Raw genomic sequence first — 69,519 nt, 5'->3', positions numbered from 1 at the left:
AACGTTTTCTATTTCTTGCAGATCTTGCTTTATCCTAAATATTCCACAATTAAACTTCTTCGTAAGTATTTTTTTTCTTCTTTCTTAAGTTGCTTAGCAACTTGTTAGAAGGTCACTTTAATTTTCAGCAGATTAAATAAAAGGTCCTTCTAACTCAACATCAATTTTTTTAAAGTTCTGATTCATCTCTAAACTCAAGGTACAAATATTCCAGATGCAAAAAACTGATGGAATATTTTTGAGCTCTTTATGCGACAAAGAGTGACAGAACCGACTGATTTTTGGTTGAAAGAGCTTTCTGGTGGAGAAGAAGGAAAAGAACTGATTGTGAGGGTGAAAGAGGTGGGTTTTTGTCCGTTAATTTTCTAACGGAAGTGGGTATTTTCTGTTACTTAGACCAAATATGCTCATATTTTGCAAACTTAGAGGACAAATAGTGCTCAGAGTCATATTTAAAGGACAAAGTTGAATCTATCCTCAAAGATAAGGGATGATTTTGACTAAAAACTCCAGATTATCTCTTTGTATATTCTGGGTTCTTCTAGAATGGGCCAAGAGAATCAACTGAAGCTTTAAGGCCCATTTGTTGTAAACTAAGTCCAAAGCAAAACAAGCCCATTTAGAATTAACTCCAAATGCCTCACCCGTTCTTGTAAGATATACATCCCTTCTTAGACATAAATCAAACATAAGCAAACCTAGCCGACTTTGTCTCTCTTGTCTTTGTCTTGTTTGTCTCTCTTCATACTTTCATAGGAAAATTCGAGAAGTCCATTTTCATTTCTAACACTAACAGGGAATGAGTCGTCGCTAGTTTATTTTCGTCTTGAACCATTTATTATAGGTAGAAGTGTGATGATCGTACTTTAATATAACATAAATAAATTTATATTTTACATGTATAAAGTTGTCGAGTTTTTATATAGATTCGTCAACTTTTATTTCTTTCTAGGTTCTCGTTCCCACAATTTCCCCCTAAAAAAAAAAAAATTCGACATTTTTAACCCGCTGCACAATTTGTTAGACATAATCTAGAAAATAAAACTTAAATTATAATGCAGACTAAGAAATAAATTAAAACTTAATTTTTGGTTCTTGTAAAGTGTAAACATTGCTGAAAAGCCACTTGATTCGCCGATACTTTAGAAAAGGGGGCTTTTGCAAAGTCAAAATTGCCTTTTTCTTAAACATCACTAAAACCTAAACCTTCCCCTTTTCCTCCTCCTTGTCTTCATTTGAATTTTCTTGAAACTTTTGTTTTGGGTCAAGTTAAGGAGGTGAATTGGTAAAGGAAAAGAAGAAAAAATGGCATGTATCTCTCTCAATATAGAAGCTACTGCTTTAAAGTTTGTAAGAAATTGCCAAAACCATTCAACGAGTTTGTTCTCAGCAAACCAACAGAGTTGTTTCAAATTCAGTTCCGCCAATTGGAATTGTTCTAATTTTCCAGTTCGTCCTACTTCTCGCCGTGGTTTTAATACTTACAAATCTTTCGCCACTGCTTTCAATAGCCTTTATGTGGATAATATCAACCCCGGTAAGAACTACTACTCCACTTTAATCTTTTCAATGTGTTTGTAGGAAAAGGAAAAACTGTGAAATTGGGTTTTTTGCTTTTTAATTTTTTTCAGTGTTGTCCCCTAAAGTTACTTTGCTTCTCTTATTTGGTTCTTTCAGCTTTTGGAAGCTGTTTTTGTACATTGTTTGGTTAAATTTTTAGCAAGTATATGTATTGAGTATTTCAGATATCAATTATTCTGCTTATTCTAAAGAGATTCTATTATTTCTTACAAAATGGATATGTTAAATCAGGGGCGGCTTGACATAACTGGGGCCTAAAGCGTAACTACAATTAGAGTCCCAATTTTTTATGATCTATTTTTAAGTAATTATTTTTCAATAGATAATATAGCTAACCGATTTAATCACTCTTGACTCTTGACGTTGATCTTATGTATTTTTATTTTGAAAAACTTCTTTCCGTTGAGGTAACCGTTAGGCATTTGAAAATGAATCAAGTCTTTTTATGTAAATAAGTATATCGATTAGAGTGTTATCTTCTATTTGTACTAATTTCCGTAACACTTGTTAACTCAAAATATAAGTCTAAGCCATCAATATTAGAGTGACTATTATGCTTTAAGGATCATCAAAGGTTAATACAATATTTTTTTTCCTTTCAAATTCTCATCATTTAGTATCTCAATATTTTAAAATAATACTTATATTTAGTGGTCAGAATGTAAAAAAAAAGCAAACGAAGGTTATATCAAGTTTAAGGAAATTATAAAGATATGTTTACTTTATGAGAGGACTTTTCCATTCCTCAACAGTCACATCAACTTCACGACGACAATTTTTTACTATAAAGTGCTTAAACAGTTTTAAGGAAAAATCACATAATATATTCCTTCTAAAATTGGAGCCCCTCGAAATTGGGGGCCTAAGGCATATGCCTTCCTTGCCAAGCCCTTTGAGCCGGCTCTGATGTTAATGCGTGCTTCTTTTCCTAGGTTTTGATATTCACTTCCCTTTATAGCACAAAAGGTATTTTGAGTTGTTATTCAATAGTTTGGAATTGCCATCATGCCATGTAATGCCAAAAGATTCTTTCTTTTTTATGTTAACGTATCTATTCTTTTGTTATTATTTACCTGGCACAAACTAGCTATTTAACTAGCATAATTAGCACAATTGATATGGATATAGTGTAGACTGTAGAATCCGTTATAATTTTTAACATTATTTATTGATTCATTCTATTTGATATTATAGAGGAAAGGGTGGTTGTCTTGGTTATTGGAGGAGGAGGGAGAGAGCATGCACTCTGTCATACTCTGAGGCGATCCCCTTCGTGTGATGCTATTTTCTGTGCACCTGGTAATGCGGGAATTTCCAGCTCAGGAGATGCAACTTGCATAGAAGACCTCGATGTTTTAGATAGTTCAGCTGTGATTGCTTTCTGTCATAAATGGGGAGTTGGGCTGGTTGTTGTGGGACCAGAGGCTCCGCTTGTTGCAGGTCTTGCTAATGACCTTGTTAAGGAAGGAATTCCTACCTTTGGCCCCTCTTCAGAAGCAGCTGCTTTAGAAGGTTCTAAGAACTTCATGAAGAGTTTATGTGATAAATATCGAATTCCAACTGCAAAGGTCTGCGTCTTGTATCCAGTTATATTTACTTGTTTTTTTGTCTCAATAAAACTCTTTGTTATGCTCAATTCATGTCTTGATTTGACTTCATCTATGGTGGATATATTTGTGCAGTATCAAGCATTTACGGACCCATCCGCTGCAAAAGAGTACATCAAACAGGAAGGTGCCCCTATTGTTGTTAAAGCTGATGGATTGGCTGCCGGTAAAGGAGTTATTGTTGCCATGACATTGGAGCAAGCATATGAGGCTGTTGATTCTATGCTTGTAGAAAATGCTTTTGGTTCTGCTGGTTCTCGTGTCATTGTAGAGGAATATCTGGAAGGAGAGGAAGCATCATTTTTTGCCTTGGTAGATGGTGAGCATGCCATACCTCTAGAATCTGCTCAAGACCACAAACGAGTTGGGGATGGTGATACAGGACCAAATACTGGTGGGATGGGGGCATATTCTCCGGCTCCTGTCTTGACAAAAGAACTGCAATCAGTGGTCATGGAGTCTATAATTCTCCCTACAGTGAAGGGAATGGCTGAAGAAGGCTGCAAGTTTGTTGGGGTTCTGTATGCAGGGCTCATGATAGAGAAGAAATCTGGTTTACCAAAGTTAATTGAGTACAACGTGCGGTTTGGAGATCCAGAATGCCAGGTCAGTGATTTGCTTGCCACTTGCAATCAAACTTTCTGTTTGCATTTTGAAATTTGTTAGTACCATAGGTCTTTGTTTCAAATTACGCTTGGGAAGCATTCGTCCTTCACTATTTCACTTTGATATAGTATGAATATGTTGTGTGGAACACACTACTTTCTATTGATCATCAAGTATGGTATTTGCTAAGTAGATGTGGAGTTAGTCTTTCAGTATCAATGGAGTTATTACTGTTGTGTCCTACCAGCGAAGAATTTCGTTAAATGGGTTCAAAATCATTTTTTGCATGGAATACTGATTGGTTTGGGGGGTGGATCATTGGTGGTGTTATTGCTAGATAAGCAGCTGCTTAGCTTCTTATTCCTGAACTTGAAAAATCTCATTTGTGATATGATTCATTGGCATTCTTATTCTGGATAAAAGGTTCCTATTGCCTACTTTCATAGTCCTCTTTCAATTTGATGCAATAGTACTTTCAACCTATTCACAATAGAACACCTGTTGTAGGGTGTTGAGTTCCATCACATTTTAATTGATGTGTGGTAACCAAAATGCCATCTTTGACTACATATTTATTTACAGGACAATCTTAAAGTACAGAATTAGCTTACTGTGGACCCTCGTTTTCCTAATTAATGGCATCTAGGGATGCAATTTGAGTGGTTGTATAGGGGGTTCAAGTCAAGTGAACTTTGTTTGAACCTTTTTGGGTAGTTAGTAACTCTTTGGAGTTACTGATATTTCTCATGTATACTAGGATGCGAATCAAGTATTTCGTTTAAGATAGGTGATTGGAGACCCTCATTTGTTCCAAATTGCGGGAATATCTCTAGTGTTCAAGATATTAATGGATGGCTTTGTGCTTACTTTGGTTTGCCAAATTGGTCTATTCTAGAGCAACAATGGTTGAGTTAGTCAGTCCTTTGTGTTGTTTCCTATGCTTTGCGTATTTCATGAAAGCAGAATTGTAGGGAAGGGCAATTCTTGATCACAGAAAGAGCAAAAGTTTGATGTGATGTACTTTTCTTCTTTTATTGTTTGTCTACCCTATTCAACTATTGCTGGCAAAGTTTTCAGGTTACTTCTTCGGAGGTTTTACATGGAACATGAATCAAAGCATGTAACGGAAATAGGAGTGGGATCTTATTGTGCTTAATGTAAATACTCTGCCCCATGATGTAGTTTTAAACTCTATTTCCTACGCTTTCAGGTGTTGATGGTCCGGTTAGAGTCTGATTTGGTCAAAGTTCTGCTGGCAGCTTGCCGTGGGGATCTACGTGGGGTGTCTTTGGACTGGTCCCCCGGGTCAGCCATGGTGGTTGTAATGGCAAGTAAAGGCTACCCCGGCAACTACCAGAAAGGAACTATCATTCGTAAGCTTGAGGAAGCAGAGCAGGTTTCTCCGTCAGTCAAAGTATTCCACGCTGGGACTGCTTTTGATGCTGATGGAAATTTCATAGCTACTGGGGGACGTGTCCTTGGAGTCACAGCAAAAGGGGAGGAACTTGAAGAGGCCCGAGATAGAGCCTACCAAGCCGTTGAACAAATTAGCTGGCCTGGAGGTTTTTATAGACGAGATATTGGTTGGAGAGCACTACCTCAGAAACAATATTCTTAAGAGTGAACTCCTACAATTGTACATTACATATGGAGGGAGCTTAATAACATTTTTGGAGCGTGATATGGATATCAGCTTGTTGTTCGTATCAGTCATCTGCTGTGGTGTTTGATGTGAGTCAAGTATCGATAATGGAGCCATCCAATGTTAGACGAAATGAAAGGATCCGGGAAATATAGATAGATAGAAAACCTTGAATTAAGAATAAAACACTTTAACCAGTACAAGTGTTTGCTTTTTTGTGCCTATAATGAGCCTCATTGTTTCTGGTTAAAAGGCCCCATAATCATGATTGCATAATAGGTGTTTATTTTGTTTCCTGGAATGAGTGTGACTAGCTGCAATGTGTTATGTGCACGTCTGATTTTGTAACTTAATAATTTAGTTGGATCACTGTATTTTTTGTTTATGGAGTAGACTTTGATATGATTCTCTATTGTATATTTTGATGTCATCTGGTTAAACTGAGCGAACAAAATTCCGTACTTTTAACTCAGAGAAAAAAAGCCCTATTATATTGAAATTGTATTGCAATGATTACAAATTGTATATTTTGAGTCTTATGATGGGTGTATAATGATATGCGATGCCTGGTAAAATACTCCATTTTGGGAAAACCCTAATGAGTGAAGTGGTAAAGGGAATTGAAGAGGTTTCTTAACTAATAGTAATTTAGACAAGCCACTGAGCAGACTATTGAGTAACTAAGTAACTAAAATCTAGCATATCAAGAATGCAAATCCTTTTAAGTTGAACTCTAAGAGGATACATTTTTACCTTTTAGACAGAGGTGCAATAGCATAATCTTATGCTAGAATACTTGATGATTTCAAGCTTAATATTGGGTAGTATTATGTTACTGCTATTGCTAGTGTCTTCTGATTATCTTACTAAGCTGAAATACTATTTAATACTTAGGTAAATCCACACACGCATCAGCTAAAGTTTTGTGACCTTGGAAGTGCAAAAGTTTTGGTAATTTCTCTCGGCAAAGACAACTTTGTATTTAGGAGTCATGCACTTTCTCCAGTTCTCGGACTTAATTCTTTGACCACTTGTTAGTTGAAAGATGAACCCAAAGTGCCATATATCTGGTCAAGATATTATCGAGCCAGAGAACTCATATTTAGAATATACAACAGCTGTTGATATTTGGTCTACAGGTTGTGTGATGGCTGAGTTACTTCTTGGACCCTGTCTTAATGTTTTTGTGCTATTCTTGGTCATATGTTGTATTACTCTTCTAACGAATCCTTTCGGTGGACAGCCATTGTTTCCTGGAGAGAGTGGGGTTGACCAATTAGTAGAGATTATAAAGGTGAATTTTAGAAACTTTTTTGTTCTTGATATTATCTTCTCAAAAGACACTAGCTGATTTTCTTTCCTTTACAATTCAGTTGGACCTTTTTTGCCTCAGTAAATAAGGGAGCACGATAATACAATATGGCTTTAAGAGTTCGCCAATTTCTGCACAGTATGATCATAGACTTATAATGACATAGAGCCTGAGGGAGCTTTTTACCATCGCGTACGAAAAGACCTTTTTAGTTAAATTACCTTTAACGAAGGCAGTAATAAGTACTAGCTAAATATGGCACTGAAATTTGAAAATAAATCTGTGCTTAGCATTCAGCTTGCAGACGGGGATGGATGTCTATATATGGTAGCAGGGAGCGAAAACTACAGATGGAATACTAATATACTCTGTTGAGAGCAATAGGCAAGGTTTCAGAATCTCAAGTGAAACAAACTTTTTTTTGAGTGAGCATAGGTGTACTTGAAGAGATTTGTACTCAGTAATCATGGAAAGGTATTGTAAACATGCTGTCGAAGAGATCTGTTGCAAGTGAAGAATGCGTAGAGAACCTCTATGGTGCAGTAGAGTGAGATCAGTTCTTTATCAAAGAAAAAGAACTGAGCCAAAGACGGTAGCTGAGAGAACATACCAAGTGAAGGATCCAACACAGCTGATGGAAATAAACCCGAACCTAAACCATGAGCTAAAAGTAGCAGATGAAGGGAACAAAGAGAAACCCAGGGATGTACTACACACATGCTAATTAACTGATAAATGACATTCCAGGTTCTGATACCAGAACCCATCAAAGCTTACAGTTCTAAGAAGCTGAACCAAATAACAGATAGCAGGTTTTAAAATATCTTAGCATAAAAGGAAATCTTCTCATGACATACAGACAACTAACGAGCCTTGAATATATGCTGTTACAAAACTTGCTTGATCAGCTAATGAGGGTAAAAACACTGCACAGAAGACGACTCAACCTGAAGCACCAGATCATTGTTTTTAAGAATATTAGCAAAAAAATGACCCTATCATCATTGAATCCTGACGCTCCCTTAAAGTCAAGTCTGAAATATGAGCGAAACCAAAGATACCGCATAATAAATGTAATATTACTTGATAAGCTGATACCATGGATGCTTCATTTAACATAAAAAAAATTAGCACTTCCGTTGAAAAACTATTTCAGACGCTCAATTCTTTCCTAGTAATATATTAATGTTACAAAAGAAAAGCACACAAACCAAGTAAAAATGTTGTCTGGGATGAGGTCATGTTGAACAAATTGGAACGACCAGACAACAGTCTGCACAAATTACATGACTCTTTTCCGAATCCTCAAAATGATCAACCAGCAGCTCAACCAAATAAAGCATCATATGTAGTATAAACTTGATAAAGAAAACAAGAATTCAGCCACATCATATGTACAAACATATCACCTGAAATAAGCAATTAAGTTCCAGCAGTGGGCAGTGCTGCCATGAAAGAATTGTATGATGATTCAAGATCGAAGTGGAGTTGACGGGCCTGCTGTTCTGTCAACTCATCTGCAGCTCCCATTTTTGAGAGCCTTGAGAGCCACTCTCTCATCTTTGTCTTCCCCTCAAAATCGGCTGGCAGAATTGAAAGTTTATTAAGGGAAGATGACAGGTCCGACAATAGGGGATGGACCTGGTCAACAGCAACCATATTCAGCTTCAAAGAGTCCATAGCAGTGATGAAATTCTGCACACACTCAGCCACAACAGCAGCTGAGGTTGTAGCTGACATTGCAGCGGCGGCTCTGTGCTCCACAGTGGCGGGCACCCCAGAGGTCACAAGCCGGTTTAGGGCGGCAGGGCATTCCATTTTGTAGGTGTCATGAAATCGCTCAATGCTAGGTACAGTATCTTTCAATGTGGAGGATAAGGTCTTGAAATGAGCAATCAATTTCTGGCATTCAGTTTCGTATTCTGCAGGTGAGATGATGTCACGAACATAAGCCTTCTCGAGCTTTTCAGTTGCCTTTATTATAGCAAAGAGCTCGGCAAAGTTTTCATACATTTCTCTTTCCCGCTTATCATTCCATAGCTTAACCTCCATTAGAGTTGGCGAGAATATTTTGACCTTTGTCAAAAGGGTTGGAGAAGAGGATGGGACACGCGCAAAGATGCTAGTCTTTGTCACTGCAGGAACATCATGCGCAAATGTTACAATTTGTCAATCTAAATCTAACAAATCTTTAAATTACACTGACCAGACTTATAGACTCTACCTTCATACAGATATTTGGAAATATAAATTTCCACATGGAGCTAGTACATAACCCATATCATTTAATTGAAGAGTGCACAAAAGTTCAACGAACAGCAACTGAGCAACATAAAGAATTTCCCTTTAAATGCCATAGCTAAAAAATAAATTTATCAGTTTTTAAAAGCTAAATGAACAAAGATCACCATTGAGAGGTGAAACCCACCAGGTAAACAGACATCCTAGACAATATATTTAGGATCTCAATGTAGACAACAATCTCCCAAGCAATAGATATTACATAAAAAAAATTGAAACAGAAAGTCCACAGTGATATTACATATTTCTCCTATACTTTCTAGTCCAAAAGCTCTCTTAAGTTCTTTTTTTTAATCTAAAAAGTTATGGATCAAGCATCAATAATAAATAATCCAAAAAGTTAACTTAAGTTTGATTTAAAATGCAGAAAGTGAAAATAGGGGAGTTAAAACGACATGAATTTATCTCTATTGATGAGAAAGGGAAGAAATTTATCTCTACTGATGAGAAAGGGAGGAAATTTATCTCTACTGATGACAACGGGAAGAACGAAAGAATGGTAAGAGAAAACAAACTAAGAAATAAAGAGAAAGACAGAAAAGATAAGATAGGAGAGAGGAGAGTAAGAAAGGGGAAGGGAGGCAGAAGAAGGGGATAGATACAGATAAATTTTTATATCAAATTTGTTTCAGCCAAATAAAATACACAGGGTTGGGCTTGGAGGGTAGCTCATATGGTGCGAGCCCCTCATCCTTCACCCCTCTCCTCTCCCCTCTCCCCTCCCCCTAATAGTAATAGAGAAAGAAAAAAAAATACACAAGGGTGGGTTGGAGGGGAGCTCACATGGTGTGAGCCCCTCATCCTTCACCATGTGGAGAGGAGCCGAACCCCGCCTATGTAGTATTCCCCTCTCCCTCCCCCTCCCCCTCATAGCAATAAAGCAAAAAAAAAAAAAAGATACAGAAGGGCCTTGTATATCGTATGGAGTCCTGAATAAGTCGAATCTCTTGAGATAAATGGAACTCTATCTCTAATTGATGATAAGACTTTCTCCAACTAATATTAATCATTTACTTTAATCATTATTTAGTTGTTAGCTTATGCTTAGCTATTTTTAGATTAACTGTAGCCTTTATCATTGTTTTCTCTGAATTGGATTGTTTTTAGTCTAGTCTTCTGATGAGATTGATGTGATAATTTTCTCCTTATTACACTTCAGAGATAAGTTTTAAGTGTATTGGGAATTTTAACTTACCCAAAGTTCCTTGCACAATAAAAAGAACCTTTTGCTACTATGCTTGATGTGAATTGATCTCTCTCTCTATCTCTCTATTTCAATATTATTCTCTCTCTCTCTCTCTCTCTCTCTCTCTCTCTCTCTCTCTCTCTCTCTCTCTCTCTCTCTCTCTCTCTCTCTCTCTCTCTCTTCCTCCTTCTCGCTTCTTCCCCTTTACTTTCTCCCCCTCCCTTTTAGGTGCATCACCTAGCTTTAGCCAGGCTACCCCAGAATATAGCTTCTAAAGGCACTGATGTTTTCAGAAGTTGGACTGACCCTAACTGTTGACACCGTCAACAGAAAAAAGAATTCTATAAACCAGTGCCAGAGAGAAGGAAAACAGATAGAAAAATTTGAAATAAACCAAAAAATGCAATCAACTGGAGTGAAAGGAATGGGAAACCTAACCACGAAGCCAATACATCTAATGTCAAGAATCAAATGCAAGTAAAAAGATGCACATACAAAAAAAACATGGATAAATGCTATTATACAATTGAGATCAACTTAATGCACACCTTACTCCACTGCTTGGGGCCGGGGGCGGAGCTAGAGCTTCAAACGTAGATTCGGCCAACCCCAGTAGCTTTGGTCCAAACTTTGTATTTGTCTTTAAAAGTTCATATTCAATGTACAAATTATTAATTAAGAACCCGATAACTTAGAAAAAATAGAATCCTTAACCCATTAGCTTCAAATCCTGATTCCGCCTCCGCTTGGGGCCAGCTACGTGAGTCTACTTCTCTTTTCAGCTCCATTTTCTCCTCGTTTTCCACCATACTTTCCATGAGTGTGGTAAAACATTAGAACACCTTGATCAATTTTCACACAATTGAATCTCCTACCTATACTCAATGTGGAATTTTTAGCGAAGGGAGAAAGTTGACTTTGAGAAAGAAGGTGCTTATTGCCGCTTTATTAGTAAGTAAGCTTGTTTTATATCTCCTCAATATAGGCGAAAGATCACTCCTACAAGCAAGCTTTCTCTTATATACGATACCTCACCACATAATTATATTTCCTTCATGCTGAAGGCACTAGTTCGGATGGAAACCCTGATCATTTAATCCTTTCTTAATTTCGTTTTGTCCTTTCTTTTCCGCAAATCTCATAAGCTTGTTGCATCTGATTCTGCCTAAAGTTGTTCAAGGAGAAACACTAGGTGAGCTAATAGAAAGGTTTTGCAACAATAAAAATCCGAGCTTTCAATTGAGAAAAGAGTTAAAAGGAGGGGGAAAAAGAAAAAGAAAACAAAAGCAAAGAGAAGGGAACTCAATAAACCCCTCCTTAACAGAAAAAGTAAACTCCACCAAAGAGAAAGATTGTACATAATACATAGACGTTAACAACATTGTGCATCCATAGATGTGATGAATATATATAGCTCAAAATACACACTTTGAACAAACAATCCTAAAGATGTGGATCTAACCCTCTGCAGCTGGTTCAACCGCATCCACTGATAGAGTAGTAAAAAAAATTAAATTGCATAAAAGAAGGAATGAAGAAGTACCCTAAAAAAACAAAATTTTCAAGCCCCAATTCAAGAAAACGCAAGTAGACGGAAAGAAATAATACATGGTTAGATCATCAATCAATCAATCAAAAAAATTACCGCTCTGCTAACATATACATATGTACAAAGCAAAAAAGAAGGAGAGAGGGGATGGAGAAAGAGCTTACGGTAAAGAAGAAGGTGAAAGACGCACGCGGCTCTGAATAATGAGAAATTGAGTGTTGCAGCAGGTAATCTATCAAGAAAGAATAAGAGAGAGAAATTGAGGTCTGTACTCTTTGCTTGCGCCATACACAGGTTGCGTGTACAGTTTTTACCCATTATTATTTTTATTTTTATTTTCCATATTGTTACTGGTTAATTTCGTGAATGCTCACTTAATTTTTATTTTATTATATCAAAGTTATTAAATTATTTTTTCTTTTCTTTTGTTTCTATCTCTAATAAATTTAAATATTTCTTTAGTTTCAAAAAGAGTGCTAGTTCCTGAACTCATTTAATGTTTAGCGTGGAGGTTAAATTGATTTTTTAAACTCTTTACAATATAATTTATAATTAAACCTTAAATAGAAATATCATAATCATAATTTTAATGGATAAAATTTTACCAAGTATTTGAAACTGTAAAGCAAATAAGCAGCTTCACTTCTCGCCCTTCTCAAAGAATGGTATTTGGGAAGGAGTAATATAATATTTTGAAAATTTATAAATAAAATCTGTATATCAAAACAATAAACAATTGTTAAAGAAGTCTTAATCGAAGTTTGGTGCTCCATAATTTTATTGTTGAAAATGTACAAAATGACAAACAATTTGATACAAGGAAGTATCAGAAGTAGTATGTTGCAAAAGTCAAGACTTTGGAGATGTGGAATATAGTTGTCCACTAGCTAGTTAATGCTAATGTAATAGGAGAGAAACACTTTCAAAATTATCAAATCAATCAATGGAGAATAGTAGTACTATTTTTTACCTAACCAAACCTAAAAGTGAGTCATTAGTTGTTTGTTCCACCTAATTATGAGCACTCGTTATTTGACTCGTGATTAAAATGCTTAGGCATTTGTGTATATTCTTAGCCTTTGACTTGTATAATGAGATTTTTGTGGTTATAAGATGTTTTATATATCATAATCATTTAATGATTAAAGTCTTCTACTTTATGTCAATATAATCTTTAATTAAGCAAAGAAAAGAAATCAACTTTTCTTGCATGCTTGGAGTCAAGAAATACATGTTTAAAGTCCCTAACATAGTCGGTAAGTACAATTGTATCCTCATCTTTTACTTTTGTTTCAATTGCATCCTCAGATTTAACCGTTTCATTTTCTATTGGTCCTCGCATCTTCTTCAACTCTTTCACTATTTTTTCCTTGCATTCGTTCTATAATTGAGTCCTTGTCAATACCATATTTTTCAGCAACAAAATAATAATAATAATAATAATAATAATAATAATAATAATAATAATAATAATTCCAAAATTGTTTCCATCACACCAAGCACATCTAAAATACTCCCCCTACCAAAATAAGGTTTCCCTTTTATGGTTCATGTTCTTTGATGTTTGGCATATTTCGAGATGAGTTAATGTTACTTTACCCATGCTTTAACCACTTTTTGATGTTATTTAATCTTTAAAACACCCAACATGGTGTAATTATTGGTTTGATGACTAATTAAGATATGTGTGACGATTTAAGGTGTTCGGAGTGCAAAATATGAAGAAAAGGTGGTTTAGCTAGAGGAAGAAGGGTTGGATGCGTCGCATCCAACCTAGGAAAACATCATCCTGCATGCAACCTTAGCAGTGAAGTTGTGCCATCGCGTCCGCCATCGCGTGCGAAACTGGGAAGTAGAAGTGAAGCTGGATGCGTCGCATCCGCCTTCGCAGGCAAAAATTGAAATGGAGGACAAGGTGGATGCGTCGCATCCACCTTAGCATCAATCCCTGAAGCCGAATTGGACTAGGAATGGGAGAGCTTTGGCCCACGACTTTTGTACGCAATATATAAGCTAAAAACGCCTCTTTTAGGTTATCGAACATATTGGGAAGAGAGAAAAAACCAGGAAAAAGCTGTGAAGGCCGGAATTCATCAATTTTCATCTTTCTCCCACCAAACTTAGTAATTTTTATGTTTCTTTGTATGATTTGTTGTTTGGCTACCATGTCTATGTGGAGCTAAACTTCACGTTCTAGGGTTGTGGTTCTTTCATGACTATTGTTATTCGGATATTGATTTTGACTTCTTGATTTATCATATTAGTTTATTTATTCAATCTTGCGCTTAATTATTTAATTGCTTGATCACCAATTGAATATTATCTACGAATCTAGAATTGAACTCGAAAGTGGGAATTCTATATTGTATATAGGATTGAGTAGGGCAAGTTCTTGAACTCGGGCATCGGGGAACGGATTCGTGGTTAGGATAGACATATACCTAATTGCCTTGCTTGGTTGATTTACAGGAATTATAAATGCGTTCTTGTTGATTCTAACTCCATAGACATATAGGCGTTAGGTTAGCTTGAATAGGCGAGTAAGAACTCGACAGATTCTTATGAGCAATATTAACCCTGTCAACCAATAAGCTAGATAAATTAGTCGGTCAATTCAATTGAAGAATACAATAGGATTGTTAGATAGACCATAACCCTAAATCGTTTTCATTACATTGATATCATTAAAATCTGCTCTTTCTCTGTTCAAAGTCTATTATTTATATTTTTCTTATTTAATTAGTTGGAATAAAATATTTTTAGATTTAATTCTTGTTTAGATAATTAAGATAGGCTAATTTAGTTAATAGTTAATCATAAGTCCTCGTGGGTTCGACATCCGACTTTTAATCACTTTATTACTTGACGACCGCGTATACTTGTGTGAGTGTGTTTGGTCGCAATAAGTTTTTGGCGCCGTTGCCGGGGACTTAGAAATTAGCTACGTGACTAAGTTAAGCTTTTATTAGATATTTGTTTTCAAGTTTTAATTTTCAGTTTGCCTAGTTTGTGTCAACGCAGGGTTTACTCTCGAATGCAGAGGAGTAGAAGTGCAAACAACCTCATTCCTCTTGATCCAGAAATCGAACGAACATTACATAGAGTGAGAAGGGAACACGAAGCTAGAACGAGAATAGAAAGAGATTTGGACATCGCAATCCAACCACAGCCAATAGATATGGCAGGCAATGAAGAGCGTCCGGTAATCGAAGCCGCAAGGCCCAATCTTGCGAATATGACTCAGGCTATTGTGAAGCCTGATATCACTGGGCATTTTGAACTCAAACAGTACATGGTACAGCTGATTCAGTCCACAGGATAATATGTGGGTCTATCTCATGAGGACCCGCAGAGGCATATTCAGAACTTCTTGGAAATCACGGACACTTACAATTATCCGAACGTCTCCAAGGACTATGTCAGGCTGACACTATTCCCTTTTTCACTGTTGGGGGAAGCTAAAGAATGGTTGCAAAAGGAGCCCGCGAACTCTATCCACACTTGGGATGATCTAGCAAGGAAATTCCTGATCAAGTTTTTCCCAACTAAGAAGACAAAGTCGTTGAGGAGCCAAATTCTTGGGTTCCAACAACGGGATGGCGAGACACTTCGTCAAGCTTGGGAAAGATACAAGAAACTACTCAGAGACTGCCCGCATCATTGTCAAACTGACGAGGTATTGGGTCACACTTTTGTTGATGGGTTAGATGAAGCATCAAAGATGAATCTTGACTCAGCTTGTGGGGGTAGTTGCATGGCAAGACCGTATAGTGAAATACAACTCCTGCTAAATAATTTCACTGCTAATGACCATAATTGGCAAGGAGAGGGGGATTCACGAAGGGTAATTAAACAGAAGGCCGCCGGTTTGATTGAGCTTGATGACTTTTCCGCCATGAGAGCCGATATAGCAAAATTGGCAAATCAGATGAATAGAATGACAACACAACAAATGCAACATGTACAGCAGATGTCTATTTGTTGCGAACTATGCGGAGACAGTCATATGATTGACATGTGCCCCACGAATCCTGAATCTATATACTATGTGGGACAACAAAACAGAGGTCCTATGAATCAACATGCGCAATATGGGAACACTTACAACCCAAACTGGAGGAATCATCCTAACTTCTCATGGGGCGGGAGTCAACAGAATCAGTATAGGCCTCAAGGGAATTTTACTCAACCTCAGAAGCCACCCCAACAAATGGAAGAAAGTACGAATGACTTGCTGAAAAAGTTGTTACTAGACAATCAACAGCTCAGGACCGATTTCAGAAATCTTGAGAGGCAAATGGGGCAGTTAGCAGCAAACCAAAATACTAGACCTACAGGCTCACTTCCCAGTGATACAGAGAAGAACCCTCAAATTAATGCAGTTACACTTAGAAACGGGAGGGAACTAGAGGAAGCGCCAAGGAAGATAAAAGAAAAACCTATACCTGGGGGGAGTTGACACCTAAGGCAACACAAGAGTCAAAGGAAGATGATGCAAGTTCAGAGCGAATGGAGGTTACAAGACCACCACCACCTTTCCCCCAAAGATTGCAGAAAAGGAATGACGATCGCATGTTCAACAAATTTCTCTCCATGTTGAGTCAGGTTCAATTAAATATTCCATTAGTGGATGTACTTCGTGAAATTCCAAAGTACGCTAAGTACATAAAAGACATAGTGGCTCATAAGAGGAAATTGACTGAGTTCGAGACGGTTGCACTTACTGAGGAGTGCACATCAAGGGTCCAAAACAAGCTTCCCCAAAAGCTTAAGGACCCTGGCAGCTTCACTATTCCAGTACAAATCGGTAATATTAACGTGAGACGTGCTCTGTGTGATTTGGGTGCAAGCATAAATCTGATGCCGTTATCCTTGTTTAAGCAATTAGGTCTGGGAGCTCCGAGACCAACCACCGTGATGTTGCAATTAGCTGATAGGTCCATAGCCTACCCTGAAGGAGTGATTGAAGATGTGCTGCTGCAAATTGGAAAATTCATCTTCCCAGCTGACTTCATTATTCTAGACTTCGAGGCTGATGAACAAGTTCCAATCATATTGGGACGACCTCTCTTGGCTACTGGCGATGCAATAATTAAAGTGAGAGAAGGGAAAATGATTATGAGAGTGGACAACGAGGAGGCAGTCTTCAATGTCTACAAAGCAATCCAACTCCCCCGCCACTATGAGGAGCTCTCTATGATATCTGTGGTGGAGGTGGATGAGAAACTTCTTAACACGAGTGTATATCTAGGCGACTGTTTAGAAAAAGCAATCATGCTATTTGATAGCTTGGAGATGGATGATGAGGTTGAGGAGATAAAGGGAATCCTAGATACATCATGTGGTTACATGCAAGGAATAATCCCGTTTGAGCCCCTGAATAGGCCAAGTGGCCCCCCACCAAAGCCGTCAATTGAAAAAGCTCCAAATTTGGAACTTAAACCCCTACCCCCTCACCTTCAATATGCTTATTTGGGAAGTTCTGACACTTTACCTGTTATTATTTCTGCTCACTTGTCTAAATTACAGGAAGAAAAGCTATTAAGGGTGCTACGTGAGCACAAGCGAGCAATTGGGTGGACAATGTCTGACATTAAAGGCATTAGTCCAGCTTTCTGCATGCACAAAATCCTCATGGAGGACGGACACAAGCCGAGTGTAGAACACCAACGCCGACTAAATCCAATCATGAAAGAAGTGGTAAGGAAAGAAGTGATTAAGTGGCTTGATGCAGGTATTGTATTTCCAATCTCTGATAGTAAATGGGTAAGCCCCGTTCAATGTGTGCCGAAGAAAGGGGGATAACCGTAGTAGTTAATGAAAATAATGACTTAATTCCGACAAGAACTGTAACTGGATGGAGAATTTGCATAGATTACAGAAAACTAAACAATGCCACCCGGAAAGACCACTTTCCCCTGCCTTTTATTGACCAAATGCTTGATAGATTAGCTGGCCAGGAATACTACTGTTTCCTGGACGGTTATTCGGGGTATAATCAGATTGCTATAGCCCCAGAAGACCAAGAGAAAACTACATTTACATGTCCTTATGGCACGTATGCGTTCAAGAGAATGCCCTTCGGTCTTTGTAATGCACCTGCGACTTTTCAAAGGTGTATGATGGCTATTTTCACTGACATGGTTGAAAGATATGTAGAAGTATTCATGGACGATTTTTCTGTGTTTGGATGTTCTTTTGATAGTTGTTTGATGAACCTTGATAAAGTGCTAGCTAGGTGTGAAGAGACGAACTTGGTGCTAAACTGGGAAAAGTGCCATTTCATGGTACGTGAAGGTATAGTTTTGGGGCACAAGGTTTCAAAAGATGGTCTACAGGTGGATAAAGCAAAGGTGGAGACGATCGAAAAATTGCCCCCGCCGACATCCATAAAAGGCATTCGCAGTTTCTTGGGTCATGCAGGTTTTTATCGTCGTTTCATTAAAGATTTTTCGAAAATTTCTTCCCCTTTGTGCAGGCTTCTAGAGAAAGACGTTACCTTAAAGTTTGATAATGCATGTCTGAAAGCATTTGAGGAGCTGAAGGGAAGATTGGTGACTGCACCAATTATCATTGGCCCCGATTGGGCACAACCATTTGAGTTGATGTGCGATGCAAGTGACATAGCAATTGGAGCGGTGTTGGGGCAAATGAGGGATAAAATCTTTCACTCCATTTATTATGCAAGCAAAACTATGAATCCAGCTCAGATGAATTATACAGTGACTGAAAAGGAGTTGCTTGCAGTGGTGTGGGCGTTTGACAAGTTCAGATCCTATCTAGTGGGAACCAAAGTCATCGTCTACACAGATCATTCAGCTATCAGATACCTATTTGAAAAGAAAGACGCCAAGCCGAGGCTGATTCGTTGGGTCCTCCTCTTGCAAGAATTTGACTTAGAGATCCGAGATCGAAAAGGGACAGAAAATCAAGTGGCCGATCATTTATCCAGATTAGAGAGCCGGAACCATGTAGCTGAAGGAGGGTCAATTAAAGAAACATTTCCGGATGAGCAAATATTGGCAATCACCTCAGGTGAAGCCCCATGGTATGCAGATTATGTGAATTTTATCGCAAGTGGGGTAACGCCACTAGAGTGGACAGCTGACAATAGAAGAAGATTCCTACATGATGTAAGGTTCTACGTGTGGGATGAGCCATTCCTATATAGGCAGTGTGCAGATCAGTTGGTGAGAAGGTGTGTTCCTGAGGAAGAGATGAAGGCTATACTACATGACTGCCATGCGTCACCATATGGAGGTCATCACGGCGGGGATAGAACCGCCCAAAAAGTGCTACAATCAGGTTTTTATTGGCCAAAATTGTTTAAGGATGCACATGCCTTCGTTAAAAATTGTGATAGATGCCAAAGAACTGGAACTATCACGAGGAAGCACGAGATGCCCTTGCAAAATATACTGGCGGTAGAACTTTTTGATGTTTGGGGGATTGATTTTATGGGACCATTCCCATATTCTAACGGACACAGATACATCTTGGTGGCGGTCGACTATGTTTCTAAGTGGGTAGAGGCCATAGCTCTTCCTACTAACGACGCAAAAGTTGTGGTAGGCTTTGTAAAGAAGCACATCTTCACACGTTTTGGGACCCCAAGAGTGTTGATAAGCGACGGGGGAACTCACTTTTGTAACAAACTGCTGAATAATATTCTTGCAAAATACGGAGTCAAGCACAAAGTTTCTACTGCCTATCATCCCCAAACGAGTGGTCAAGTAGAAGTTTCCAACAGAGAGGTCAAGCAGATTTTGGAAAAGACAGTAAGTATGAATAGAAAGGACTGGGCCGGGAAGCTGGATGACGCATTATGGGCATATCGCACTGCGTACAAGACCCCAATAGGCACTTCTCCGTACAGGTTGGTTTATGGGAAGGCCTGCCATCTACCCGTCGAGCTTGAACACAAAGCTTATTGCGCGATTAAAAAGCTAAATATGGAGATGGACTTGGCCGGTGAAAAGAGATTGCTACAACTCGACGAGCTTGATGAGTTTCGATTGCATGCGTATGAAAATGCCAAATTGTATAAAGAGAAGACAAAAAGATGGCATGATAAGCATATCCAACATCGTGAGTTTGAACCAGGTCAACAAATTCTACTGTTTAATTCAAGGCTAAAGCTTTTTCCAGGAAAGCTTAAATCTCGATGGTCGGGTCCGTTTGAAGTGGTTAGTGTGAAACCTCATGGTGCGATAGAATTGTGTGAAAAGGGGTCCAATACGACATTCTTGGTAAATGGCCAAAGAGTAAAACACTATTGGGGTGGTGACATTGCACGTCACAAGACCACAATGGACTTAGTGGAGGCATGAAGAACATGTTGCGTCGTGCCGCGACGTTAAATCAGGCGCTTCTTGGGAGGCCACCCAAGTTAGTTAGTTTTTTTTCGTAGGACATAGATTTTATTCAAGAAAACGAGGCGGATGCGTCGCGTCCCCCTCAGCAAAAAAAAAAAAATTTGACGGGCCAATTGCTCAAGGCAGTGAAGTCTGCCTATCGCGCCCGTATCGCGTCCGAAAATTTTTTGAAGGAAAACGAGGCGGATGCGTCGCGTCCCCCTCAGCAAAAAAATTGACGGGCCAATTGCTCAAGGCAGTGAAGTCTGCCTATCGCGCCCGTATCGCGTCCGAAAATTTTTGAAGGAAGACAAGGGGATGCGTCGCGTCAAAGCTCGCACGCACAGGTAAGTAATATATATTTTAACACATCTTAAGATAACCTATTCGAACAAAAACGTTTCTTGCGACGCATCCACTCGTCTCGTTTTGGCGACGCCTACGAACGCAGAACAGAATTCTCTCATCGAAATTGTATCGCAATAAGATCAAACGCGACAGGTACGCATCATCCTCTTCGTTCTTCCGTTGGCTTCTCTCCAAATTCGTCTCTCCTCCCTCCTTCAATGGTAGCAACAAGTAGGTTTTGCAATTTCAAGATTTTTAGGGCTGTCGTTCTTGGTAGTTGTAATGGTTGAGAGATGATAAACTATAATTCCCTTCATCTCGTCCAACTTTGGGAGGGTAGTTGCACTGCTCAACTGATAGAATGAACTAGGCACACTTGTTGCATACCACATGTTCGACGAATTGTCCCTGAGAAAAATTTAGGCGTCGGTGAAGTCTGAGTAACCGAGCAACATTGGTGTATGCTTGAGAATAAGTGTGGGGTCGAGTGAGGGGCTATGTGAAATTGAGTTTTTGAAGAAAGTTATCACATACTTGCTGAAAGTCATGAGCTACAATTCCATGAAGAGTGAATGGCATGACTTTACAAATAAATTGAAGTCTGCAAGCTGTCGCAATTGCTTTCAGGCTGAACTTCGCTGTTTCATCTGCTAATTGTTGAATTCTTTGCATTGCAGGTACTTAGATTCGTAAAATGACAGCAGCGAGTAAACCATCCAAGCAACAAGACAAAGATGGTAACAAACAACCGCCCAAAAAGCCTACCGGAAGGGCAGCGGGCGGTCCAAATCCACAGAAAAAGAGGAAGCGGACGGAGAAGGAAATGGAACTGCTGCCTAGGCAGTTAAGTGATGATTCAGAGCAAGAGGAGGAGGAAACATTGGTCCGGAGGACAGTGAAGAAGGGTATTACACCAAGCAAAGGAATAGAGATACGAGAGCCTGTGACATACCAAAGAAAAGCTTCGAGAATGAGTGCTCCAACTGATAAAGGGAAGGAGAAGATTACTACAGAATCTGAATCCGATTCCGATTCGGACAATGACCACCTACAGATCAACATGAGTGATGAAGACGAAGGTGAACCCATAGACCGAGTTGATTGGGAGAAATACTTTGTTAATGAGAAGGCATTCCGAGCCTATAAGAAGATATTGGTTTCAAAGAAGTACATTCCGGAAAAGCCGATAAACATCGGACCACTTAAGACAAAGTACTCAGAGTTTCTCCAGTCAATTCGAGAGGTGCAAAAATGGGGACCCATTCTGAAAGGTCATGGCAAAGCCAACCTCACCATTGTTAGAGAGCTCTACGCCAATTGGCGTCACGCACGGGGAAACATTGTGCGAGTAAGAGGGATAGATATTAATGTGTCAGCTGAAGCTCTGAATAACTTCTTAAGGGTGCCACACACACTCACTGACAGGTTTGACGCCATATGCAAAACACCAGATTATGCACACATTAAGTCTGTCCTATGCCCTACCAGGAAGGATGCAGAATGGAAGCATGGGAGTATGGAGTACCACTCTATAGCAAAGGAATTCATGAGTGCGTTAGCACGTGTGGCTCTAAATTTCATTTGTAACCGACTGCTGCCATGCCAACATAAAACTGATGTCCCTCGTTACCGCGCACTCGTATTATATGCTTTATTAGAGGGGATACCACTCAACTTCGGAGCCATCATGCATGATCAAATGCAGCGAACCAGGATGAATTACAAGTGGAGGCTGTTCTTTGCTAATACCCTAACGGCTTTTTTAACAGAGAGGGGAGTACTATGGGACAAGGAGAATGATGACATTGAGGCTAAAGCTCCAGGACCATATGATGTCACTCATGTTCTAGAGCCGAACAAGGGAAGGTCTTCTAAGCTCACCGTCCAACAATTATTTGAGCATATGCAAGCAGATATGCAAGAGAACAGGGCTGAGCTGATAGCGACTCGTGTCGAGTTGAGTGCCACCAGGGATGAGTTGAGACAGACTCGTGCGGATCTAAGCCGAGTTCAGACCGAGCAGGCCACGATGATGAAGGAGATATCATTACTCCTCAGAGCTCTGGTTCAATGTGCAGGTACAGACATCTCCCAGCTGATTGCATCATCCACTGCCGGACCATCCACTCCTGTTCCTCCCATGGTCACCGAGGCTCCACTCAACAGGCCTATTGAGGTCGCTGTAACACCTGATACAGAATCAGCACCAGTTGTTGATGATAGGAATGCTATGGATGCAGATGCTCCTCCACCTTGACTTCAGGGAGTCCTTCTCACCCTACTTTACCTTGTTTGTGTGCGTTGGGGACAACGCACAATCCTAAGTGTGGGGTGGGGGTGATTTATGTTTGATGTATGGATGAATGTACTAATATATTCACTGGATTAATGGCATAAAATAGCAGTAAATTCATCTATATGGAGTAACTATCAGTTTATCTATCAGTTTATCATTATTTATTCAAAAAAAAATAAATAAATAAATAAAAATAAATAAATATATATATATATATATATATATATATATATATATATATATAGTATCTTTGTAGATAGTAATAATCCCCTGTGGTTTTTCTTTGTGCCTCGGTTCTTTTCCATGGGATGTAGTTTGAACCGGGTAATTTTGTTTTCTTTTTAGAGTAGAGTAGGAATGTAGGGAATAAAAGGAGGAAGAATGATGAACCTAGGTGACCTTGACTTGGTTGATACTGGCATATTTAAGCTTTTACATATGTAATATCTTCCCTTCTCACTCTGAAATTATTGATGATGCCTTGTTAAAACGGATAGCATGTTTTGTTGCAGCCTATTTCTCATTTTTCTTGACTTGTGTTCACTTTGCGTTTAATGCTTAATATCTCGTTGCTCCGTGAATACTTGCATTGTTTGAGAGTCGGAATGTGACCGTCCTTAGCGAGTCATGTGCCATGTGTGGTGAGGTTTTTGTGTAGTCCATGTAATGTACTTGTGTCTAGAACTTGCCCGGTATGTGAGTTGAAGCGAAATTTTAGGTGATGCTCGGTTTGAAAAATGATTTTAGGCTTTCTTTGATCTTTTTGAGCTTATTGCTTATCACAAATAAAATCTATCCCTAGTTAAACCTTTTGAGCCTGTAGACCTTTTATTTGGTACCCACATTACAAGCCTATACCCTTTTTATTCTTAATTGACATTGTTTTGATCCTTTTACCTCTTAAAGCACTTTAATTGTTAGATGAGCGCTAAAAGAAGTAAGAAGGGACTAAGTGTGGGGTGACTTTTGAGTGGAACCAATGAAAGAAAGAAGGGTGCACTTATTTTGTAAAATAATACGCCACTAGAAAAAAAAAAAAAAGAAAAAAAAAAAGAAAAATATAGAGGAATAAATTGTTGTCTTATTCTTGCTAGTGGGTATGAATTAAAGTAGTGCTTAAAGAAAGAGGAAATATTGTTGGGGTGATATTATTTGTGAAATTGAAGTGGTGTTGAAGAATTTGCGCTTAAGTTATTTGATGATGTGTTAAAGTGCTTAGGAGGGTGAATCACTATTCCTTAAATATATCCTACCCGTCCCTTAGCCCACATTACAACCATGAAAAAGTCCTAATTGATTTTAGATCGAGCGAGCTTACATTAGTAGAGATTTACATTAAGGGCAAGCCTATGGTACCAACTGCATGCATGCGACTTCTTTTGTGAGAGTGAGCGATTTTCTTTGTGAGCATGAGATTCGAATGTGTGGATTGATTTTACTCTCTCTGCTTTTGTTGTGAGGGCACATGGTTTCACGAGGGATAGGTAACGTTATTAGACTTCTCTATGATGTTGGTTGTTCAAGCCATGAGTGCATGATGACATTGAGTCGGTTTTTGAGGTTAGGATTGTTGTGAGCATGTGTCTTTGCTCGAATATGTTTAAAGAAGGGCATAAGAAAAGGGAAGTGTGTTGATGCATAGTCTAGAGCCTAATTGTAGCAAATAACCACGGTCATAGGTGCAGTGTGCTTTGAACGATAAGAGTTTAATTTTGTTTCGTCTACTATATGATGGTTTGTTCGAGGACGAACAAAGGTTTAAGTGTGGGGTAGTGATGTTTGGCATATTTCGAGATGAGTTAATGTTACTTTACCCATGCTTTAACCACTTTTTGATGTTATTTAATCTTTAAAACACCCAACATGGTGTAATTATTGGTTTGATGACTAATTAAGATATGTGTGACGATTTAAGGTGTTCGGAGTGCAAAATATGAAGAAAAGGTGGTTTAGCTAGAGGAAGAAGGGTTGGATGCGTCGCATCCAACCTAGGAAAACATCATCCTGCATGCAACCTTAGCAGTGAAGTTGTGCCATCGCGTCCGCCATCGCGTGCGAAACTGGGAAGTAGAAGTGAAGCTGGATGCGTCGCATCCGCCTTCGCAGGCAAAAATTGAAATGGAGGACAAGGTGGATGCGTCGCATCCACCTTAGCATCAATCCCTGAAGCCGAATTGGACTAGGAATGGGAGAGCTTTGGCCCACGACTTTTGTACGCAATATATAAGCTAAAAACGCCTCTTTTAGGTTATCGAACATATTGGGAAGAGAGAAAAAACCAGGAAAAAGCTGTGAAGGCCGGAATTCATCAAGTTTCATCTTTCTCCCACCAAACTTAGTAATTTTTATGTTTCTTTGTATGATTTGTTGTTTGGCTACCATGTCTATGTGGAGCTAAACTTCACGTTCTAGGGTTGTGGTTCTTTCATGACTATTGTTATTCGGATATTGATTTTGACTTCTTGATTTATCATATTAGTTTATTTATTCAATCTTGCGCTTAATTATTTAATTGCTTGATCACCAATTGAATATTATCTACGAATCTAGAATTGAACTCGAAAGTGGGAATTCTATATTGTATATAGGATTGAGTAGGGCAAGTTCTTGAACTCGGGCATCGGGGAACGGATTCGTGGTTAGGATAGACATATACCTAATTGCCTTGCTTGGTTGATTTACATGAATTATAAATGCGTTCTTTTTGATTCTAACTCCATAGACATATAGGCGTTAGGTTAGCTTGAATAGGCGAGTAAGAACTCGACAGATTCTTATGAGCAATATTAACCCTGTCAACCAATAAGCTAGATAAATTAGTCGGTCAATTCAATTGAAGAATACAATAGGATTGTTAGATAGACCATAACCCTAAATCGTTTTCATTACATTGATATCATTAAAATCTGCTCTTTCTCTGTTCAAAGTCTATTATTTATATTTTTCTTATTTAATTAGTTGGAATAAAATATTTTTAGATTTAATTCTTGTTTAGATAATTAAGATAGGCTAATTTAGTTAATAGTTAATCATAAGTCCTCGTGGGTTCGACATCCGACTTTGAGTCACTTTATTACTTGACGACCGCGTATACTTGCGTGAGTGTGTTTGGTCGCAACATTCTTGATATGCTGTTTTGAGTAATAATATATTGATATCCATCTTGCTTTTAATTGCAGTATTTGGTAACAAGGTAATGAAGGTTAAATAACTTTGAATGGGCTAAAAGCAAATTGAAAAGGGTCCACCTCCTTGGCCCAAGACTTTTCAATAGCAAGGTTTTATAAGTAAAAATTGCACGGGCGTCCTATTTGATCGCCCCTATTTAATCTATACCCACTTTTTAAAAAAGTTTTAACTTGTACTCGCTTTTTAAACAACTTCAAGCATCTTTCTCCTCCTCCTTCTCCTCCTTCATTTTCTTCTTCTCCTTCTTCTTCTTCTTCTTCTTCTTCTTCGGGTGACAATGATTTTATATGATGGTTGTGAACATATTTTAATATAGTTTATGATGTTTTATAATGGTGAGTTGTTATGATGCTTTATTTTTTGCTATTGCTTAGGGTTTCTTCTTCTTCTTTTTTTAATTGCAAAATGAGTTCATTAGATTTATTATTGTTTTGAAAAATTGATGATTGGGGTTTGTTCCTGATGATATTTGGAGGTTATGTTTCAAATTTGAGCTCATTTGGAGTAGATTTAGGTATTAAATCGTAAATTGAATTGTTATAATTTGAAGAACAATTTTCTGTTTTTGGCCAATTTGCACTTCAGGCCTATTTGGCCTTAAGTGCATAAAAACGTTGGTTGTACTTTAGACCTTTTAGATTTAAGTGCATTTGAAGTGTAAATTTTCACTTCAGACTTATTGGCCTTAAGTGCATCTGAAGTGTAATTTTTCACTTCAGACTTATTAGTCATTGGTTGCACTTCAGAGCTGAAGTTTGTGTGCAGACTTAGAACTTCAGCTCTACGAATGCTGAAGTTCAGCAAATATAAACAAAAACTTCAGCTCCTAGAATGCTGAAATTCAGCAAATACAAAATAAACTCTAGCCCTAGAATGCTGAAGTTCAGCAATTACAAAACAAACTTCAGCTCCTAGAATGCTGAAGTTCAGCAATTACAAAACAAACTCCAGCTCCTAGAATGCTGAAGTTCAGCAATTACAAAACAAAAATTTCAGCCAAAAATATGTTGTAGTTTTATTGAGCTAAAATTTGCCATTGCACTATGAACTGAAGTTTGCGTGATTGCCTTTGCAAGTCAGGCCAAACTTCAGGCAAAAATATCTGAAGTTTTGCTACACTTCAGGCAAAACATTCTGAAGTTCAAACTTCAGACATAAATTTTTGCTACTTCAGGCCCGTATGTCTGAAGTTACCCGAAAAGTGGGTACGTGATCACGCCCAACTATGCCATGTAAAAAGGACTAAGCGGTCGCTGCAAATATAACTCGGTTCAAGTCCGGAGTCGAATCCCACAAGAAACTAACCTATTTACTACAACTTTAAATAATCCTAATGATAAGCTCAGACAACATCCGGATGCAAGAGTTTTATGAATAATCAGTGAAATTTATTTAGCTAAGGAAAAATGACAATAAAATTAGCAATAATCAAGACTAAAATTGAATTCAAGGGTAAAAGGATCTAAGGCTATTGATTTCCCCAATTGTCGGATTAATTCTTAACTCTTTAGCTATAATCTCGCCGTTGTACTCTATGAGGATTATGAGTTTCTGGCTACCGTAATTATCTCTCGATCAATTACGATAATTGACTAGAAGCATTCTCTCGAACTACTCTAGTTGATAATTTATGCACTCGAAATTATCCCACCAAAGTTTCGTTATTTCTAACCCCACTTTTTAAATTCAAGTAATTAATATTTTAACTTACCCAAAAGTGGTATTGTTCAACAACAATCTAACCAAGTATTCTTTCTCAAGCAACACAAGGTAACTAGACACGATTAATCAAGGGCCCTTTTAATTAACCACAATACAATACGTAGTTGAACAATCATAGAACAAACACGGCTCAATTATAACAAAATAGAGTCAAGACTTCATCCAACAATTGGTTCCATCAACCCTAGATAATAGATTTAGCTACTCATACTAATGGAAGATAAATCACTAAAATAATTCATAATCAACAAATAAAAGTATGAAGAAGAAGATGAAAACTCTTAGGAAATTATCCGTCTTCTCTCCCTTGTTCTTGCCTTTAAAAGTTTCTAAAACCAACTATCTCTAACTTATGGGCGAGTTTAGGATTCATATAGGTTTAGGTTAGTCGCCTAAAAAATTACATAATTAACCCTGCGTGTTTGGCTTTCGTCCGCGGTCGCGGATTCGACCGCAAATCCGGCTGCGGATTTCCACTGCCTCACTGCCTTGAGTTCGCGGGCCAATTCGCGGCCGCGCACCTGGAGGGGTCGTCTCGCTTGCTTTTCTCGCTCCTTTTCAACCGGGCTAACCTTCGATTGGCCTTCCACACTCCATGTTGACTCTAAAGCACTCGTTAGCTCCCTCCTAGCTCGGAGTAGCTCCTGCAAAGCATCAAATTCTTAATTAGAGCATTTTTTTATCTTTTAGCATTTAAATATCAATAAAGTGCGGCTAAATTAGAGTGTAAATAGTGTCTAAATTGCATAAATATAGCCTACTATCAACACCTCACACTTAAAACTATTGCTCGTCCTCGAGCAATCAAACCACACTCTAAGAGGCCTAACTTCACTGAGCGACTTTCCTACTCGTCACACCAAGAATATTTCACATAAATTGAGGACATTAGTGTAACTTCTACACCTCAAGAGTTGACTCCCTCTAGCCACGCAATGTTCCTAACCAACTTACTTACTCTAGATCAGAGGTCCATACTTACCTCTCCTTCATGAATCAAGTGCATGATCACAACAAAAGAAACTCATTTCACAATTAGTAAAATTCACACACACTGAGGAACTTTAAAAGGAACAGAATTCACTCACACTCAGAAATGACATTCTTGTGCCACAGAAAACGTACCATAGGCTTGCCCGTAGTGTACTACTCTACTAATTGAGCCCACTCAGTCTAGGATCAAGTATGACTTTATTTGGATGTAATATAAGCTACGGGTTGGGTAGGATATATTTGGATATAATAGTGACTACACCTCCCTAAGCACTTTAATATATTTATTTTACAATCAAGTACACACCTAAGTTAAACCAATATTTTCATCTTTAATACCACGTATACCACCCCCACACTTCTTCTTTGAGCACAATCACCTTAAAAGCCACCAAAAAATTATTACCAATCAACATGATGCACTATTAACAATGTTTTTTTTCCACAAGTGGCTTTTCCAACAAGATATACCTTTCTCCTTATTTCCCTAGTTCCACTCAAAAGCTCCACCAACTACCTCACACTTTATCCTTTGTCAATTCATAGTATTTCAAGTGCTTACGAGAGGTAAAGGGTTCAAAAAGATGGTCAATTCAAATAAGGGATAGGGCTTGTAATGTGGTTGCCAAGGAAACAAGATTACAAGCTCAACGGGGTTAACTATGGTACATAGCAAATAGGTGGGTGGAGTATGTATATATATGGTTCAATAAAGAAATGCCCATATCACTTTCCAGACTAAACAAGACTACCATTTCGCTTTGCAGACACACGGGGTAAGTTCTAGGCGTTAAATGTCGTGCACAGAATATAACAAGCCTCACACACACATGGCACATGACTCATTCCAGATTAGATCATCAAACACTCAGATCAGGGTACTTAAGCCAAATTAAGAACATACATTTTAAGGCCTTCTTACAAGAGTCAACAAATGAGCCTAAGCGTCACACTAAAGTAACTGCTATATTCAAGGCATTACAAAATTAAGGGATCCTATTCTAATTCTGCCCATAGCCCATAAGTTCCTAACTAAAAATAAAAAGCTAACTACATCCGGTTCAAATAAAACCCTTGGAAAAGAACCGTGATTTAAAGAAAACCCAAGGGGGAATTGATACACTACTACAAAAGAAAATCTTTTTTTTTTCGACTTTAGTCCCTCAAGAAACCCGTCGAATGATATCCATCGCCGGTCCAAGTCGAAATTGATTTATACAAATAAATTACGAAACTATTTACATACAACATACAACAAAGTATCCCCCACCCCACACTTAAAAAAGATGGCATGTCCCCATGTCATACAAAGTAAAGTAATGCGAGGTAAAGGAACTTCCCTGGTGGATCAGTCTTGATCGGAGACAATGCCAGGGTCGAGATGACATGCTCTCCCCAGCGCACGCAGCTAGCCTATGATTTTCTTCTCTGACTTCGCATTTTGGGTGGCCAAGGCATCAACTCTAGTCCCTAATTCCGTGACGGAAGTGCGCAGCCCTGCCATATCCTGTTCTAAGGCTATCATCTGTGTACTCCATCTGACCTGGGATGGTCCTTCAGCCGCTGCAGCTTGTTCCTGTGGGGGTGAGGCAGGTTCCACCTCCTCCTGCCCTTCATCGCCCTCTTCCGACGCATTAGAATCATCACTATGAGTTGCCCCTGGTGCCACCGGGTCTTTCCCGATGGTTAGTTTGTCTGCCCGAAACTTTGCTTCTTTCTTTACCTTGCCATCCGCATTTGGGTTCTCAGGCACCTTTACTGCCCGGCACAATCTAGTGATCAGAGAGGGAAAAAAGAACCCATACCTCTTCTGTGGTGAACGGACGAACATCTTAATATGAATAACCTTGGCCACATCAAAGTCGTGGCCATTCACAAAGCACCAGATTAAGGCAACTCTCGGACCATTTACCTTAGTGGTGTTATGGGACGGCAGCAAGCGACTGTTGATGATGTACAACCAACACTTTCCTTCAAAAGTGAGTGAGGCAGAGTGTAGCTTCCATCCCGGCACAACCCACACTACTTCTTTGTCTGGTACAAATAGTTCTGAAACACCTGTTCCATGTGATGGGTTCTCGCTTGTAAGTATCATAGAAATCCTCCTCCCCATTGAATACATGCAATCGATACACTCTCCTGATAGCTTCTATCGAGGCATCCACCCTCGTGTGTCGCACAGTGCATATTCTATCCTCATGTTCGGGGTAGTTGGCATAGAACTCCCAGACAAGCATCAAGTTACCCTCCTCTAGCACTTCGAAAAACTTGTCCAACTTGCACCTGATCAACTCCCGATACATATTAGGGCACTCATCCTGGAGGGACGCCCTGTCAATACCCCTTTTCGATACAAGTTTTTTAGTGGCCTTCAAACTGAAACGGTCTTGGGCAGCTCTGGAGACAAATCTGGTACGATCAAACTGAGCTGCACTGGCCGGTGCCCGTGTCCAGGATGAGCCTCCATGACCACTTGATGAGGCTCCGGTAGCGCGTCTCTTCCTTGAAGGTTGCATATTACCTACACAATAAATACTACTATCATTGGAGAGCGGAATATGTGACCCAATGGCGGTTACTCAGACTTCACTCGCACAATTGGTCACATTTTATATTCAACATTCATTAAGGCAAATCAACAAACAGGTAGTGTGCATATGTCTTTCATTAAGGCAAATCAACAAACAGGTAGTATGCATATGTCCCCCCAAGTCACCCAAAGACTCAATTAGACTACCATTCCTCACAAACCCAACAATAGCTTCCCCCAAATCAACCAATTCAAATAGCATCCATATACCACATATAAACCACAATCCAAATCCCAGACAAAAGCATATATGATTTTACTACCCTATACATACAATAGCAAGGGAAAAGATTGAAAAACATTACAAAAAAGAAAAAAAAACTGAAAAGAAAAAAATAAAAATACTAAGAAAGAGGAATAAAATCATGTAATTACTTGGATATCTTGAGAAGAACGGAGGTTGGAGATTGGTTGAGTGGAGAAGAGAAGGAAAGAGAAGAGTCCTGAGTTAAAAGAAAAATATAGGGGAAGGGAGGGGTGTTTTAGTTGTGGGGGAAGGAGAAGGGTTTGGGGACTTGAAGTTAGGAAGGAAATAAGAGAAGTGGGGGTGGTGAGCATTTAAGTTAGGGAAAATTAAAAAAAAAATTGACTTAAAAAAAAAATTACCTGGACACGCCCCATATCCGCGGTCGCGGATTCTCGGCAGAAGGGGACCAAAAATCTGTGCCCCAATCCGCGGTCCAATTCGCGGCCGCGGACGGGGGATAGAACACAAGCCAAAATCTGCGGCTATATCCGCGGTCCAATTCGCAGCCACGGATCTCCGTCTCCAGCCAATTTTTGTCTTTGCCACATTTTTACCTATTCTCGGGTTAATTTCGACCCCCGAATCCTTCCGATACGCATAATATTTGCCCTGCACACTAGTAGATCAGTCAAAGTCGTTCAAAATCAATTACAACAACCAAAGTAAGAAAAATAATGGGTTGCCTCCCAAAAAGTGCCTAAGTTAACGTCGCGGCACGACGATTTACAACAAACCATGGGTTGCCTCCCAGGAAGCGCCTGATTTAACATCGCGGTATGACGCATGCTTTCATTATCACTCCTTGTTCGTGTACTGGGGCTCTTCCAAAGTTATCACCACTCTATCCCCTTTCTCTTCGACCATCCCAAGGTAATGCTTCTACCTTTACCCATTTACCGTGAACTTATTTGTCCCATCTTCGGATTCAATCTCTACAGCTCCACTTGAGAACACTTGCACCACTCTGAAGGGTCCTGACCATCGGGACTTCAACTTACCCAAAAACAATCTCAATCTCGAGTTGTATAATAACACTAGATCTTCGGGCTTGAAGTTCCGATCTAAGATGTGCTTATCATGGATCATTTTCATCTTTTCTTTGTATAATCTAGCATTCTCAAATGCATGGAACCTGAATTCCTCGAGCTCATGTAACTCAGTGACTCTGTTGGTGCATGCGGTCTCTATATCCAGATTCAACTACCGCAGTGCCCAAAGTGCTTTATGTTCGAGCTCTACCGGAAGGTGGCATGCCTTTCCAAACACCAACTTGTACGGTGACATACCAATTGGAGTTTTGAATGCTGTGCGGTAGGCCCATAATACATCATCCAGCTTCTTCGCCCAATCAGTCCTTGTTGCATTCACTGTCTTTGTCATGACACTTTTAATTTCTCTATTGGACACTTCAACTTTCCCGCTCGTCTGTGGGTGGTACGGTGTGGCTACTTTGTGGAGAACTCTATACTTTTCCAACAGACGTGCGAACGCTCTATTGCAAAAATAGGTTCCACCATCACTGATTATAGCTCTCGGGGTGCCAAAATGTGTGAAGATGTTTTTCTTTAGGAAACTTGTTACCCCTTTTGCATCATTGGTTGGGAGAGCCACCGCTTCGACCCACTTGGAGATATAGTCAACCGCTACCAATATATATTTGTTACAATACGAGCTGACGAATGACCCCATAAAGTCGATCCCCCACATGTTAAAAACTTCCACCTCTTGAATTGTGGTCATCGGCATCTCGTGATGGCGAGGTATGTTGCCTGTCCTTTGGCATTCATCGCAACTTTTGACCCAAACATGGGCATCCTTGAATAGGGTAGGCCAATACAATCCCGATTCCAACACTTTTGCTGCTGTCCGGATTCCTCCAAAGTGTCCACCATATGGTGAAGCATGGCAAGCCTGCAAAACATAAGGTTGATCTTTCTCGGGGATACACCTCCGGATCATGTTATCTACTTATATTTTAAACAATAGAGGTTTGTCCCAATAATAGGCTCGACAATCGCGGAAGAACTTTTTCTTTTGAATTGAGGAGAGTTCATAAGGTACAATACCGCTTGCTAAATAGTTAGTAATATCAGCATACCATGGCGTCTCCTCTATTGTCATAGCAAGTAACTGTTCATCCGGGAATGTATCTGTTATGTCTTCAACCTCCATTCTCTTTTCAATTTCTTCCAATCTTGAGAGGTGGTCTGCCACTTGATTGTCCGTCCCCTCTCTGTCATGGATTTCCAGATCGAATTCTTGTAGCAAAAGAACCCAACGAATCAAGCGTGGCTTTGACTCCTTCTTTTCTATCAAGTACCTAATTGTTGCATGGTCAGTATAAACAATAACTTTTGAACCAATTAAGTACGACCTGAATTTGTCGAAGGCAAACACCACAGCCATCATTTCCTTTTCCATTACAGTGTAATTGAGCTGTGCACCGCTGAGCGTCCTGCTTGCATAGTAAATCGGGTGCATTATCTTGTCTTTGTGTTGCCCCAAGACTGCTCCTATAGCATAATCACTGGCGTCGCACATGAGTTCGAACGGTTGCTCCCAGTTGGGTGCAACTATGATGGGTGCAGTCACCAATCTCTTCTTCGGCTCCTCAAAAACCAACTTGTAATTATTACAAAACACAAAGGGCTGATCCTTTTCAAGCAGCTTACATAATGGGTTAGCAATTTTGGAAAAATCTTTAATGAATCGCCTATAGAACCCGGCGTGCCCAAGGAAACTTCTCACTACCTTTACCGAAGTGGGCGGTGGCAGCTTCTCAATCACATCAACCTTGGCATGGTCAACTTCAATGCCCTTGCTGGACACTCGATGCCCCAATACTATTCCTTCTTGTACCATAAAATGGCACGTTTCCCAATTCAGCACCAGATTTGTCTCCACACATCTTTTGAGCACTCTTCTTAAATTGTGAAGACAATCTTCGAATGAATCCCCCACCACGGAGAAATCATCCATAAACACCTCCATAATATCCTCCAATATGTCAGTGAAAATGGCTAACATGCACCGCTGGAATGTAGCCGGTGCATTGCAAAGTCCAAAGGGCATTCTCCGAAAGGCAAAGATGCCATATGGACAAGTGAAGGATGTTTTCTATATGTCTTCCAGGGCTATTGAGATCTGGTTATACCCCGAGTATCCATCCAAGAAACAGAAGTGGGACCGCCCAGCTAACCTGTCCAACATTTGGTCAATGAAAGGTAATGGGAAATGGTCCTTTCGAGTGGCTGTGTTCAGTTTCCGATAGTCTATGCAAATTTGCCACCCCGTGACTGTACGAGTCGAGATCAACTCGTTATTCTCATTTTGTACGACCATCATTCCTCTCTTTTTCGGTACATATTTGACAGGACTGACCCAGATGCTGTCAGAGATGGGGAAGATGATACCTGCATCCAGCTACTTGATCACTTCCTTCTTTACTACTTCCTTTATATTCGGGTTAAGCCGTCGTTGATGTTCCCTGGAAGGTTTGTGCCCCTCTTCCAGAAGAATCTTGTGCATGCAAAAGGCTGGGCTGATACCCTTTATGTATGCCATGGTCCAACCAATGGCAGTATTACATTCTTGCAATACCTGCAATAGTTTCTTTACCTGCACAACTAGCAAACCAGATGATATAATAACAGACAAAGTAGAATTAGGCCCCAAGAAAGCGTACCTGAGGTGGGCTAGAAGCGGTTTCAAGTCTAGCTATGGTGGCTCCTCTATTGATAGTTTTGCATGGGGTGTTGCTCTCTCTTCTAAGCGTAGGGGCTCGAACTGAGGTTCCCTTTTCCAGAATCCTTGACCTTCGAGAGCCATGACCCACTCTGCCAACCCTTCACCGTCCATCTCTTACAAATTCATCAAGCATGCTTCTAGTGGATCCTTAACATTAAGGGTCTCATCCTCTTCTTGCAGTATCACATCCACGGCCTCCACTAGTGAGCAGTTTGCAAATTCACTGGGTCTCCTCATGGATTGTTGAATGTTGAATATTATTTCTTCATTGTTCAACCTCATTTTCAACTCTCCAGTCTCACAATCAATTAATGCTCTCCCAGTGGCTAAGAATGGCCTTCCCAAAATGATGGGTATCTCTTCATCCACCTGACAATCAAGAATAACAAAGTTTGCAGGAAATACAAATTTCCCCACTTGCACAAGCATCATCAAGAATTCCTGTCGGTCTTTTGACTGTTCGATCAGCCAGTTGCAGCAACATTGAGGTCGGTCTAGCTCTGTCAATGCCCAGTTTTGTATAGATTGCAAAGGGCATCAAGTTTATGCTGGCTCCCAAGTCACACAATGCTTTAGCAAAAGCATAACTCCCAATAGTGCATGGGATATTGAAGCTACCTGGATCAGATACCTTTTGGGCCATAGGTCTTGTCACTACCGCGCTACAGGTCTGTGTCAGAGTTACAGTGGACAGGTCCTGGAAGTTAAATTTCCGCGACATCAGATCCTTCATCATTTTTGCATACTCTGGCATTTCCCTCAAAGCATCCATCAGTGGAATATTCAATTGAATCTATCGAAGCATTTCCATGAATTTTCTGTATTGATCATCTTTCTTTTGTTTTGCCAATCTCTAAGGGAATGGTGCAGGAGTCAACCTCTGTCCACTACTTGATGTCTTTTCTTTGTTGGAAGCTTCTGGCACAAGAGGTGCCACCTGTTCTGAGACTTGTTCACCTTCCTTCGCCTTACCCTTGTCAACCTGTGCATGTTCAACTACCACCTCGGTGAGCTCTGCTGACCCATCTGCCTCTAATGTAACTGGAGTAGTTGGCATAGTTTCTCTTCTAGATTGAGCAACTGCTTGCTCTCTGTCTAAATCTCTTCCATTCTTGAGACTCACTGCCATTAGCTAATTTGGGTTTTGCTCCTTTGGGTTAATATTTGTATCTACAGGCAATGTTCCTTGGGGGCGATTGTTCAAGGCCATAGACAGTTGTCCCAGTTGAGTTTCAATACCTTTGATTGCTGAATCATGTGCTGCTAACTTTTCTTGCATCTTACCATTTGTTCCAATGAGTTGTTGCAGCATGCCCCTGATTTCTATCATGTTGCTGTCATGTTGTTGATGAGGTGGTTGGTAGTCCAACTGTTGCTGGTGCTGCTGATTATAGCCTTGCTGCCTTTGATAAGGCACAACTTGACCTTGTGGTCGTGCGCCTCCAGAATTGGGGTTGTGTTGTGGTAGGTTGGGTCTGTACTGCTGGTTTGGTGCTGGTCCCCATTGTTGCCCACCTTGCCTCTGACCTCCAAAATTATTGACATAATTCATGTCTTCTCTGAAGCCCTGGTTGTCATTCTCTCCACTTCACGAGCACACATATGACTGGTTTATGCAAGGAGTGCACAATCCTCCATTTGTTGTATCAATAATGTGCACTTGCTTTATACCCATCTCATCAATTTTCTTTGTCAGTATGCTCATCTGAGTCATGAGAGTGGCTATGTTCTCTGCATGGAAATTGTTTGGGTCAAGAGCAACAAAATGTACTATTGGTGTAAGTGTCGTACCTTTAGCCATCCAACATGAATGTAAAGAATCTTGCACTCTGTGAATGTCTTGCTCAAAAATGCACCCCCAGCTGAAGCATCTACATTGGCCTTCAAACTGTGTGCTAAACCCATATAGAATCTCTGTTCCAGCATCTGATCTAGAATGCCATGGTGTGGACACTTCACTAGCATACCCTTGAACCTCTCCCAGGTTTCTTGCAAGGTCTCAGTTGGTTTCTGCCTGAACTGCAATATCTCATCAATCTGCCTTGCAGTCTTGTTGAGAGGATAAAACTTATTTAAGAACTGTTTGACTAATTCTTCCCAAGTAGTAATGGAGTTTATTGGGAGCAAATTCAGCCAAGTTTGAGCCTCTCCAGTCATTGAGAATGGGAACAGTAATAGCTTAATTATTTCAGGAGTCACATTCGACTGTCTTTGAGTCACACAAATTGACAGGAAGTTCTTCAGATGTTGTTGTGGGTCTTCGATGTATGACCAGGAGAACAGTCCCTTATTCTGCAAAAGGTGCGGCATGTTGTTGGTAATCTGGAATGTTTTCGCTTGTATCTGAGGAACAGCAATGGCGGTGGCCAAGTTATCAGCAGTTGGTCGTGCCCAATCATAAAGAGCAGCTTCCGGCACAAGAGGTGCCACCACTCCATTGTTTGGGTCAACACGATCATTCCGATTGTTTACGTTGACGTCGTCCACGTTGTCCATTTCACTTTCGAGTTGGTCTTTTTGTTTTAACTGTTTGTTCTTCTTGTTGGCCCGATTCAATGCCCTGAATGCTTTCTCGGGGTCTGAGAGTCCTTCAAAAAGTTCACCATTCCTCAGAGAGCTTCTAGGCATACACCTGAGTCATAGAAGAGTTCAAACGTGAGAATTTCAATGAAAAATAAAATAAAATTTAACACCGTAGGAAATTGATCTAAACTAAGAATCCTAGTAATTCTTCTAAGTTGTAATAAATAACACTGTTAGTTCCCCGACAACGGCGCCAAAATTTGATCACGCCCAACTATGCCTTGTAAAAAGGACTAAGCGGTCGCTGTAAATATAACCCGATTCAAGTCCGGAGTTGAATCCCACAGGGAACTAACCTATTTACTACAACTTTAAATAATGTTAATGATAAGCTCAGACAACTTCCGGATGCAAGAGTTTTATGAATAATCAGTGGAATTTATTTAGCTAAGGAAAAATGACAATAAAATTAGCAATAATCAAGACTAAAATTGAATTCAAGGGTAAAAGGATCTAGGGCTACTGATTTTCCTAATTGCCGGATTAATTCTTAACTCTTTAGCTATAAACTCGTCGTAGTAATCTATAAGGATTATGAGTTCCGGGCTACCGTAATTATCTCTCGATCAATTACGATAATTTACTAGAAGCATTCTCTCGAACTACTCTAGTTAACAATTTATACAACTCAGAATTATCCCACTAAAGTTTCGTTATTTCTAACCCCACTTTTAAATTCAAGTAATTAATCTCTTAACTTACTCAAAAGTGGTGTTGTTTAACAACAATCTAACCAAGTGTTCTTTCTCAAGCAACACAAGATAACTAAACACGATTAATCAAGGGCCCTTTCAATTAACCACAATACAATATGTAGTTGAACAATCATAGAACAAACACGGCTCAATTATAACAAAATAGAGTCAAGACTTCATCCAACAATTGGTTCCATCAACCCTAGATAATAGATTTAGCTATTCATACTACTGGAAAACAAATCACTAAAATAATTCATAATCAACAAATAGAAGTATGAAGAAGAAGATGAAAACTCTTAGGAAATTATCCGTCTTCTCTCCCTTGTTCTTGCCTCTAAAATCTTCTAAAACCAGCTATCTCTGACTTTTGGGCGAGTTTAGGCTTCATATAGGTTTAGGTTAGTCGTCTAAAAAATTACATAATTAACCCTACGTGTTTGGCTTTCGTCTGCCCGTCCGCGGCCGTGGATTCGACCGCGGATCCGGTCGCGGATTTTCACTGCCTCACTGCCTTGAGTTCGCGGGCCAATTCGCGGCCGCACACCTGGAGGGGTCGTCTCGCTCCTTTTCGACCGGGCTAACCTTCGATTGGCCTTCCACACTCCATGTTGACTCCAAAACACTCGTTAGCTCCCTCCTAGCTCGGAGTAGCTCCTGCAAAGCATCAAATTCTTAATTATAGCATTTTGTTATCTTTTAGCATTCAAATATCAATAAAGTGCGGCTAAATTAGAGTGTAAATAGTGTCTAAATTGCATAAATATAGCTTACTATCAGTACGCTTGCAATTATTTTTGCAAAACGGGTATAAGTTAAAAGTTGATCCAAAAACTGGGTATAGATGCAAATGTCCCGTTTTATAAAGCAAACTAGTTTATGAATCAAGCCCAAACTTTGTTAGACAAGACCCAGTTCATTCCTGAAACCCAAAGAGAAAGCCTTTGTATATTACTACTCATATATCCTAATTATAGTTCAAATATTCATCGTTTCAAAACATGTTTATTGTCAAACGCTTTTATTAATTACTGTACTGGCAATGAGCACATTCATCAATGTGACAAAATGAAAATAGATGCTGGACAAACTTATATTGTATGTAGTTTTGTTATGCAGTAACTTTGTGTTGTATCACTCTTTTCATTATACACGAGCCTAAGTTATAGTATAGGTTGGACAAGTTTGCATATATTTAATATATGCTAATATATTGGAACCATTATATTCTTTTTCGACTCGTTTGTGTCATACATGTCATTAGATGAGATTTCTCCCTCACATTTAGCATATACAATGAAGCGAATATATCTGTCTCTCAGTATCCTCGATCAGAATCTTCCAAACACCTGTTCGCCCCATCAATGCATTTGAACATAATTTTTTCAAAAACTCTAACTACTTTTTGAAAATCTAATATCCAGCTAAAGCGGGTATATATTGGGCTATTTTTGTACCTATAGGAAAAATTCCAAATATTAATTGAAATATAAATTTGAATTTACGAGTTAAAATAATTATGAGAAAAAAATGATATCTGCCTAAAATAGAAAAAAGTTAGTACTCTATTAATTTCGTCTCATGAAAAAAAAAACTATATCAAAACATGACTTATAGCATGTTTGGTCATGTTTCTCCAAGTTCAAAAGTACTTTTTCCAAATTTGAAGTGTTTGGCCAAGCTTTTAGGAGAAAAAAAAGTGCTTCTGAGGAGAAGCAAAAACAGTTTTGAAAAAAAACAAATTCTCAAAATAAGCTGATTTTTTCAGTTTGGCCAAACGGGCTATTATAATTTTGGTCCTTATCATAAAGCAGTTAAAACCCGGGACGTAGTTAGCAACTTCTAAGTGCAGGTGAATTATTGGTGGGGCCACATTTTATATATAGCGCGGTTATTCACCGCGCTATATCTTAACGGACAAAACTGCCGTTAAGGTATAACACGGTGAATAACATAGCGCGGTGAATAACCGTGTTATATATAAAACGGTGCCAAGTTATTTTTTCAGCCTATTTGTGTCTCTTGAATCCAAAAAGACCACATTTAGGTTTCGGATTCGAATATTTGGGTATGGAAGAATGAACCATTGAAATGATAGCACGTTGAATAAATAGTAAGATGGGCCTACGTTAATTTCCAAAAGCTATGCATATCTTAAGAGTGATGAGCAATGACATAAACGAAGGGTAATTTAGTCAAAGGACTTTAAAAGTTGATATAGTAGCTACAGTAAGATTCCTTTTTGACCAACCATATTACTCCATTTTAATTGAAATGACCATATTACCATCATAATGCCAAGTAGGCATGTTGACCGGCTGCTTGCTTATTCCCTCTCCTGTATAGTAGTAAAGTCTAGCCCTATGTTTGGATAAAAGAGGGATATAGATAGGTTGACCTTAGAAGAAAAGCAACTCTTTCTTCAATTTCATTACTTACGTAATCGTGTTAAATCGAACACAAATTTAATAAAGAAAAAAATTGTGACACATAATATATGTATATATGTATAATAAAGTCTTGCTAAAATCTTATGGTCTTCAACATAACATGTAATTTTTATAAAAGAGTCATTAACGATAATATAAGGATGATAAAATTAAAGATTTTCAAATATAAAAATATATTACTATATTTTTTTCAACAAAACCCAAAAAAAGGGTATCTTATATGAAATAAAACGAAATGAAAAAGAATAATTTGACAGCATTTGAAAATAAAACACAAGACATAATTTTTAGACGTACATATTTGAAAATAAAAATAAGACATATTCACATTATCAATTTCTTTTATTCAAAATTGTAAAAGGTAGCTCTAACTAATTTGAATTGATGCTTAATTATTTAATTTTTTGGTTTGCTGCTCACATTCAAAATTGACTAGCTGGACCAGTTAAAATCCCACCAAGTAAAAGAATTAGGAGTAAATATCTTAGTACTACACAACACAAGTCACAAAGGTTAAAGGATCTCCATTTATGATTGATTGTACAGGTCTGTGCCACTATTTTCATGTGTGTATAGCACCTCAGCACGTTCCTTAGTTTCCCTTTTTCTTCTTCTGTATTTTTCTGCATTTTTCTTGTTTGTTTATAGCATCATCAGTTTTTGACTTCTTTTAGGCCAACCAATTCTAAAGGACAGAAGTAGGGGGTTGGTTACCTGGGAAAGGTGAAATGACGAGGTTGCCACTTGGCTCGTCGTCGATTGACATCGCCGGTCCGACGACCAACTGGTGGGACCAGATCAACGAGTCCGTTCAGTGGCAAGATGGGATTTTTTACTCTCTTTGTGCTTCCTATGCTCTTGTCTCAGCCGTTGCCCTTGTAATTTTGTCTCCTGCTCTTTTGTTTATATAAATAGACACTTTGATTTTGTATGTTAATTTGATGTTGGGGTGTGTCAAGATTGTATTTTATATGTTAATTTGATGTGGCGTTGTGTCAAGATTGGTTTCTTCATGTTCCTTTTTTTTTTTTTTGGTTCTGATGTTAATCAGTTCAAAACTTGCTGCAAGTTGGGATTTTAGGTAACTGCTGTTAGAAATGGAAAATCTTGGGAAACTGTAGGAATGAAATAATGGAGTTTAGCTTTTACTTTTTTCTTATTTTTCTCCCTCTCTCTCTACTCTTTTATTTGTATAAATTGACACTTGGATTTTGTATGTAAATTGATGTGGGGTTATGTCAAGGTTTTTTTTTTTCTCTTGTTTATGAATTTGACAATCCAATTAGATTTTTTTTTCTAGTACTTGCTGCAAGTTGGGATTTTTCATAGCTACTGTTAGAAATGAAATTTTTTCGGGAAACTGTATGAATGAAATAGTGCAGTGTAGCTTTTACTTTTTCTTTTGGATGTTACAAAAATATGATTCAAGGATGTGTGTTTATGAAGTGTATTCGAGGGGGTCTTCCATTAAGAGAATTACGGAATATTTGGTGCTTTTATTATGTGGCTAAAGATTTTTAGCAGTGGACTGACTGGTTAATCTTAGTTCATGTAGGTTCAGTTAGACTGTTAGCTTAAGACTATTGACTAGCTATATTTAGGGTCAAATTCAATACTTTTCTTTTTGTACTGTCCTTTATTTTCTCTGGATTCTGCACAGCCTTAAGATGTTAATGGCAATTTTGGTCTCTGTTAGCTAGAGGGGCGTATTCATTGCCCAAGTTAGGGTGCACGTGAACCCATGGTCTTTCCGCCAAACTTGGTATTTTATGTACCTATTTCCTAGAATTGATCTAAAATTATCTACCATCTCCTCTGTGCTCCAATAAGGCTGAATGTTGCACTTGGTTGAATGCTGAGTTATTACCTGAAGGGACAAGGATTGATTCCCACTTAATACTTTCTTTTTTCTCTTTTCTTTTCTTTAGTGATGCACCCATGTTCTAGAAATCCTAGATCCCGTCTGGTTAGCTATGTGAGATTTCCAAATTATTTCTTCACCAATTATCACCTAGATGATCTTCATTTATCTGATATGACTGTATCCTCAAAGCTTTGATCTTTCATCTAATGTCTGATGTGAGTATTACGTAGTACTCGTTTCGTGTGGGCTTAAGTACTTTTCTATAAGCAGATGACTTTCATGGAAGGATGGTTTTTCATACTTTTGATTGATAAATATGTTTCAGATAAAGTATATACCTAATGCTGCATGTGTAAAATACGTATTTTTCCTGTGATGCTTAGTTGTTTGGGCTTTGGGTTGAGTGTATGAGTTGATTATGTGCAGATTCAATTAATAAGGATCGAATTGAGGGTACCCGAGTATGGTTGGACAACACAAAAGGTTTTCCATCTGATGAACTTTGTTGTAAATGGAGGTACGGATTCAGGTCAAGCAAATCGTCCTGCCCCTGTTTATCTGGAAATTAGTTTTGAATGCAAATCTTTTTTCTTTCAGTTCGTGCAATTGTCTTTGGATTTCACAAACAAGTGTTTCTCTTCCATCCTAAGGTATGTTATTTTTTTCCTGAAAGTAACTTTTTAATTGTCGATCACTTTCCTGGTTATGTTCAGTTTGTTTTCAATAGAACCCGACAATGCATGCCAACTTGAATGTTACCTTGTTCTTATCCTCAGTTTACCCTTTTCTCGAACTATTTATTATTTTCTTTATAGTGTTTCAACTAATCTAGGATCTATCTGAAATCAGAATTAATTTAAAGCTGTACCTCTAAAAATTTTAACCTGATGGGACCATTTTCAAGTGGAAGTGCATGACTTTTTTGTTGCTACTTCGAGCTGCAGGCTATCTTATATCTTTGACTCTCTTAACTTTGAGCATAGTTTGACATTTGAGATTCCTTACCTCTTAATTTATTCATTTGGAAGTTCATCCTGCTCTTTGGCTGCTTATATAGTCTAACAGCACTAGAACAGTATAGCAATAATGTCTGACCTTTTTGTTTAATATGTGAGCTAATTTGATTGAAAGCTCACTAGATTCTTTCTGTCTTTCATTTTTCAGTGTGAAGCTTATCACATAATTACCTCATCTTTTACTTGTTGTAAACTTTTGGTTTGACTGCGATAGCATTTGTTCAAGTGCTTAGATTTTTACTTTCTCTGCAGCACTGTACTTTTGCCATGTCGAACATTTAGCTTTGACTATCATTTTATTTTGATGAATTTTCTGTTAACGATAAATTAATCATCTGGTAGCACTTCCAGAATTACAACTTGTATGATCTCTTTCCTTCGTTTGGATGTGGTGGGCTACTGCAGTACTGTCACTTTTAGGCTGATGGCCTGAGAAAAAGAAATAGATAACATACAACATCTGCCTCTTAAGCTGCTGCTTAATTGTTTATTGATGTTACATTTGCTCCGCGTTACACCAGGTGCTGAGTCTGGCAATATTGGACCTACCAGGGCTCCTTTTCTTTTCAACATTTACTCTCCTGGTTCTATTTTGGGCTGAGATATATCACCAGGCAAGTGAAGTTGTAGCATCCTGCATGCAAACTGTTGATTTATTAATTCTAACTCTTGCATTTATGTAATGGCAGGCTAGGAGTTTACCAACAGATAAACTCAGAATTTCTTATATTTCAATAAATGGTGCGATATACTTCATTCAGGTTTGCTACAAACTTGTCCCCTTTTCATATGCTTTTGAACATCATGATTGTTCATAAGGAAATATAGTCGATCAAGTGTTATTGTTTATGGAGTACTAGTTTTGTTTGTGTGTTAGTAATATGTGAATTCTTTTAAGATTCTTTCAAACGAGTTAGTTTGTGTCCTAGTTGATAACTCCTTGCATTTAGGTGGTCTCACAAAATATGCGGCCATATATATGCTACTTAATATGTTGAATTCTGAGATATTCTTCTGTCCCTAAAAATGTTATACCTTGTTCACCTAGGTTTAACATGTTTGGAGAATAGTTTCATTTCAGAGACAAGTGCCTCTCCTCTTGGCCCTCCATTCCCTTCTAACTGGTCCTACTTTCATTATCAAATATTTATGGTTTGGCCCTGATTGTACCTTTACTTTTCTTTAAAGCAGTTGGATATATATCTTTCCAAGATCTTGCAATAAATATTTAAAAAACCATTTGCAAAGTTAGCCTTGAAATAGGGCTAGATACTCCTAATTCCAGTCTCTGAGGACTCTAGCTTTCTCCCTTTTCCTAAAGAATGGGATCCACTTCTAAATGAATAAAGCTGTCTGTTATTCTTGATTTCTTGGAAAAATATTCCCGACAGACCACTTGTCTCAAAAGCTAACTAGCTGCTTGAGTCTTTTAGATTTATCTCAGGTAATAAACTAAATACAACTGAAAAATGGTTTTGGTCAGGCATGTATCTGGGTTTACCTCTGGTCCAATGACAATAGCACTGTGGAATTCATTGGGAAGATATTTATAGCAGGTGAATCTCTTTCTATTCATTTTCTCCTTTTGCCCTATTTTACTGAAGGTTTGATCTCTTTAACGTTGCATGTTTCTTTGGTGCAGTTGTATCATTTATTGCAGCATTGGGCTTTCTGCTCTATGGTGGAAGGTGCATTTAAGTGCTATTTCTTTGTGCATTTATCTTCTAATTCACTGTTCTTAACTACCTTAGACAATTGTTCATTGGGAATTCGTATTTACAAGTTTTTACAATCATCAGGTTGTTTCTCATGCTGCGCCGCTTTCCTATTGAATCTAAAGGGAGGAGAAAGAAGCTTCATGAGGTTTGTGTATTTACACACTTATCTTTTTACTTTGTAAATACAAAGACCTTGTTTAGTGTTTTTGGTTTGGCATAGAACATATTTGCATGTAAGTCATAAGATTTATTCCTCACTACGTTCTCCTCCCTATGGCACCTGGGGGGGAAAAATTCTTAGACTTGATGTCTGATTCCGTTCATCAATTTCCTTGCCCTGGGATCGTTCTGCTATATTATACTGTTAGCTTGCAGTGACTGACTGATATATTTAGCCCAGATAATATTCAAATGGACAGATAGAGTAAGACTATTCCTGAGATTGTGTCTATATTCAAATCAAATTCTAAAATGGTAAAAAACAAGGATAGGACGGAACCTTGTCGTGACAGTTTTAATCAGGGCTACTATCCAAAACCAGCCACTTTGGAACTAGCTCTCGTCCTCCAAGTCATCTTCCATGTCCTTTGAGCCAATAGACCAGAATTCATCCTTAACAACAAACATAGCACGCTTTAACTAAGGATTTTCCTGTCATCATTGACATACAAAGGAGGGAGTCAGGCTAATGATCCCCTAGTATCACTCGGGCTAATTTAGCTATTACCACACTAGCACTCTGTGCTGAGTATTGATAATTTATTCAAGGTTGAAGACTCCAGCATTCTCTTTTGAAGCGTTCTGCAATAGTACCCCGAACACTCTTTGTTAAAGACAAGATTATATAAATCTGGGAATTGTTCTTTCAGAGTGCTGGTTTCCAAAAGTTTGTTTTTCCATAGTCTTGCTCTTCCGTCGTTACCCACTTTGACCCTACCACCTCTTCAAACTCTCTCCAAGAATTTCCTATTTGTCTCCCTACCGTAAACTCCATAAAAAGATGTGACTGCTGCTTTAGTGCATCATTGTCCATCAATTCCATATTATGCGTTGATCTCCCCTTCCACATCTCCAATTTGTTGGTATTAAATCTCCATAACCATTAGACATAAGACACTTACTAATAGTCTAAAGCTTTCCACACCTAGTCCCCTATTGTTTGCTCATAGTTGATCATCTAACAGATGCATCCTCTTTGTCTCTCAATTAAATCCCCATAAAAAGTTACTTCTCAACTTATTCATTTGTTTTTCAACTTTAGCAGGAATTAGACTTGTGATATTAGAGTTGTAAGGATCCATGTTGTACCCTATTTTTCAGTTCATCCTTTACCCATATGAGAGATATCGCTTCTTTCAAGGGGCTGATTTCCTTTCACATCTTTCAATAACTTCTCACTGTGCCTCAGTAGAGGCAATGTTGGGTGATTGCTTCTTATCCCCGTACCTTTACCGGTGGGAGGATATAGTTGCCCGATAGAATAGTCGAGGTGTATGCAAGCTGGAGACACCTCTTTTATCCACACACAAAAAAAGATTTACTTCCCCATCACACCCCTGAATCCTTGTATTCAGCTCCTAGTCATTGCCCCAAATAAACTTGTAGGGAAGTACTCCGCTTCACACTCTCAAAATACTTGCTAGATTATCGACTTCATAATCAGCATTAACTGAAAACAAACTACTCTTGGCCGAGTTCCTTTTCTCCTCTGCTGATGAATAATCAACCGGCAGAAGTATATCTAAGTTTGGTGCGATAAAATGGAAACACAATTTTAATTTATGATTTTTACGAAGAGATAAATTTTTTGTCATTATTGGTGAACCAACGGAGTGTCTATTTTCTTTTCTTAATTGATAATTAGTGGCCAATCTCCAGAAAACATTTTCATGATCTATCTGCTTGTTCTAACAACCTCTTCTACGTCACCATTAAAGATTGTGATGTGGATATGTTTGTGTTATCTGAAGTTTCATTTAGCTCAATGTTGCTCAGACAAGGTGGGTTGCTCTGATGGTAAGCACCCTCCACTTCCAACCAAGAGGTTGTGAGTTCGAGTCACCCCAAGAGCAAGGTGGGGTGTTCTTGGAGGGAAGGATGCCGAGGGTCATTTGGAAACAGCCTCTCTACCCCAGGGTAGGGGTAAGGTCTGCGTACACACTACCCTCCCAGACCCCACTAGTGGGATTATACTGGGTTGTTGTTGTTGTTAATGTTGCTTAACACATGCATAACATGATAGATAATGCATGACTTGTAGTTTTTAACAATTCTTACTCTAAATTGGTTTACATAATATGATGTATGCATATGATTGCAGGTTGGATCTGTGACTGCCATATGTTTCACTTGTTTCCTCATTAGCTGCTTTGTGGTAAGGCTTTATGCATATGTTTCCTCTCCTCTCAATGCTGGTCAACATTTTATTTTCTTTATTTTTTTTCCATGGTCAACATTATATTGTCCATAGTATAATATCGTCGTAGCTCCATTATAAAGTTTTGCAATTGGGTAAATAAAATGAGTTACTCTTAACTTCCCATGGGGAGGTCCAAACAGGGAAACGAGTTGGTGCTTTTGCTTGTAAGAGTGAAAACATTGAGGCTATTTTATGAGATAAAAGGCTGTGACATATGCCTTCAGGCTTCAGCCGAAAATGACCCAAACTACACCCCGGGTATAATAGGAACATGATCAAGAAAAGGGAATGAAGGTATATCAGGTTTAAAGTAAATTTTGCTATGAACTTGAGAGCCAGCCCTGCCTCAAATCTCTAGACAACAATTACTTTCGTGTGCATGAGCGTCTTTGCTATGTCTAATTTGTGGTTCACTGCAGGTTGTGTTATCTGCTTTTGATCCTGACGCATCTCTTGATGTCTTGGACCATCCTGTTCTGAATCTGATATACTACCTGGTATGCCTTATTCCGTTATTCCATACGTTACACCTTCTTGCCTTCTCTCTCTCTCTCTCTCTCTCTCTCTCTCTCTCTCTCTCTCTCTCTCTCTCTCTCTGATCACCTTCTTCTTGGTGGGCAGCTGGTAGAAATTCTTCCTTCAGCACTTGTGCTATACATCCTGCGAAAATTGCCTCCAAAAAGAGTATCTGCACAATACCACCCAATCAGTTAGCTGCAGCAGACTTTTATCGTCAGTCCTACACTTTCATATGGTTGCAGGTGCAGAAGCTAAGTGGAGTTCTGCAGGAAAAGTGGAGCTGCGAAAAGGATCCAGGTGCATTAATTTTGTAGAAAGGCCAATGATATCAACTCTTTCCCCAGTTGTTGAACAAAGCTTAAGCTGTTTTACCTACATTGTATTGTTTCTGTGGTTGTGGCGTGAAGCATCAGACGAATCGTTAACATTTTGGTTATTAATTGTTCTACAAGTTTGTGAAAAGTATCGAAGTCCTGAAGTAATGATGCAACAGGGTTGCCTCAATGTCATCTTTTGTACTGTTTCATTCTAACTGTGATGTTCTGTATTTGAGCATTTCCTATACTGTAAGATCGCACGGATGTAACTTTCACCATTTGAATAATGGCAATGCCCTGAGTAGTGACTATTTACCTACTAGGCTAGAGCACTTTTTTTTTGTTTTTTCTTTTTCTTTTTTCCCTTCTATCTTTTCTAAATCCTGGAGAGCCAGTGTGCCTTGAAATTCGATGACTAAAACGTGTGCTCCTCTCCTCGTTTTCGCTTAAATATGATGCTTTTATATGCGGCAGAGTCCATACTTGTAACTTACGTTTAACAAAGTTCGAATCATACGCTTCAATCTAACCACTAGATCAAAGGCCTGGGTAGTCAGTTGTTTCTAATTTATAGCGTCAACAATTACACAGTTTTGGTTTTTTTCTAATACGGCAAATTGATAAATTTTTGGTTTTCCGCTTGTCGATGGATAAACTACTCCCAAACTGAAAAAAAAAAAAAACTGGGTTAAAACTTAATAACGCAGCCCTCTAACACCAAAAATCAACAATTGGCCGGCAGGAAAAGTAACACCAAACAATCGATTGGTAAGACCAAGAGAGAGGAAAACGAACGCTCCATTCATGTATACACTAATGAATTAATTTCTGTTAGAAAAGTCATTTTTCCCTACCAGCCCGCAATTCTCCAATCCAGGTCTAAATTACAAAAAGCATCTTCAAACCCAATTTGCAAAGTGTAAACAACACACCAACAATTTGACAAGGAATGAAGACAGGTAACCAGCACAATCATCATCGACAATACCAACTATAACCTTGATTCCCTCCAACCAAATATCTAGGGTCAATTTACAGAAACTGAAGCCAGTGCCTCTGGGTCTACTTATATAATGAGCTCATCGAATTTGTGGAACTTCATCGACAGGAGGAGCAGCAAAGCGCACATTAGCTGGCCGAGCCACCACTACCGGCTCGTCAGCAAACATTGCTTTGATAAATGCTGGTGTTTTCAGGGGTCTACGACCAGTCATTCGTGGATAGACGTCTTCCAGGAAATAATAAGCATGGCCTGCAATCATTCCCTGAAACAAGAATGTTCACTTTCAGTATAGCACAAAATTGCATGTGTCATAGACAGTAAATGGAAGGAAATAGGAATATTCAAAGTCCTCTAAAGGAGTTTTAAAGACCAAGGTACAAGTAACAGAGTACTGGCATAAAAACAACTGGTACAGGTGCAGGTAGAAAGTCCAAAAAGAAAAGCATCCTTTAGAATAATACTGTATTGTGACAACAAAGGAAACTAGTCAAAAGTAAATGTACAAACATCCATGAGTTTAAATATCCATTTCAAAGCACGTTATATAAGAAATGCACGAGGAAAAGTTGGTAAGCCAAAACAGTAATATGCCGTAAAATGCTAGACTCTGCCCTCCCTAGTTCAACCGAGTTGCTTTGCTTAGCCTAGAATATTCTCAAAATTTAAATATTAAGAAAAAATGAGAGTTGCTTTGCTTTGCCTAGAATATACTACGGTATCAGCATCCAGTTTTCGGTCACCTCACTCACTTTTGGCTAAATCCTCAGCAGAAAACATGAAAATTGCTGGTTGGTGAAGGCGTTGACACATCCTTAAAAGTCGGGGTATGCAGAAAAGAAGTGGAAGCTCTCTCACTAAATGAGAAAATCAAAACTTGTGGCTGGCAGGATTTCTATCTAAGATTCAGGCAAGATATCCAACAGGAAGGCTCAACCAGGAGTAAAAACCATGTAACCTTAAGCCTCTTAAAGTTTCATATTGTTGAATGAAACAAGTAAAACCTTTTTTTCTATATAGGTAAGGATGAAACCAGCAAAAACCTAATACAAGCACATAAGTCGCAAGAAGTGTACCAGTAAATCCACCCAAGCACTAGCACCAACAAGCACAGAGAAACCCAGAAGAACCTGCAACAAGGGGGAAGAAGTGTGATTAAGTTATCCGCCACAAGTACACATATCAAACTTCACTACAAGTGGATTGCCACTTCAAGAAACAAGTAAAAGATTGTGACCGTCGTTTAAATATTAGTATCCTAGATTCCTTATTCTATTCTAATTCAACAATTAAGTGTTTCTATAAGCATGTCACTAATAGTCACTAAGTTTAGCAGTCCTCTCAAGAAAGAACATCATTGTCTCTCAAATATCTGAGTGCTTTGAGACACTAATGGTTGAGCTATATCTAAGGGATACGTTTTTGGATTTCTCCGTGTTTTTCTTGTGCAAGACTATGTTGACAAAGAACTCCATACTATGTCCTAGAGAGGGTTTCAAGCCAGTTAGATCCTATACACAAAAAACATGGAAAGACTACATGAAAATTGCTCTGGAAATAGCCCCTTCAGTCACATAATAATGACAGCCAATGAGTTGAGCATGTCAATATCGATTTTCAAAATCAACATACTGCGATGTTTACCATCTTGACTGCAAAATACCACCTAAGATTGCATATGCTACACCCACAACTAAATGAATAAGGGGCCTACCATCCCAAATCCAAGCCCATTTGAATAGGAATGAAGGGGAAAAATATTTTGGTAATGGATCTGCTGTAACCATTTGGGTTTGACAGCTCACATTTAGCAACTACAATATATTTTACCGCAATTGCAACCTATTAAGTCTTCTTTAAAAACATAGTTTATAAATTCCTGATTTGCCAAGTTGATACTAATACCTTTAAAGGTAAATTCCAGGTAGTTTAATGGATCTGCTGTAACCCTTCGGGTTTGACAGCTCACATTTAGCAACTACAAAATATTTTACCCCAATTGCAACCTATTAAGTCTTCTTTAAAAACTATAAATTCCAGGTAGTTTAACTCATTCTCCCAAGTAACCAGAAGTAGAGATTAGGTACTTAGACGAGTAAAAAGCCACAACTTATAAGGATTGCTCATATTAACAGGTAGACATGACTGCAACAGTGCAACCATCTAATTGGTGGTCCTTTAAACTATCAACTTACAACACTCGTGTAACATATTCCTTTGCCCTGCATATTTTCTTTGAGAGTTAACCATTAACCATTAATCTTTATAATTTTAGCATTTGTCCTGATTAGTTGTCACACCTGCTATCAAACTTAAATTGTTTTCCCAAGTTTTATGCCAGTCCACTGTTATATTGTGAAAGCCATCCTCAAGTCCAAAATCCACTGCTGTCATGGAAACATACGGCTGAAAAGATATCTAGCAGATTTTGTCTTTTGAACAGAGTACTGTCTCCAAATAAATGATTATCTCCCTGTAATTCACATCAGAAGCCTACCTGACCATGCCAACATAAGTAGACCATGCAACACACATCCTTTGTGCCAAAATGCACAAGTCCTTTGAATCAGAAAGAGAATAGGTGGTTTCCCTTGTTTATACGTTCATTTTCATCTGTAAAATGCATTGAGCCAAATCCTTCCTAGCACATAGAAACAAGGAAAACCAAATCCACTAGGCATGAGCTTTGGAGTGTAGCTCTTTCACGTAAAATGTAGGATTAAAAAAAAGAAGTGAGTTCTGCGATGTGACTGGTTGCAGCATGTACATTTAGAGAGGCTTTAGCAGCTTAGCTCCACTGAGGAAACATCTGGAGTAAGTGCAGCCTACTTAAGGATTGCATTAACGAAATGGCAAATTGCTAATGTCATACCTAGCAGAAGAAACACAAAGGTTCTACCGGACAAACCACATGTGAAGCAACTCCCGCAGTTAAAAGCTGAAGACTTGTGAAAGCAAAATATGATGGATGAAGTAATAGACACTAACCCATGGCAGGTAAGCTGCTGTGAAAGTAAAGAGACCCAAAAAGCTCATGTGGATAAACGGATTTTGCTTGCTCCATACATATACCTACAAACAGGAAGAAGCAAAAAGATGAAAAAGGAAAAGGTAAGACAGACCACAAATGCTGAGTCAGAAATGGAGTTCTACTGCAGAGGATCTAACCATCATAAATGTCAGTGAATTGCTCAGGAATATGATCTTTGCAAAGGACTCTGAGACATAAGGTATCATCCCCCCAACAAGAACAATTCCTGTTAAAACAGTGGCACCAAACAGAAGCATGTAGAAGAAATCTGCTGTCCTTCCCCTGAAGGAGTTCTCTTCTAAAAGCTTGCAGTACCGAGCTAGGAAAAACATGTGAAACAGAAAGTCCAAGTCTGAAAACACAATAAAGAAAAAGGACATCAGAATAAGTTTGAGAAGGAGCGAGAATATATTTTCCCATGTTGCTATGTTCCTCAAAACAAGTGACCCTGCCTTCATCTTGTAATCTCCGATGCACCACAAATAAAATAGATAATTGAAAGAGAACGTGTACAAAGGATTAGCAGGAAATTCACTGACTGCACTAGATAGGAGGCAAGGATAAGCCTAGTTTCCATTATGGATTAAATCTAGCTAAACCCAGTATTTAGCCACGATAGTTATTGAACAATAGATTCAAGCCATTAAAGGCTTAATAGATCCATGGCTGCTCACATAAAGTTGTGCCTCATTAAGACAAAGTAATTTCACTAAGCTTAAATGAGGAAATAATCTTTTGGGAAATAAAAAGCAAGCTGCTGGGAGGGGAGAAATTACCCATCTTCCGGAAGTAGAGAAAATTTGTAATGAGGCGCCAGACCTGGTATTGCTTCACCACCAACTTGGGGTTCAGGTACAAGTTATAAGGAGATATAATCTGCATTTACACCCAAAATATTATCAATTAATCATGAATCAACTAAGCTCTCAGTCCTAAACTAGTTAGAGTCAGATTCATGAAAAGCACAAAAGTCAATGAAATATGCCACAATACCAAATTAATTGGTGGCAGCTATATAAATCATCTGTATCCATTTCTACCCTATTTCAGCATCCCAAATTACAACCCCCCCACCCCACCCCAAATATCATTAAATTTTTTGAAAAGGATAAAGAAAATTAAGAAAAATCCAAATTCATCCCTAACCAAATAAAGAAATCCTCAAACAAAAAAGAACAATAAAGATCCAATCTTGATAAATCTATTTTTTTTTCCCTTAAGATGAATTAAAATACCTCAAGAGAACAACCGATGGTGGTGACTATAGCAGCGGTGAGATAGGAACGCGTGATTATTGGCATCTGTTTGTACCATTCTTCCACTGCTTGTGCCATTCTTTTTTCCCCTAAATCCCTTTTCAATCTTCAGTCAAATTAATTTTTCCCCAAAACAAAACTTTCAGGAAAAAAACTCTGAATTGTGTGGAAATTGATCAACTAATAGATTTCATATATACACGGATATGCATATATATGTATGTATGTAGTCGTACTTTTATTTAGCTAAAGGAAATGAAAAGATGAATGGCAAACAGGGGAATTGCGAAGGACATGCTATTGAAGCCTTTATAGGATTCTGGTTTAATCTAATCTTGTTTCGTTTAGGTATGCTGCTCCGCGAGCATTTGAGCGCGTATTACACACGGGCCAATTAAATGTTCCAGTGACGAGTAAAAACCAATGAGATTGTTTGGGAGAATGGTATTGATGTCAAAGGCGCGTTTGTAATGGCCCTTGCTGTTGGATTTTTGTGGTTTCAAGTTTCCTTTCAAAGAGGAAACTCTATGATATTTTCTTTAAATCTATTACATTATTATTATTATTATTATTATGAAATAATAGGGCAATTAAATTGAAATCTCAATCAAAGACAAGTTTTATTAAGGCCAGGATCTAAAAGAGAAGATTGATTTGCGAAAATTCCAAGTGACATGAGTAAACTTTTGGAATAAATATTAATTAGTTATCCGACAAAAGTAATAATTGACCTATTATCATATGTTTAAACTTCACTTACACTATAAAAGTTTTATATTCTCAATGTATACAACTTAAATTTATTATGAAATTTCTCGCATCCACTTTTCTTAAAATTATTTAGTTTTTTTCGTTGAGACTACAACAACAAAACAAAAAAAAAAAAAAAGTATAATCCAACATAGTGAGTTCTGGGGAGGGTAGTGTGTACGCAACCTTACCCCTACCTTGTAGAGATAGAGAGGTACAATAGACCCTCGGCTCAGAGAAGCATAAGCACCACGTTAAAGAAGAGAAAAACAAGAAGCGCAACAGTGAGAAGCCATGTAAAAGCAGCACAAATAACAACCAAATAATCAGGTGACCACAATGAAAGAAATGACAGGTAGTCATAGAAATCTAATGCCAATAGAATACTAAAGCACGTACTAATACTACCGGTATGACAGGGAGAATACTAAACTAACTACCCTACTACCCTAATCTTCGACTTCCACCCCTTCCTATCAAGGGTCATGTCCTCGGTTAGCTGAACCTACGCCATTTCTTGCCTAATCACCTCACCCAGGGACGGATTTAGGGGGCGGAAGGGGTTCACCCGAATTCCATTCGCCGAAAAATTACACTGTATATATAAGGCAAAATCTATTTTTTACCTCTATATATTAAGTTTTGAATCCCCTTGACACAACCCAAAAGTGTAGCTTAGTGGTCAAGGAGTTCAAAACCTTTGTAACTTTTTTTCTTTTTGAACCCCCTTCGCGGAGATCCTGCCTCCGCCACTGACCTCACCCCAATTCTTTTTCGGCCTACCTCTACCTCTCTTTAGGCCTTCCAATGTCAACCTCTCAAACCTCCTGACCAGAGTGTGTGTGCTTCGCCTCCTCACATATCCAAACCATCTAAGACTCGCTTCCCGCATCTTGTCCTCAATTGGGGCCACGCCCACCTTGTCTCGAATAACTTTATTCATAATCCTATCTAACCTTATGTGTCCACATATCCATCCCAACATCCTCATCTTTGCTACCTTCATCTTTTGAACATGGAAGCTCTTGACTAGCCAACACTCAGCCCCATACAACTTGGTCGGCCTGACCACCGCTGTGTATAACTTACCTTTAAGTTTTGTTGGTACCTTCTTATTACACAAGACACCAGAAGCAAGTCTCCATTTAATCCATCCTGGCCCAATACGATGTTTGACATATTTATCGATCTCCTCATTCCTTGTATGACAGACGCAAGGTATTTAAAACTTTCTCTCCTAAGGATGACTTGTCAATCGAGCCTCACTTCCCCTTTCACATCCTAGGATACTTAAACACTTTTTTTTATATATTTTTTTCATTAGATAGGGAAGAGAAAGGCAAGGAGGGAGCGAAAAGAAATAGGGAACCATGAGAACTTCTCATATTTATTATGCGAAAATGGCATATATCCCTCTTTTAAGTTATCTAGTAAGGTACGTATTTAAGTTACTTATTTTTTGCACAAATGGCATGTAGCTCTATGCTGTTAGTTTGTCATTATTTATGTGAGTGTTTAACATTGATTAACTCATTTGTGACATCGCGTTCTAAAAAGTAAGAGAATGTGAATGTTTTGTCACTTGGGACCATATAATCTGTACAAGACTATAAATGTAAATGTAATGAGTATTTGCGAAAGTTTGTTCATCGTTTTCAACTTATTTAGCGGTAGAGATTTAGTTAAGTGCGAAGTTAAAAAAACGAGAGTTGTACACATTGCTTAAAATATCACAAGTATACTTAATACCAATACGGAGTAACTAGAGTCAGCAAATATCAGGGTCGAAGTCGAGCACTCACCGAAAATAGAGTGAATAATTTCTATTTATAGGGAATATATACGTAGAATGCCCTAATAGTACATGTACAAAAAATATTAGGGCATTCTACGTATATATTCCCTATAAATAGAAAAAGACAGAAGGATAGGGGAGAAAATATTCACTTATAAAAATACATTGACTTGATAGAGAGAATCTGGCTTTATCGCAAGCACACGAGAAATACCTTTTTACGAAGATTCTTGCACAACTTTTCCACTTGATCCAAGAACAACCTGAATATCCGAAGCCTCATCAATCATTTATCATTGTCAAAAAGAATATGCACATGTCTCACCCCTTTTCGGGTGACTCCCATATTTTTATTTACTTAAATATCATCCATTGCTATTTATTGTTATTTAATGACATCCTCCTCCTTTTGAGTCATTGAATATTGTTTGTGTTGTCCACACTTATTGCAATTCAGTCAAACATATATATTACTACTACAAAATCAGTTAATATATCTTTTGGATATTAATATTGGCTAAGATTGACCCTACTTTATTTAAATCTAATTGGTTGAACCCGAATCTAAATTTTAGGTCAAACAGTTTGGCGTCGTATGTGGGGACTTCTTAGCTAATCTTTTAGTTTCCTTTAGATCTACAACTTACGTGAGTTGCTAACCTAACAAACCACAAGGTTTTCCCTTTCTCTGCACATACGAAAACTTATATGGAAGGTAACTAATAAGTATGGATTTTGACCACTTATTAATACCTTTTTACTTTTATTTTAGTCCGAAAATATTTATTTATGTTTTCAAAACTAATGAAAGTGTGCAAATTATAAGAATATTAAAAATTTGGACTCTTATGAAGAAGTCTGACTCAAAAAGGAGTGTTCCCGACTCACAAGGCAAGAAGGGGCGCAACACACAAGAAGTGAATTTCGTAAAGGTATTTCTTCGGCCGCAGAATTCCCTCTGCGGCCGCATAACTGGTAAAGAAGCCTAGTAGAATTTAAGCAAAAGTACGGACCGCACATGAATTGTGCAACCGTAGATCATGGTCCACACTAACAAGAGCTCAAAAAATTCAGAGAGCGTGAAAATGACCAAGACTGAAGCCTTGCATGAAGTGCAGGAATTGTGCGGCCGCAGAAGCTGACTTGCAACCGCATACCAAATTATGTGGCTGCGGAATCTAAGTCCCTGCAAGTTGAAGCAATGTGCGGACCGCACATGGAATTGTGCGTCCACAGAACCTCCCAAGGGATATTTTTATCAGCGAATTTTGGGCCACTATAAATATACTAGAATCACATATTTTGGTCAAGTTTTGAGGTTCAAGCATCTGACCCGTTGTAATTTTCCATTAATCTGTGATCATTTTGGGATTAAAACATCATAGTTTATCATTTTAATCTTATATTATGAGTTTAATTAGTATTTATTCTTTATTTTCTTCATTTTCTACTATGAGTAGCTAGACTTTTACTAGGGTTGTGACCCAACCCTAGTGTGTAAACCTTATGAGTTTTTAAGTTAATGTTGATTTATGATAAGGTGTTAATTATTTAGCCTTGTTTATGCTTTAATTTTAGAATTAATGGTTGCAAACCTTAATTCATGCCTTTTTTAACTTGGTCTTTACTTGAGAAAGAGGGACTTAGTCTTGGAAAGCTTGACTAACATTGGGCTAGTTAAGAATTTGATTAGCCTAATTAAAAGGTTTGAACTGGAGATAGAGAAATTCGCCTTGAGCTCATATCAACTATTTAGCTTGATACCCATTTGGGCTTGAGAAAGCCAAATTAACCGAGAAGTATTGAGTGGTAACTTAGAGTTGAGAGCTATAAGACACCTCAATCAATAAAATAATTGTTAACGTACTTAACCCATTAGACAAACACCTAGGTGAAGGTCACATCCCTAGGCTTTTTAACCATTTGGTAAAACAACAAAAACAATCACTCGCTTTCTAGTTTCTTCTTATTAGTTTATAATTGTTAGTATTAATTTATAAGTAAAGAACAAAATCTCTTGTTTGGAAGCGTAATTTAGTTATTACATTTTCTCTCATCAAGTGTATATCCTAACACCCGTATTAAACTCCCTATGGAAATTGACCCCGACTCTTATTGTGTACTATTCTTCCAACGACCGTTTTCACTCACTATTGAGTGCGGATTGGACGTGGATCAGTAACCTCCTCCCCCCCCCAGGCGTGAGAGGTGGCCTCCCTTCATTGTAGCACAATAAAATCAAATGTAAAAGGGGCTCCACGTCCACAGGAGAAGGGACGCCACCGGCCATAAAGAAGCTCCTCGAAGCGTGGTTAACTGATACTTTAGTAAGTGTGCTCAATAAACCTACTCCATGCACTACCATATAGACCGCAAGAGCCCACAAAGTGCAACGAGCAGACGAACAGGGCGACCAACCTTACCCCCCAATACCAGGTATAACTCACAATATTACTAACAATGCATGTGACATCGTCCTCGCCGCTCTTCTGAAGAGGATGGAAGAAAGGGAGAACGAAAACAAAACGCTCAGAGATCAAATGAAAGAACACCAAGAACGAGTCGACAAGATACTGGGTGCCCCTAAGCTACTGCCAAAGAGGGATGTCGACAGGTTCATAGAGCAGCCGTATAGCGAGGAAGCAGCCCTACATGCCATACCAAAGACCTTTAAAATGTCGCCGTATATCAGGATATATGACAGAACGATCGACCCTGAAGATCACATGACTCATTACGTCACCGCCGTGAAGGGCAACGACCTCACCAAAGAATAAGTGTCCTCTATTTTGCTGAAAAAAATTTGGCGAAACACTCACAGGAGAGGCATGAACATGGTATTCATAACTAACAGCTTGCTCCATAGAAACCTTCGAAGAAATGGCCGATAGGTTCGTAAAGGCGCATGATGGGGCCAAGAAATCTCAAACAAGAGTAAACGACATATTCGCCATTAAGCAGTCCCTAGGAGAGGGGCTGAGGGACTTCCTAGCCGGATTCAACAGGGTTAGGATGAACCTACCAAATGTGTCCGAAGGGATGGCAGTCGCAACCTTTCATAACGGGTTGAGTGGAGAGGGTTCAAGAGCGACCATATACATTGCTGAGCCGATTGATGAAATATCCTCCAACAACTTAGGATGAAATCCATAATGCTTACTGTGCCAAATTTCGAGCAGATGAGGACAACCTCAACGGACTCACTCGACGGCTCATCTCAGTACAAGTCGAGCCCAGGAAAGAACAAAGAGATAACATAAGGAGGGATCACCCGGTCTTACGACCAAATAATAAACGACATTAGCCATACGTCAGGCCCCCTACCTCCTTCTTTCCGCTATGATGATGGCCTACTTAGGCAAAGGATGTGGACTCACCAGAACGAGAGAGGTATGCCCCCTTGTTGCATGCTCATAATTTTTGTATGACACCTACAAAAATAGTCTATGCCCTAGAGAAACTTTGAACGAAAGTGAAGTGGCCGCCAAAGAAGAGGTCCAACTCGAGCACCAAATAATCTGACGCCCTCTGCAAATTCCACGAGGAATGCGGACATAAGACAGAAGATTGCATCGCCCTAAGGCAAGAGGTTGTGAACATGTTGCAGCAAGGACACCTTAAGGAGTTGTTGAGCGACAATGGGAGTAACAACTTCGCCAGAGGTCGGGAACCCCGAGGCCCACCAAAGTTGTTGTCACTAGCTCATACTATCAACATGATTATTGGTCGTAGCGACGATGCCTCCATCAACGACGTTAAGTTTACTGCCACTCACAAGCTCAAAATATCTATCACCTACTGTCACGACCCAAACTGATGGGCCGCGACGAGCACCCGGTACCTTACTCAACTGAGTACCAATATAACATATATTTCTTATTACATCTTCGTATACACGTGACATACGGGCCTAATAGGCCAACATCATCATTTATAAACTCAAAATATAGGCCGACAAGGCCGTACAATCTTTTACGTATACGACATATGTCTACAAGCCTCTAAGAGTACATAAATGTCATAAAGGTCGGGACAGGGCCCCGCCATACTAATCAGTACATGTCCTAATCATACTGACCACATAAGAAACTCCAGAACAAATGGAGTGTACCAACATCTTCCGCTGAGCTGATCGCCTTCTTGGAGGACTCTCGACCTGTCTATCGAGACCTGCGGGCATGAAACGCAGCATCCCTAGGCAAAAGGAACATCAATACAAATAATGTACCGAGTATGTAAGAAATGAAAATCAGTAAATAATAGACATGAGAGAAACATGGAGTAAAAGACTGGACATGTACTTCTGCATGGCTTTGTGAATCATTTCATTTTTATAACGTCGTGCATATGCGTATAAATGTCATACCATGCATAGGTATATGTATTCATAACATCATCAAGCCTCTGAGAGCATCCCATCATATCATTTCAGCCACTGTGGGAAAATCATCAATGTATACCAACTGATCATGTGGTGGTGCGTATATAACTTCGTAACCTTTTTCCATATCCCATATACATATAATATACGCGTATATAACGCCTTCTGGTCATGGGTCAATGTACATGTATAAATGCATGAAATGCATAAGAAATACGTTAATAAGATTTCTCGAATATCATAAAATTAATATTCCTTTCGGATAAACTTTATCAAATACATATTTTTCTGGGACCCATGAACAGAGGATATAATAACAATTCACATGGGGAATCAAGAATATAGACACCCCTAGTATTTCTATGAATAGAGTCATTTATAAAAGTTGCGTATTTTGCTTGTGTCGTTTATATCATTTGGATCTTGCCAAAAGGAAAGAAGGAATAGCCTTAACATACCTGGAGTAGGGAAAAATCCGTATGATATTCTTGGAAAAGGTTGCACCGTACTCCTTTAGAACCGCAAAATTTTACGTTGCTACGGTTCTAACAATAATCGTTGGAATTGTTTGGTTGCAAGAAGTTTGGTTGAAATCTCGTAAGAATTGCTTGAAAGGATCACGTTGTTAAGGTACTTAAGGAATTTTCTCACTTGAATTCTTGAATCCTTTGCATGAATATCCGTTGCCTACTTTGCTTGAATATCTGCTACCTTTCTCTTGAATTAGAAAGGTTAATTGTATGAAAATACGTATGAATTCTTGAGGTTTTATGTTATGACTAAATACTAAGCCATATATTAATAAATATGCCACCTTTCCACTCAATTATAAGAGTTATAATATGGACAAGGCCTTGCTGCCATGTGACATCCTTTGTCTTATTGCTTTCTTGATAACACTTCTTCAACTAGATGAGATAAGGTGCAATTCTCTTAAATATTTCCACCTTGCAATTATAAGGTAAAAGTCACTTAAATGAAAGAAAGGGGCTGCCACATTTTGGGTTTGTTAGGCCTTATCCCATATCTCTAATTAATTAATCACTAATTGTTAATTAACTAGTTAATTCCCCCATTAACTAATAATTAACTAATTACTCACATAACTAAGAATTAGTTCAACTTACTTAAAATACTACTAACTTTTAACATACCTTATACACCTTACTATCATGGCCATGTGGTACCTTGTATAGTACAAGTCCATAAATATCGGGTATTTTAGCTCGGGCCATATTTTATCCCAAAATGCCAAACTTTACCTTCATGAATTTACTCGTCACTTGTTTGAAATAGCATAATGCTTATAATCGCAAAATAATTCCATTCCTGAACTTACGTCGAGTAACTTACGACGAAACTTTATCGAACAAAAATATGGGGTATAACATCATCCCCCCCCTTTGCAGCATTCGTCCTCGAATGTTGACTGATGCACTTATCATTTTCGTAACTTATGTCTTTTGAATACTTTAATACTCTTCTTGCCATCTAGGCAACTGTTCTTTGAATAAATCCAAAGGCCAGGGCATCCCCTCCTTTTAGGCCTCTTTCTCATACCACGACTTGTGGTCGGAATCCTTCCAATCTCGTAACTATTGCTACCTTCTATCATACAGCTTGTACGACTCTGACCTTGTAAATGCGCCTATGCGACTCTTTCCTTCAGCTTTTAGCCAATTTCTAGGCCTCACTTTGTGAACATATATAGAACTTGACAAGATATCCCTTTGGGCATCTATAGGTATACTTTCGCTCGGTACTTTGTCGAACTTACGAATATTGCTATACCTTATTGCATAGATCCGGTTATCTTTTCGCATGACTTTACTACATTTAAGTAGGTCGTAATATACCACAACTCTTGCCTCCATTAATCGTTACTGAGGTCTGCTACCAAACTCTAGGTTATGTTCGTTGCTTATCCCATATGTATAAATCGATGTCCTTTAATGCTTCCTCATTACTGTTCATCTTAATATTGACGGCTTAATCTCACCTCATACTTTGTGACTTTTGTCCATCCATTGTTGATTCACCTCAATATTGATATATAATCTACCACTGATAACTTGAAACTTCTTACGTAATCACTAGGCTCACGTTACATTGAGGATCATTTGAAGTGATTTTCCCGATCCACCGGGGGGAGATACAATGCTATATTTCCATAATCATATTTCATAGCATCCCAATGTGATTTACCTTACGTGGACAATCGAAGGCCCAAACGTCATCCTTCATCTATCACAATTACACCTTCATTCTACTACCAGGGCAGCATTCCATCTCTTCTAATGCTACTAGTCTTAGACTCCTTTGAGTTCATTCAAGCTATACTGAGCTTTCCATAACTTAGATAAACCATCAGCTCTCTTGTTTTCATGGGCTTTAATCCTGAGGACTTATCCATTCTCGTCACCTTCTTACTTGTCCTTTCTCATGCTTACTCCTGTCATAAAACTTCGTTGCTTTACTATACTTTAGCTTGCGATTGTCCTTTCTCATCCTTACTCCTGTCATAAAACTTCATCGTTTTACTATACTTTAGCTTGCAACCTCTATGTATATATTTATACTATTCACAATCTTCTTTCAACTTGCTTGCACCATAGATTTCCTTATGTTATTCCGAAATATCAAGTGAGACATCACATTGTCTCAAACTCTTATTTACTCTTTTAGCTAGACCTCTCGATATTTAAAAACCATAGGTTGGAATATATGCCACTGACGATGCCGCTATCATTCTTGAATAGTGAATCCCAGCGCTTCTAGCCTTCTATCCAAAGTATGGACTATTCACGATCTTCTGCATTTGAGTATCTCGTACGTTGTTCACCTTCACCTTACTTACCTTAAAATCTCACATTACATCTTCTATCTCTTTCATGACCTCCCTTCCACATAAGTATAATTCACATCCATGACTTGAAGCTCTATTATAATACTTGCACCTTTAGTGTATACACACTCCGGTGGGAGCTTCATATTGACTTCTTACGAGGTTGGTACTCTTCTAACTAACTTTATCGTAGACCATTATAGAATATGGCTACTATGCTATCTCTCTTGAATCTCTGACATTAAGAGCAAAGTTGCAATGTTCTCAATCCCGATTTCTATAATTTTCTGGGTCCAATAATCAGACTCCTGATTTACTTCGTTGTTATTGTAACTCTTTAGTTTCCTCTTCCTTCTGATTATCCTTTATGTAGGCTTAAGCTATCTTCTGATATGTGGCTCACGGTATTAGTTATTACTTTTGACTTTCATGGGCACTATGGAATATCCATGATACAATCTTCTGATAATTCAATCCTTTGTCTATTCCCTAGGCTCAATTCTTTTTTTTAACTTATACCGGAGTCTTCTACGGCTATATGAATATCAACATATATGGTGCATGGATATCACTCTGAAGTCTTAAGTGCATAATCCCTTTTGTTCCCTCTGAGCTTCCTTTAAACGTAAGTTATTACTTTTCCTAGTCTTTATGCCCCTCTATTGCGTGTATACTTAGCTTATCTTAGTTCTCACATATGCCGGAGTTTTTGTGCAACTCGTATGATCTCGAATATTACTTTTGATTTTTTACTTTCCATCCATTAGCCACGGTAGGTGTCACTTTCTTATGGAGTGCATACAATGTTGTTGTGAGACTTTTGTTATAAGACCATTTCCTCCTTAGGTCACTGAGCTTAGGTTGAAGCCTTCTTCCTTATTTCCTCAACTAATCTTTCATTATAGTATTTAGGGAGACCTTCTGGCTCTTGTAAAGTTACAAGCTTATCACATCGTATACTTGACGGAATTTTTGATGTTCTTCCCCGCCTATAATTATCCGTAGTTACTTATTTACACGCCCTTGTGCTTATAGGGTTGCTTCTGAACTAATATTTTGACTGTCTTGCCAGTGACATTCTCTTTTATTTACCTTTAACTACCCCAACTCCTATCTGGATATATCCCAAGGATCACGATGTCATATCTGTGAGACTGAATTCCCCATGTTGGGGTTCACTATGCTCGTCTTGCACAACATGTTGATTTGTCTGTGCCCTCTTGTTTAGCCATAACTAGGCTCTTCTTGAATTAACTTCTAACTATTCGTTGGCCCATTCTCATATCCATGTTCCGCGTAATCTTTCTTTGGTTATTTCCTTTTTCTTAACTTACGTCTCGTACTGGCTCCTTATTTATCAATAACATCTCGGACAGGAACCCTTACTTCCTCTCCTTGACGTCGTGCTTGCATAATGTTCTGGAATCATAGAATATTTGTAGGATTTGAATGAGTGCAATCTTATCCCTTTCTCATTTTTGTTGCATTCTTCATTTACTATTCCGTAGTTACTAAAACCACTTAATTCTGACTTAATGCCACATCACTCCATATCCCCCCCCTTAGGGAGTACTAAGATTTAGTGCTACGACGATCTACCTATAGATGTTTTACCTCTTCATCTTTGGCATCTTTTCACATCATCGATGACCCTTACTCGCCTTGCAGTAATCCTTCTGTACCAAGGATAACAAAATTCCTTACCCGCGAGGGTGACACTTAGTATAACTGGCACATATAATCCCTTAAGCTGAACTTTGCTCACATTGCTTGCTTTAGGGAAGCGTCTTCCTGAATGACCATTCTCTGAATTTCTCATGAATCTTCATTTGTTGTCTACTCTGTTATTGCCGGAACGAAATCTGAAATTCTCATGATGTCAATCATTATCAAATCTCTCAATCCTTAATTCATGTTTAGTTTACCTTGTTCACAAGTCCATACTGATTTCTATTACTCTAGGTTTAACTTTTCCTTCCGGTAGTTGCGTTGGAGTCACAAATTTATTTCTCGAAGTGAGGAGATGACTTTATGACCTATACTCTTTTATTGTCTCGAGGCTTGTCATCTCTCATCTTTTCCTTCACTTGACTATAGACTTTGTAATACTGTCATCTTTTTGATCTACAGTTGTTATCCATGTATCACATCTTACTCATAATGCTTCATTAACTCTCTTTTTATTTCACTGCTAACATTTATGTTTATCACTTTATTCGAAAAATTCCAACGAGACATTCTTTTGCTTTTAGCTCCCTTGCTCCATCCCCTGGCTTTTCGGGTTGCCTAACATTCTCGCTCTACTAAGAACGGGAACCATACTTAGGTAATATTTATCCCTTCAAGGCTTCTAGTGCCTATCTTTGTAATGCTCATATCTAGCTGTACTATTTTAAAGTGCACCATCTAGGTGTCTCACCAAGAGATCTATTAGCACATTTGCAATACCCTTCTGAAATGTCAACTAACGTAATAATCCATCCACTATTTTAGGTCACTCTAACCCCAGTCGGACTCTGATATCCGTCCTTCTCTTATATTATTTTTGTTAGACCCCATAGGGTATAAATGAGATAGGTGTGGCCAATTGTACATATCTCTATTATTGTTGAAGGTAACTCAAAAGGCTTATATTCCTCTGCCTGAATTGTAAATACTAATAATCTTCATTAACTGGGCGCCTCGTACCCTTCTTCATTTTGCTTCTTTTACTTGTTGAAACTTGTATCTATCTTCTGAATCTCTCATTGACTTTCACCATAGGGGTGGATAGATATTCTTGCCTTAAGGCTCCTTATCAAGAGACTCTCATGTCTTAGTACACACATGATCTACTGAATACCTCATATTTATCCATCATAAGCATGATGCAAAAATTGAGTTCCTCTGACTCAACTCTTCCACACTTATATCTCTTACCAACCGTCTTTGTAGATGTAGGCATCATCGTATTCCGAATAAGATAAAGTTTAAGAAATTGAGTTCTTACATCTGAGCTCTACCACACGATCTAGAGTAAGAAAAAAGAGTGACAATCCTAAATGCCCTGTAGCCTCCTGCTTATAAGTGTGGTACACAACACACCCATAAATAAGACTCTACTAGACACGGCTTGTAGACTCCTTAGGACAGAACTGCTCTGATACCACTTTTGTCACGACCCAAACCGATGGACCTCGACGGGCATTCGGTACCTTACTCAACCGAGTACTAACATAATATACCTTTCTTATTACATCTTCGTATACACATGACATACGGTCCTAATAGGCCAACATCATCATTTATAAACTCAAAATATAGGCCGACAAGGCCGTACAATCTTTCACGTACACGACATATGTCTACAAGCCTCTAAGAGTACATAAATATCATAAAGGTCGGGACAGGGCCCCGCCATACTAATCAGTACATGTCCTAATCATACTGACCACATAAGCAACTCCAAAACAAATGGAGTGTACCAACATCTTCCGCTGAGCTGATCGCCTTCTTGGAGGACTCTCGACCTGTCTATCGAGTCCTGCGGGCATGAAACGCAGCGTCCCCAGGTAAAAGGGACGTCAATACAAATAATGTACCGAGTATGTAAGGAATGAAAATCAGTAAATAAAAGACATGAGAGAAACATAGAGTAAAAGACTGGACATGTACTTCTGCATGGCTTTGTGAATCATTTCATTTTTATAACGTCGTGCATATGCATATAAATGTCATACCATGCATAGGTATATGTGTTCATAATATCATCAAGCCTCTAAGGGCATCCATCATATCATTTCAGCCACTATGGGCAAATCATCAACGTATACCAACTGATCAGGTGGAGGTACGTATATAACGTCGTAACCTTTTCTCCTATCCCATATACATATAATATACGCGTATATAACGCCTTCTGGTCATGGTTCAATGTACATGTATAAATGCATGAAATGCATAAGAAATACGTTAATAAGATTTCTCGAATATCATAAAATTAATATTCCTTTCGGACAAACTTTATCAAATACATATTTTTCTGGGACCCATGAACAGAGGATATAATAATAATTCACATGGGGAATCAAGAACATAGACACCCCTAGTATTTCTATGAATAGAGTCATTTATGAAAGTTGCGTATTTTGCTTGTGTCGTTTGTATTATTTGGATCATGCCAAAAGGAAAGAAGGGATAGCCTTAACATACCTGGAGTAGGAAAAAATCCGTATGATATTCTTGGAAAAGGTTGCACCATACTCCTTTAGAACCGCAAAATTTTACGTTGCTACGGTTCTAACAATTCTCGTTGGAATTGTTTGGTTGCAAGAAGTTTGGTTGAAATCTCGTAAGAATTGCTTGAAAGAATCACGTTGTTAAGGTGCTTAAGGAATTTTCTCACTTGAATTCTTGAATCCGTTACGTGAATATCCGTTGCCTACTTTGCGTGAATATCTGTTACCTTTCTCTTGAATTAGAAAGGTCAATTGTATGAAAATCCGTATGAATTCTTGAGGTCTTTTATGTTATGACTAAAGACTAAGCCACATATTAATAAATATGCCACCTTTCCACTCAATTATAAGAGTTATAATATGGACAAGGCCTTGGTGCCATGTGACATCCTTTGTCTTATTGCTTTCTTGATAACACTTCTTCAATTAGGTGAGATAAGGTGCAATTCTTTTCAATGTTGTCACCTTGCAATTATAAGGTAAAAGTCACTTAAATGAAAGAAAGGGGTTGCCACGTTTTGGGCTTGTTAGGCCTTATCCCATATCTCTAATTAATTAATCACTAATTATTAATTAACTAGTTAATTCTCCCATTAACTAATAATTAACTAATTACCCACATAACTAAGAATTAGCTCAACTTACTTAAAATACTACTTACTTTTAACATATTTTATACACCTTACTATCATGGCGATGTGGTACCTTGTATGGTACTAGTCCATAAATACCGAGTATTTTAGCTCGGGCCATATTTTATCCCAAAATGTCAAACTTTGACTAAACTCATTTTTCTTCGATTTGCTTACCCTCTCACCTTCACGAATTTACTCATCACTTGTTTGAAATAGCATAATGCTTATAATCGCAAAATAATTCCATTCCTGAACTTACGTCGATTAACTTACGACGAAACTTTTTCATACGAAAATTTAGGGTGTAACACCCTCGAACGGTATGACGGACTCGAAGAAAGTATCATCTACGATGAGTCAGATGCTGACGATTTGACTTTACCTCACAACAATGCTCTTGTCATTACTTAACGAATTTTAGATATTGATGTCAAACATATCATGGTAGGCAATGGGAGTGGAGCGTGCATTATCCATCCCCGAGTCCTCGCCCAGATGAGACTCGAGGACAAGATAGTGCCACGCTGTATCACACTAACCGGTTGTAATAATGCAGTTGAACGGACATCGGGTGAAATTACACTCCCTCGTCCTGGCCGGCGGCATAACTCTGGAGACAACATTTCACATCATCGACCAGGCCACCGCATACAATGCCATAGTAGGACAATTATGGATACATCCCATGAGAGCCGTCCCCTCCAGCCTATACCAAGTGATCAAGTTCCCAACACCTTGGGGAATATTCAGCATACGAG

The 69,519-nt window shown here is 38.6% G+C and overlaps 4 protein-coding genes and 1 non-coding gene across 6 annotated transcripts; 3 read left to right on the top strand and 2 right to left on the bottom strand.

The window, feature by feature from the left end:
- The first annotated feature begins 601 nt into the window (after positions 1–601).
- LOC107830634 (phosphoribosylamine--glycine ligase-like) lies at positions 602–5,821 on the top strand. Its single transcript, XM_016658257.2, has 4 exons — positions 602–1,537; positions 2,776–3,149; positions 3,264–3,794; positions 5,005–5,821. The coding sequence occupies exons 1-4, from the start codon at positions 1,306–1,308 to the stop codon at positions 5,410–5,412; spliced, it is 1,545 nt and encodes a 514-aa protein (XP_016513743.2). The 5' UTR covers positions 602–1,305; the 3' UTR covers positions 5,413–5,821.
- A 2,077-nt stretch (positions 5,822–7,898) lies between these two features.
- On the bottom strand, positions 7,899–12,104 carry LOC107830635 (vacuolar protein sorting-associated protein 28 homolog 2). The gene is made up of 2 exons (XM_016658258.2): positions 11,949–12,104; positions 7,899–8,883 (listed from the first exon to the last, which is right to left on the bottom strand). Exons 1-2 carry the CDS (start codon positions 12,100–12,102, stop codon positions 8,171–8,173), a joined length of 867 nt encoding a protein of 288 aa, XP_016513744.1. The 5' UTR covers positions 12,103–12,104; the 3' UTR covers positions 7,899–8,170.
- A 25,102-nt stretch (positions 12,105–37,206) lies between these two features.
- Positions 37,207–37,313, top strand: LOC142172231 (small nucleolar RNA R71). The gene has a single exon (XR_012701605.1). It is a non-coding gene; the product is annotated as a small nucleolar RNA R71 (small nucleolar RNA).
- A 4,098-nt stretch (positions 37,314–41,411) lies between these two features.
- LOC107774702 (tobamovirus multiplication protein 1) lies at positions 41,412–49,170 on the top strand. Of its 2 annotated transcripts, XM_075233711.1 has the most exons (12): positions 41,412–41,544; positions 41,673–41,876; positions 43,289–43,379; positions 43,460–43,512; positions 44,400–44,492; positions 44,568–44,639; positions 45,362–45,434; positions 45,521–45,566; positions 45,678–45,741; positions 47,917–47,970; positions 48,435–48,512; positions 48,637–49,170. In XM_075233711.1, the coding sequence occupies exons 2-12, from the start codon at positions 41,727–41,729 to the stop codon at positions 48,727–48,729; spliced, it is 867 nt and encodes a 288-aa protein (XP_075089812.1). In that variant the 5' UTR covers positions 41,412–41,544; positions 41,673–41,726; the 3' UTR covers positions 48,730–49,170.
- A 461-nt stretch (positions 49,171–49,631) lies between these two features.
- LOC107774703 (derlin-2.2) lies at positions 49,632–54,422 on the bottom strand. Its single transcript, XM_016594328.2, has 6 exons — positions 54,118–54,422; positions 53,659–53,758; positions 53,020–53,234; positions 52,840–52,923; positions 50,928–50,981; positions 49,632–50,116 (listed from the first exon to the last, which is right to left on the bottom strand). The coding sequence occupies exons 1-6, from the start codon at positions 54,214–54,216 to the stop codon at positions 49,931–49,933; spliced, it is 738 nt and encodes a 245-aa protein (XP_016449814.1). The 5' UTR covers positions 54,217–54,422; the 3' UTR covers positions 49,632–49,930.
- Positions 54,423–69,519: the final 15,097 nt, after the last annotated feature.

The sequence above is a fragment of the Nicotiana tabacum genome, chromosome 17 (genome assembly GCF_000715075.1).
Source record: "Nicotiana tabacum cultivar K326 chromosome 17, ASM71507v2, whole genome shotgun sequence".
Lineage (NCBI taxonomy): Eukaryota > Viridiplantae > Streptophyta > Magnoliopsida > Solanales > Solanaceae > Nicotiana > Nicotiana tabacum.
The sequence above is the reverse complement of the archived record's forward strand: the minus strand, read 5'-3'. Positions and strand labels throughout refer to the sequence as shown.

Excerpts from the sequence above, each read along its gene's own strand:
- LOC107830634 (XM_016658257.2), top strand. The coding sequence starts at position 1,306 with ATGGCATGTATCTCTCTCAATATAGAAGCTACTGCTTTAAAGTTTGTA. Across the intron at positions 1,538-2,775 it reads TGTGGATAATATCAACCCCG|AGGAAAGGGTGGTTGTCTTG; the intron begins GTAAGAACTACT and ends TTGATATTATAG. Across the intron at positions 3,795-5,004 it reads TTGGAGATCCAGAATGCCAG|GTGTTGATGGTCCGGTTAGA; the intron begins GTCAGTGATTTG and ends CTACGCTTTCAG.
- LOC107830635 (XM_016658258.2), bottom strand. The coding sequence starts at position 12,102 with ATGGGTAAAAACTGTACACGCAACCTGTGTATGGCGCAAGCAAAGAGT. Across the intron at positions 8,884-11,948 it reads CTTTCACCTTCTTCTTTACC|TGACAAAGACTAGCATCTTT; the intron begins GTAAGCTCTTTC and ends ATGTTCCTGCAG.
- LOC107774702 (XM_075233711.1), top strand. The coding sequence starts at position 41,727 with ATGACGAGGTTGCCACTTGGCTCGTCGTCGATTGACATCGCCGGTCCG. Across the intron at positions 43,513-44,399 it reads TGTTTCTCTTCCATCCTAAG|GTGCTGAGTCTGGCAATATT; the intron begins GTATGTTATTTT and ends GCGTTACACCAG. Across the intron at positions 48,513-48,636 it reads TGAATCTGATATACTACCTG|CTGGTAGAAATTCTTCCTTC; the intron begins GTATGCCTTATT and ends CTTGGTGGGCAG.
- LOC107774703 (XM_016594328.2), bottom strand. The coding sequence starts at position 54,216 with ATGGCACAAGCAGTGGAAGAATGGTACAAACAGATGCCAATAATCACG. Across the intron at positions 53,759-54,117 it reads CCATCGGTTGTTCTCTTGAG|ATTATATCTCCTTATAACTT; the intron begins GTATTTTAATTC and ends GTGTAAATGCAG. Across the intron at positions 50,117-50,927 it reads GTGCTTGGGTGGATTTACTG|GGAATGATTGCAGGCCATGC; the intron begins GTACACTTCTTG and ends TTCTTGTTTCAG.